The sequence below is a fragment of the Alnus glutinosa genome, chromosome 14, assembly GCF_958979055.1.
Source record: "Alnus glutinosa chromosome 14, dhAlnGlut1.1, whole genome shotgun sequence".
NCBI lineage: Eukaryota > Viridiplantae > Streptophyta > Magnoliopsida > Fagales > Betulaceae > Alnus > Alnus glutinosa.
In genome coordinates, this window is record NC_084899.1 from 23,428,588 (window position 1) to 23,490,398 (window position 61,811).

The 61,811-nt window shown below is 33.7% G+C and overlaps 4 protein-coding genes across 4 annotated transcripts; 2 read left to right on the top strand and 2 right to left on the bottom strand.

The window, feature by feature from the left end:
* Nucleotides 1-12,768: 12,768 nt before the first annotated feature.
* LOC133857903 (MDIS1-interacting receptor like kinase 2-like) lies at nt 12,769-13,582 on the bottom strand. The gene is made up of 2 exons (XM_062293280.1): nt 13,256-13,582; nt 12,769-12,958 (listed from the first exon to the last, which is right to left on the bottom strand). Exons 1-2 carry the CDS (start codon nt 13,380-13,382, stop codon nt 12,801-12,803), a joined length of 285 nt encoding a protein of 94 aa, XP_062149264.1. The 5' UTR covers nt 13,383-13,582; the 3' UTR covers nt 12,769-12,800.
* On the bottom strand, nt 13,404-14,144 carry LOC133856841 (MDIS1-interacting receptor like kinase 2-like). Its single transcript, XM_062291881.1, has 2 exons — nt 14,061-14,144; nt 13,404-13,859 (listed from the first exon to the last, which is right to left on the bottom strand). Exons 1-2 carry the CDS (start codon nt 14,142-14,144, stop codon nt 13,404-13,406), a joined length of 540 nt encoding a protein of 179 aa, XP_062147865.1.
* Nucleotides 14,145-51,025: 36,881 nt separating this feature from the next.
* On the top strand, nt 51,026-56,269 carry LOC133857902 (LRR receptor-like serine/threonine-protein kinase FLS2). Its single transcript, XM_062293279.1, has 2 exons — nt 51,026-55,123; nt 55,711-56,269. Exon 1 carries the CDS (start codon nt 51,109-51,111, stop codon nt 52,795-52,797), a length of 1,689 nt encoding a protein of 562 aa, XP_062149263.1. The 5' UTR covers nt 51,026-51,108; the 3' UTR covers nt 52,798-55,123; nt 55,711-56,269.
* LOC133856842 (MDIS1-interacting receptor like kinase 2-like) lies at nt 53,278-55,862 on the top strand. The gene is made up of 2 exons (XM_062291882.1): nt 53,278-55,123; nt 55,711-55,862. The coding sequence occupies exons 1-2, from the start codon at nt 53,278-53,280 to the stop codon at nt 55,860-55,862; spliced, it is 1,998 nt and encodes a 665-aa protein (XP_062147866.1).
* Nucleotides 56,270-61,811: the final 5,542 nt, after the last annotated feature.

The following is a 61,811-nucleotide window of genomic DNA, read 5'->3' on the forward strand; positions in this document are numbered from 1 at the left end:
TATTAGCGCCCAAATTTAGCGTTTAATTAGAGCCAAGACAGAAAGGTCAAAGACATTACAATTTCTCCAAACAAAATAGTAATTGTTGATAGCGTAATTCAAATTAAATGACTAATTAAGTTGATCAGTTTGAGGAAAATTTGAAGTTTATTAAAAAATGTTTTGAGCCATGATAAACAACGTACTAACAGTTTATCATATATATGCTTTCAAATTTTTTGGTATATATCGTTTAGATATGAGGAGAACTATATATAACAGGCTGCAAGAGCACTTCTTGGAGCAAAGTACTGAATTTGCCAATTGGTTTGTTCAATAAATATCTCCCACCGGCCAAACAATAAATTACTTCTACTCTTCTGGTGTGAAGGTTCCAGAAAGACTGCTAAATGAAAGCATATTGAAACTGTGTGAACTCGATTTATTATTCTCAATTTCTTGCATATCACATTCATTAATTTAAATGATATTATAATATTTCTATTGGTAGTTGTTAAAAGTTTGAATTGGTGAATCTACAGTCTCACAAAAGAGGGAGAGGGAGAGGGAGAGGGAGAGGGAGAGGGAGGGGAGGAAATTGGTGGAATTATTCTATATATGTATCATTCTTAAGACATTATTTTGTAGATTCTTTTGGATTTAGATACTTAATGCTTTATTACATTTTTTTTTTGGTAAGTTACATTGTTATTTAAGCTACATTGGGAGATTAGTATTTTGCTTTGGATACCTTTGGTATTAATTATGGTTTTATGAGAATTTGGCCATCTTGTAACCAACTGAAGTTGCGGTACATATATATATAGGAGGAGCCCAAATAGAAGCAGGAATTCAGCATATATAAGGGCCTTTCATTCTTTGACCTTCAATCTTTTTGGGAGGGTGGTGGATAGAGATAAACATGTTTGAGTAGATGCCACGTACTGCTGATTTTGATGTCCCAAAGTGAACCACATGGACTGTATTTATATTGGTATATTTATATATAATTAGCATTTAACGTTGTATTTGTATTGGTTTAGATAATGTAAACAATGTTTTGAAAAGTTACCTGCAATGCACGTGACTGACATTTTGTCCAAAAAGACTGAGGGCTCGTTTGGGTGTACGATTTTTTTTGTATTTTATTTTACCATTCTTTACAATATTCAAAATTGTGAATACTAATAAAATTTATTTTTTAAAATTATGTTTGGATGATTTAGAGAATCTATGACAAAATTAGAAAAAAATTAGATAAAACTTGAGTAGAATTTAGATTTCAAAAATCAACCCAAACATATTTTTTTCAAAAATAAGAAAATATAATTAAAAAACATGAGTTACCCAAACAAGTCCAGAATCTTAATGAATGGGTTAACTTGCAACAGTTTAGTAATTTGTGGGGCTGATTGTCAATCTTTCCTGTGGTTTCCGAGAAACTCCCACAAATTTAGTGCTTGCGAGTGAAATATGGGTTGGAAAAAAGCTTCAAATTAAGACGAAGAGTCAACTTGTCAATAATCAAACTTCTTGTCCTTGGGAGGGAACATCATCATCTTTTGTCAAACAAACTTTAGAAGTTTGTTTGACAAGCTAGCGTTGATGAACTTCACATGGGAATTCCCAGGAAACTCTAGATAGAAAAAAGGGCCATTCTTGGTCACAGACGCGTTGATAGTGAAGTCTTGCCCTGAAATTTCTTGCACTCTCAACATGCCTGGGAGTGAAATAAGGACCGGACAAAAACTTCAAAGAAGACTCCACAGTCTGAAAAGAATTGAATATGTGGGAACTTTTCTTAATATTGATTGAGTAAATTACACAGCATATATACTGTTTTTACATGATAAAACATAAGGAAACATCTTTACACTTAAGACAGAATTGCTAGGTAATAATGTGTGTTAGGAAAGTCTCTTCCAAACTTTCCTTAAGCATGCATGCTGCAATTTGAATGTGTGTGGGTCACGTCTATAGTCCAGAAGCCTTGGAGAAAGTGAATTTGCCAATTGGTTTCTTGAATAAATATCTCCCACCGGCAAAACAATAAATTTCTTCTAGTGTGAAGGTTCCAGAAAGGCTATTAAAGGAAAGCTTATTGAAGTGTGAACTCGATCTATTATTCACAATTTCTTGTATATATATCACAATCATTAATTTAAATGATATTATCATTTTTCTATTGGTAATTGTTAAAAGTTTGAATTGGTGAATCTACACTCTCACAAAAGAGGGAGAGGGAGAGGGAGGGGAGGAAATTGATGGTAAGATATTATTTTGTAGATACTTAATGGTTTATTACTTTGTTATTTAAGCTATGTTGGGAGATTAGTATTTTGCTCTCGATAATTTTGGTATTATGGTTTTATGAGAATTTGGCTATCTTGTAACACTATGAAGTGTTTACTTCGGCTGATTTCTATTTGGAGGATCAAGAGATCTTTTTGGACTTATCTAGTTGGTAAATAGGTACCGAGATGCGCACTGAATTAATTATTAATTAAATAATTTCAGGAGAGTTACACAATTTTTCGATACGGTCCTTGTTGGTAGCCAGTAGCCATGCTTTGATACCACGTTAATTAATAGGAACCCACAACTAACAACTAATAACACAAATATTAAAGATAATGAACACCAATTAGTGCTGGAGACAAAACCGCAAGACAAACTTAATCAATTCCCAAATACCCCTTTCTCATACATTTTCCCCTCTAAATACTCTAACATCCATGACAAAGCAACTTATGAAATAAGATAATAGATAAAGAAAGAAACATGACAAGGAAAGAAATAGAAAAACATAAAAGAGTTATTGCTGCCGTGCGTGAGATGGTCTCCCAGTGATTGGACCATATCATTGAGCTCCTGCATTCCTCTGCCTCTTCCTTGGTTGATTCTTGCTTATCGTCTCCTTCAGTGACCATGCATCTTGGATTAGGCTGATGTGGCCTCTTGGTCCTACGTGGCAATGCCAAGTTGCTGTCATATGATTATAATTTCTAAACTAATAATTGAGAGGCTGATATGATAGTGATCATAAATTATTGCATCAACTTTTATTAAAAAATGAAAAAATCTAAGGAAAAGAAAAGAAAATATAAAATATTTTTACCACATATTCATAAAGTATACTTTTCTTGTATATGAAAAATGTATTTCTTTGAAAGGAAAAAGTTAATAGCTACAAAGACAAAAATTTGTACTATTTTCTTGAAGGGCAATGAATGGTCAAGCATATATAATTATTTGAAGATAGGGGAACTACTGAAAATAATATGGCTACCTCTGCGTTGCAGTGAGTCTTGAAGTTTCTCAACACTTTGGCCATGTTGATGGCTATTGTAACGTAGAGCCTGTCTCCCATTCTCTCCAAAAACTGGAAATAGGCATGTCTCCAAGAACTCTTCAGCACTAACGATCCACAAACTCCCCAAAATCCAACAATGAAGCCGATTGCAATGCTTGCATAAAACCATAGACGTTCGTGGGAGTTTGCAAGTTCTTGAATATTGCCTTCTCTATGCGTGTTATCAATTTGAGGACCTTGAGGTGCTTTATCTCCTAGACACCTTTTCAAAAGAGGCAACCCACAAAGATATTGGTTCCTTGCATATGAAGAAGCACTGAAGCTTTGAAGCTGGGTACCTGTTGGGATTTTACCTGACAAGTTGTTGTCTGACAAATTCAAATAGCTTAAAAAGCTCAAAGTAGCGAGGCTTGGAGGAATTATGCTTGAAAGGTGATTGCTTGACAAGTCCAAAGACTCTAATCTTTCCAGGTCACCAATTGTTTGAGGGATGATGCCAGTCAACAAGTTTCTAGATAGGTTCAACCCAATTAATCCCAAGAGACTTGTTATTTCTCTTGGAATTTTCCCTTTCAATTTATTACTTGAAAGATCGATGACTTTTACTTGCCCAAGACTTTTATCATAATCGAGATGCAATCCTTTTGTATTCACGAATGCATGCTCAATGTAGGGATACCACAAAAATGTTGTAAACTCGTGTGCAGAAATATAATCTCCCAGATTTCCCAAAGGATAAATTTGAAGACCAAAATTTTTAAAATCTTTTTGAGCCATGGTAGTGAAGTTTTTAAGGCACCAAGGTATAGTCCCTGAAATACTGTTGTTAGAGAGGTCCAAGATTTGAAGAGATGTTAGTTGACATAACTCTAATGGTATGCTACCAACAAACATGTTTGATGGGAGGCGAAGAACCACCAAATCTTTTAGGCTTGTGCCTATCCACGCTGGTATCCTCCCAACGAGTTTGTTTTCTCCAAAATCTAATACTTTTAGTGAAGAGCAATTCATCAATGACATAGGCAATTCTCCAATGAAACTATTGTTCTGGAAATGCAATGAATAGACATAATTCGTAACTTTCGAACAAAGTCTACCAAAAGATTTAGGAATTCTTCCAGATAGATTATTGTTTGCTAAATTAAGGGATATCAGTCCCCTCCAACACTCAGGGAGCTTTCCAAATAACAAGTTATTTGAAAGATCAAGGTAGTTCAAGGTTGCTCTATATGCCTCACATATGAATGTAATAGTTCCTTGGAACAAATTGTTGGAGAGATTCAACAACAATGTATTGGAATTAAGATGTGGCAGTGGACCACTGAAGCGGTTATAACTCATATCTATTACGGAAGAATCAATATCTCTTGTCAAAAACCAATGAAGAGGTATGGTACCAGTGATCTGATTGTGGGAGATATTTAATAACTTCATAGAAGGAAGGTCCCAAAACCAGTTGGGAATGGTGTCTAAGATTCTTGCATCAGATATATCAAGCCATGAAAGTTTTTTTTGTGTTTGAAGCCACTGAGGAAAAGCCGGCCCCAATTTGCAAGAGCCCAATCGTATGATATCCAGATTAAATGGTGGAACCCAGTATGGACTAAACTTCAAAGATAGATCATAATTAAAAGACAAGTCCAACATTCGTAGGCTGGAAAAATTCGACAAATGTGTTTCAGTGGTGACACCTTTGAGAGAATTGAAAGACACATCCAACGTCTGAAGCTTGGAATGTTTTCCTAGAACATTGTCTAAACTCTCATTTAATTGATTGTTGGACAGACGCAACTCTCTCAACAAGGATAATTTTGTAAGATCCGGTATTGCCCCTTGAAGGTTGTTGTGAGAGAGGTCAAGATGAACAAGAGCTACCATATTCCCAAACGCTTCTGGAATAGAACCTTCTAACATGTTAGAACTGAGGTCAAGATGAACAAGAGCTATCATATTCCCAAACGCTTCTGGAATAGAACCTTCTAACACGTTAGACCTGATGTCAAGATGAACAAGGGTATTGGTATATTTGAACTGCCAAAGGAATATTGAGGAGTTGAGATAATTGATAGAGAGATCGAGGAATGAAAGTGGTGGAGAAGAATTAGCATTGGAAAGCACAGGAGGAACTGGCATGGAGAGCCCACAATCACTTAGACGTAAGTCTGACAAAGAAGGGAGCATATTAACTTTATCCGGCCAATTGACTACCTTGCTAAGGTTCACATTGCTCATATCTAAGTACCTTAAAGAGGAGAGGTGAATGAGCCAGTCAAGATTGTGGTCCTCAATCGGCCCCAAATAGTTACGGCTGAGATCAAGATAAATCAAGCCTGAGAGATTTCCAAGCTGCGGTGGTAAGGTTCCAGAAAAAAAGTTCCGGTGGAGATCAAGAGAAATCAAGCTTGAAAGGTTTCCAAGCTGCGGTGGTATGGCTCCAAAAAAAGAGTTCCATCTGAGATCAAGAGAAATCAAGCTTGAGAGATTTCCAAGCTGTGGTGGAATGGTTCCAGAAAAAGTGTTCCAGGAAAGATTGAGATATTGCAATTTAGTGAGTGAACCAATGAAGTTTGGGAGGATGGAGAAACAATTGCTACTTAAGTCGAGGTAAGTCAAATGTTGCAATCCAAGTAATGAAGAGCTTATCTCACCTGATAGAAATTCAAGGGTTCCCATGAAAGTATAATTTGGTGTGAGATGAACCTTGATAACATGACCTGTTGGGTTGCTGCATTCAATTCCTTTCCATTTGCAGCAATCTTCGTGGCTGCCCCAAGAAGACAGCAGATCGTAATTATCTTCAAGGCCTTGTTTGAATATGAGGAGTGCTTGTCTTTCTTCCTCTATGCATCTGACCTCAGCATTATGCAAATTCAATGAGAAACAAATTGTAGTTGCGGTTGATAGGAGGAGCCCAAATAGAAGCAAGAATACAGCATAAGGGCCTCTCATTATTTGACCTTGTCGATCTTTGGGAGGGTGGTGGGTACGTATGAGATAAACAAGTTTTAGTACCGGTGGTTTTGATTTGTCAAAGGGAACCACAAGGATTCTATTTATATTAGCTTTGGCTACTTTACCTTGTCTACTTTTATATTGTAAAACTAGTTTGAACACTTTGAAACAAACTCAGGCCACAATAATTGACGGGGAAAAGAAAAATGTGCCAATAACAGTTAGCTTTCCAGTGATTTCTGAGAAGCTCCCATGCTTGTCATGTTCGTCAATCACGTAATCTTTTTTCTAACAATACTGCTCGAGGGTGAACGCCATCTTTTGTAAAACAAACTTTAATAATTGACACGTAATCTTTTTTCTAGCAATACTGCTCGAGAGTGAACGCCATCTCTTGTAAAACAAACTTTAATAATTGAAAGTGTCGGAGAGAAAAAACTGAAAGGAGGGGGGAGGGGGTTTAATAGGTGTACGGTAATGATTCAATGCCACCCAAAAATACAACTTTTCACCATCTTGCCTATGTGGTGAGGTGATCCCCCACTATTTTTTGAGTTTTTTTATTTTTTAAAAATAAATTAAGGTGGGGGACCACATTGTCACATAGGCAAGGTGGTGAAAAGTTGTATATTTAGGTGGTAGTGAATCATTACTCAATAGGTGTATGACAATCTAATGCGGAATAAAAATTTTAATCAAACACAAATAAATAATTATCAAAATATGAAAAGTAATAAAGCAATTGACACAGATATATGATGACGAAGTGGAAATTCTTTGAACTCAATGAGAAAAATCACTCCGAGATAGCTAACCCAAGAAATCAATCCAATAACAAAGAATTCGCGAATTACAAGATCTTAATACTCACAAAACCTTTGCATTCGTCACACTCTTGAATTACAACAAGTGACTCACTTGTCTGCTTCTCTCCTAGAGCCTCTGGAGAGTTCTTCTTAATCTCTTTAACCGGAACTCCAATTGGCTTCAATTGTTCAAGGTTGATAGTTAAATAATAACCAAAATTCTAATAGAGATTTAACATTAATAGTCCAGGTCTAAAACCGTCTCTTAGCACACTGAATTCTATAGTAGAATTCTTAATAAATTCGTGCCTCGAAGTCCCTTTAAATAGACTTATGAAGAAAACCCAGTTCAAGTTGGAATAAGATTTCAAAAAAAATTGCCCAAATTTTCAGTCCTCTATTGCGGAGGGATTTTGACATAGTAAACGTTTGAATTCAATATAAGGGCCTCTCATTATTTGGCCTTCTCAATCTTTGGGAGGGTGGTGGGGTACGTAAGAGGTGAATTAGCTAAAGTACTGCTGGTTTTGATGTCCCAAAGTGAACCACATGGATAATGGATTGTATTTATATTTGTATTGGCTTTCATAATGTATACTGATATATATATATATACTGATATATATATATATATAGACACACACATAATTAGCAATTAACGTTGTATTTATATTGGTTTAGATAATGAAAACAATGTTTTGAAAAGTCTAAAATAAACTGACGTCAGTAAGTGCAAGAGTTTCTAACATAATCAATTCTTATTACCATAAGCAAAACAAAAATGGAAAAAAACATTTTCAAGCAATAATGCATGAGAGTGAACAAAGGGTTTGAAGAAGACTTGACAAACTTTTGTAAAACATGCTATTCAACATTGCCATTGTGTCTATTCTCTCAAACAATCGGGGAAGCTTATTGTTCTTTTAAGCCTTATAGCTTGTTTTATTTTTTAATTGAAAAAGCAGATGTTTTTAATTGTTGTTACTAAATCTGCTACTAAGTCTTCCGCTTTGAAACCAATTGACGTAACGAAAGTTAAAAGACTTAGTAACAACAACTAAAAGCGTTTGCATCTTCTAATCAAACTTGATTGTAATATTTGTGGTTGAGCTTAAATGGTAATATTTATAATTGAACTATAATCGGTAGTATAAATGTATTATTGAATGTTATTTATGATCACCCTCACAACTTGAAAATATATGATCATTGTTAAGTAATATGTGTACATTTTAATTAAACGTAACTCTTTTTTAACAATTTATCCATGGGTATTTTCAGGAGTTTAGGGGGTTAATATCACCAGCATGTGCGTGAAACAAGGGTTGGAAAAAAGCTTCAAAGACGAACACTAGTCAACTTGTCAATACTTCTAGTCCTTGAGAGGGAATTAACATCATCATCTTTTGTTAAACAAACTTTAGTTGTTGAGATTGCAAGAAACTTCAGGGAAGACTTCACTATCAACACGTCTGTGACCAAGAAATTAAGAATGGCCCTTTTTCTACAGTTTCTGGGAATTCATTTAAGACTGAGCATTTACCTGAGAGATGAATAAAAGATGAAAGAATAACAGATGTCTTTGTGTTATTGCTCCAGAAAAAGAAAAAAAAGATAAAAAGAAAGAAAAAAAAAGTGAAATAATAGTTGGCTCTGCTTGCTGCACCGCTCATTAATTATAAAAACTATTTTTTCAATTGTCAGAAATTATATTTTTTAATTGTTTTTTCAACAGTTAAAAACTATCTTTTCAACAGTTAAAAACTGCAATAAACTGCTTGTGCAATTTATAAAATATATTTTCCCGCATATTTTATTATATCTTTTTTTTTTTCTTTTCTTCTTCTTCTTTGCTGTTACATAATTTCTTATTCAGAGTAGTGTTTATAATTTGTAATCTGCACATTAAATTAGAGCAGTATTGTATCTCAAGAACAGAATTGTTGTATTACCTTTTGCAAAACTTATTGTATAAGAATAAGTGGGAGTCAAGAATTTTATCAAAAACTGATCAAAACGCAGAGTACTCACAAAACTCTTAAAACTATTTTCATATTTATGTTACGTCAAAACATTTTCAAACGAAAAAACAAAAACCACCATGTAAAAAGCATTAACAAATGAATCCACTGTATATTTTTCTTAGAATAGAATATCTATCTAAGGTTATCTATCCGATCTTATATTGCCTAGATTTGAAGCTTGTAGATCTTATGTTGTTATTATCAATGCACTTACTTGGATTTGAAAGCTCCTTTTAAAAACACAACGATCAGAAAAATTTGGATGATCTATACAAATTTTTGTAAGTAAAACTTCTTACGTGTGACAAATTATTTCATTTTTCTATACAAATTCTTTTTACTTTATATCACATTTATCACTTTTTACTAACTACAAAATTAACAACTCACAATTAATCCTGTTTTGCACAGTACTTTGCCAAACAAGGCCTTAGTCTTAAATACCAGGTTTGTCTTTTGTCACCGACAACTGGTTTGGTCTTAAATATCCTTTTGAATTTGAGTTGCAAAATGGAGTGTCAAGGTTCATAATGCATGCACCTAGACTTTTTGGTTAGTATTTGAAAAGCAATTATATTAGCTTCATGGAAATAAACTGAGTGTGGGAATTGGAAATTTGCTTTCGACAAGTGGTTTGCTCTTAAATATCCTTTGAATTTGAGTTATAATGGTTGGTGCCAAAGTGGAAGAACGTGCCTGTTACTATCCATGGAGACGTCTATCTCTACAAAAGGTTAATCTCTATGCGATCTCGAGTAATTTAGTTCTAGTAAAAGTGGTTATTTGTTTGTTGAATAAAAATCATTATTTCAAGATGTTTCAGTCGTGGTTAGGAGTGTTGAGTAGTTTGTAAGCTGTTAAATATTAGGAGTCTTATTGTTAATGGGTCGTGTAAGTCTATTTAATCAATAATTGTTTCAAATATTGGCCATATTTGATAAGACCATTGAAGAAAAATTGCAAGCTTTTCTTACTGTAACTCTTAATTGTATGCTAATATGGAAATTGGATGTCCTTTCATCCATCTAAATTGTGTTTATGCAGTTTTGATTTTTCTATGTGGTGGGAAAATCCCCTCAGCATGATTGGTGGTCACTTGTTAATTGATTGTCACTAGCAGCAATGTCGGCTTGTGCATGCTTTCCAGGAACCATCCTAGGAAGGTGGCAAGTTATCCACTTAGTCAAAGCCAACTTTTCCATCATTTCCACTTTAGTCAAAAGTCAGCTTTTGAGCAGCCATAGCCCATAGAAAATATCAGTAGTATTGGGCTCTTTATCTCAAATGCTTAATAAAAGGTTTATAAACAAATAATGTAACGTGATTGACTAGAGGGAAAATGGTTAGGAAGTCATGGGGGTATATTGAAGAGATTTTTTTTTTTTTTTTGATAAAATCTTAATGAGATTATAATATAACATGTTGGGACACCTCTCATGGTCCAGATTTTGATTTTATTTTGTTGTATCTAACTGTGTAAAAATTGTAGATACGTGGCAATATTAGTACTGTGCAGATCTGCCGCCTGCCGTCCACCAACCACCTATCGGCTGTCACCGCGCTGACGTTGAGCCGCCACTGACATCAGACGGCCAATAGGCGGTACAGATTTCGCCTACTGATGTCGGTTCGGTCGGTAGGCGAAACAATTTTCTGAGAGTCAGATTTCGCACCAAACCGAATTGATATTTTTGAAGTTGAGTTGACCAGAGTGTTCTTGGAAGCTCAGAAGAGATCTAGGTGGTTTATGGACATTTTTGAGAGACAGAGGGTTGCAGTTGAGTTCAATAAAGAGAGAAGAAAAAAAGAAAAAGAAAAAGAGGAAGACGGAGAAAGTAATGAATTGGAGAAGATGTTATGACTCAGTGACTGTTTGGGGCGCGTGACTGTTCAATGGGCGGTTGCGTAAAATGTAAATGAGTGGAAGTGAAGGGTTGAATCAAAGGGATGACTAGGTGATAAGGGATTTTAATTTTTTTCTCCTCTACACGTATGTTGTTGAAATTAGCTCTACTTGCGATTCTGGCCGTTTATGATAATCACTAATTTGATGAATCCATATAAGTCGTTGGATACTATTTAAAAGAATGTGCTCAAGAAAAGGTGAAACATCATATAATATCCAGTGGTATCAGTGCCTTATAGCTGTAACCCACACTTCAAAAACACACGGCTGGGATTGAAGGAAAAAATTGATTGGACGGTATTGATTAAAGCTCAGTAACTGGTAAGGCGTGGTATCAGTGCTCAGGAAAAAAAAAAAATCATGGCTGTCAGGCGTGGATCATTAAAGACGAGCGCTTGTTTCTTGTTTCAGACTTCGAGGTAGTACCTCAGTCAGACTTAAATTCTATCCTCTCTCTGGCTTTCTTTACTCTTATTATTATTATTATTATTATTATTATTATTATTATTATTATTATTATTATTATTATTATTATTTTTTAACTCTTTCTTCTTCTTCATTTCTTTCCCGTTGTTGTTCTTTTTTTTTTCTTTTTTTTTTTTACTTTTTGTTTTTTTATTGAACTCTACTGCAAGCTAGTCACCCAGAAAGGTACGACTTTTTTCTTTTTTTACTCTTTCTTCTTCTTCTTTTTTTTTACTCTTCTTCTTTTTTCTTTTTCTTTTTTCTTTTTATTGAACTTCACTGCAAGTCACCTAGTATACAACAACGAAAATGGGTAAGTATCTAGAGAACATATCAACTTGCATCTTTGGTGAAATCAGAGTAGCCAAACTCTCTCTGTTTGAAGCTTACCTACCATCTTCAAAACTCTCTCTCTCCGAGTCTGAAGCTTGTCCTTCTTTTTTGGTGGCCAGTATAGCTTGTATGATCGGCGAAAACAAAATATGTTTCTCTCCGAGTCTGAATCTTTTAGATTTCTCTTTCTAACCAATTACTGATTGTTACCGTCACTAGTGCGCCGGTAATGGTATCGGACGAAAGATATGTTCTCGGAAAGAAGTCATTGAAATTACCGACTTCACCGAAAACATTGGGACGATAGGCGAAAACTCTTCTACCGGTACCAATTCCCCCGATACCCACCCCTAGGCAAAATATATACCATTAGATCTGTAAAATCTATTGTGTATCATTAAACAATTTCTCTCAATTTCAAGTGAAATGGAAAGGACGGGTTTGAATCTAATGTCAGAATAGCCACTCATATTTATGATATCTTTTTGAATCTAGGGTACTCGCTCAAAAAACGATCTCAAAATTTGGTTGATAATGGCAGGTGAAATTAGTCAAAATTAGATTATGTACATGAAACACCATGGAAGAAATATACAATTCATAATTAGAGAGAAGTTATATGGCAAAAGAGTACCACTATTAGCTAGGGTTCAAGATTGCTGTCATTGATTCACTAGTGCTCAACCAGACATTAGTCGTAGAGATTTTTCAGAAATACAAAAGATTATATTAGTATAAATGGGGCCTCAAGGTCCAACATTTTCATTTACTACATGCTACAAGAATGCCAATTAATTTGTTCTATTTCTGAAGGCTTGTGAGCTTGCTAATGGTCATCGTGTCCATTGGGTAGGAATTTCAAGCTTGGGTTCGAGCTGACAATTCTTTTGCCACAAAACGTATGGTGGGTCGTGACTCTGGCTTGTCATCCACGCATTGTAAGGCTACAGTCACCACAAATGCCACCTCCTACGCCATTTGGCCTGTGGGAGTCCTTGGTCTAGCACATCCTTTAGAAGAAATTATGCAGTGTCTGAAACTGGCATTGCTGTTGTTGATTTGGATGATGACAGGGAAGATAGGAGCTCCCTTGGGTGCCTTCCCATCATAACTTCTAATGCCACCACTCCAAAGCTATAAACGTCGCATTTATCTGTTACTCGCATCGTGAATGCAAGCTCTACGCATCCATAAAACAAGATTGACATCCGTTTAATGATAGAATATGAGCATGAAAACACATAAATTGACTACACACTTCCTAATATGAGAAGCCATTTCTTCTTTGATGAGTTTCTCATACTCCACCGAATGAGGATCCCTTGCAATTTTCCATCTGAATTATAAGGAATTTTAGAGAACCCGATCCTATTCCATTTATAGTTATAGTTATAGTTATTATACGAAAATAGTCTATCCCAAGACAAATACTTGAAATGAGCAGTACAAAAATGCATAAACTAGATTGTTAGCTTACCTGGAGCCATGTAGCCATAAGACCCAGCAATTGTTGTCCAGTTAGTTGTATCTGAACTCAACAATCTTGCAGTGCCAAAATTTGAGAGTCGGGTTTCAAACTCTGACTCCAGCAATATGTTGTTCATAGTTATGTCTTGGTGCACAATTTAAGGAAAGCAGTCATGGTACAAGTAAGCAATTGCATGAGCCACACCTTGCACAATTTTCACCCTTCTACCCCAGTCTAGTTCTGCTTTCCCTTTCAACCCATACAATACATTTCCCAAACTGCCTTTCTCCACATTTTCATAAACCAAGTACATAAACCCCTTAATGGAACAGAACCCATAAAGCCTAATGATATTGCGGTGCTTGACTTTTGTCAACACATGAATCACATTCTTAGAACTCTTGCGATTGCTTGCTGGGATGTCACTAGAGTTTGACATGTTAAGTCTTTTAACTGCAACAATCTGACCTGTTGTCAAAGCTGCTTTGTAAACGCTTTGCACCAGTATCGATTGATGATACTGGTGCTTGATTTCTTCAGTTCGATCTTTAGCTTTCCTTGATGCAATTTTAGGCATAACTTCAATGATTTTGCTTATGTTTTCCATTAGGACCTAAAAATAAACTAAAACATAACAAAACATTATATTACAACACAAACTAAGGTTTAACATATATATGTGAATTAAAGGACTTTGAATGTAAACATTCAACGCTTATCAGTAGTATTGAGTCTTGAAGTTCGTCAGCACTTTGGCCATATTGTAACGTAAAGCATGTCTCCCATTCTGTCCAAAAACTGGAAATAGGCATACCTCCAAGAACTCTTTAGCACTAACGATCCACAAACTCCCCAAAAGCCAACAATGAACCCGATTGCAACGCTTGTACAAAACCATAGATGTTCGTGGGAGTTTGCATGTTCTTGAATATTGCCTTCTCTATGCGTGTTACCGATTTGAGGACCTTGAGGTTCTTCATCTCCTAGACACCTTTTCAAAAGAGGCAACCCACAAAAATATCGGTTACTTGCATATGAAGAAGCACCGAAACTTTGGAGCAGGGTACCTGTTGAGATTTTACCAAACAAGTTGTTGTTTGACAAATTCAAGTTGTTGTAAACATTCAATGCTTATCAGTAGCATTGAGTCTTGAAGTTTGTCAGCACTTTGGCCGTATTGTAACGTAACGCATGTCTCCCATTTTGTCTAAAAACTGGAAATAGGCATGCCTCCAAGAACTCTTAAGCACTAACGATCCAAAAACTCTCCAAAATCCAACAATGAACCCGAGTGCAATGCCTGTATAAAACCATAGATGTTCGTGGGTGTAACGACCCAAGGAAAAGTGCTAGCTATATCTGCGCTATCACGCCAAAAGGACTAGTCAATTTGGAGCTTTCAGAAAATCCCTTATAAAGCCCAGTTTCACCTAGTAACTGGGCAATGTGTGACTTAGAACCAATGAGTATCGTTCTAAACTACTTACTCTATGTGAGCTATTCACCTCTTCCCAATATGGGATCTGGGTGTTACAAACTCCCCCCTTAAATCCCTGACGTCCTCATTAGGGCCACGTCATGCAGTGCTTCAGTACCACATGACCTGAGGTTACTAGGTGGCTCTGATACCATTTGTAAAGACTTAAGGAAAAGCGCTAGCCACATCTGGACTATTACCCCAAAAGGACTAGTCAATTTGAAACTTTCCTAGAATTCCTTATAAAGCTCAGTTTCACCTAGTAACTAGGCAATGTGTGACTTGGCACCCATGAGTATCTTTATAAACCACTCACTCTATGTGAGCTATTCATCTTTTCTCAATATGGAACCGAGGTATTACAAACTCCCCCCCTTAAATCCTTGACGTCCTCATTAGGGCCACGTCATGCAGTGCTTCAGTACCACATGACCTAGCGTTACTAGGTGGTTCTAATATCATTTGTAACGACCAAAGAAAAAGCTCTAGCCACATATGCGCTATCACCCCAAAAATGATTAGTCAATTTGGAGCTTTCCTAGAATCCCTTATAAAGCCCAGTTTCACCTAGTAACTAGATAGTGTGTGACTTAGCACCCATGTGTATCTTTATAAACTACTTACTCTATGTGAGCTATTCATCTCTTCCCAATATGGGATTGGGGTGTTACAGTGGCTATGCGTGTTACCAATTTGAGGACCTTGAGGTGTTCATCTCCTAGACACCTTTTCAAAAGAGGCAACCCATAAAAATATCGGCTACTTGCATATGAAGAAGCACCGAAACTTTGGAGCTGGGTACCTATTGGGATTTTACCTGACAAGTTTGTTGTCTGACAAATTCAAATAGCTTAAAAAGCTCAAAGTAGCAAGGCTTGGGGGAATTACGCTTGAAAGGTGATTTCTTGACAACCCCAGATCGAGACTCTAATCTTTCCAAGTCACCAATAGTCTGAGGGATGATGCCAATCAACAAGTTTTTAGATAGGTTTAGCCCAATCAATCCCAAGAGACTTGTTATTTCTCTTGGAATTTCCCCTTTCAATTTATTACTTGAAAGATCGATGGCTTTTACTAGTCCAAGAATTGATCATATTCGAGATGCAATCCTTTTGTATTCATGAATGCATGCTCAATATAAGGATACTGAGAAAATGTTGTATACTCGTGTGCATAAATATAAATGACCAGAAATTCCATAGGATAACTTTGAAGATCAAAATTTTCTAAATCTTTTTGAGCCATGGCAGTGAAGTTTTTAAGGCACCGAGGTATAGTCCTTGAAATACTGTTGTTAGAGAGGTCCAAGATTTGAAGAGATGTTACTTGACATAACTCTAATGGTATGCTACCAACAAACATGTTTGATGGGAGGCGAAGAATCACCAAATCTTTTAGGCTTGTGCCTATCCATGTTGGTATCCTCCCAAAGAGTTTGTTTTCTCCAAAATCTAATACTTTCATTGAAGAGCATTTCATCAATGACATAGGCAATTCTCCAATAAAACTGTTGTTCTGGAAATGCAACAACTTGGCTTCATTATCTTTCAAACAAATTCTTATACCAACAATGTTATAATACCAATGATATTATAAGACAACAATTATCATATTATATACTAGATGTATAATGTATATTCAATAATATTACAAACCAATACTATTATTCACAATATTTATTATTCCCACTAATTTACTGAACATTCAAGTTTGTCTTTTATTAATTAGGCCACTTAGTAATATTATTGGAGTCCCATAATAATTTTCCTAGTTGCTGGGTGTGAGTCATTCCATGATTCATAGCATGCAATGATTAATTTCACAAATAATAGGGATAGGTGTTCGGCGATATCTGTACTTTGCAGTTCTGCGTCGATCGAACGCTAGTCATTGGCGATCGAGCGTCAAGTAGATCGATCACCAGTCTATGGGGATCGATCGTCATGAAGGTAGATAGTCATATTGTAGGGATCGATCGCCGATCTCCAGATTAGTTATTTGTAATATTGTATCTTAAAGTTAAGGCTCATTAAACTTATCTAATCAATTTGGAATTGTAAATATGCCTTAAATATTGATGAATAATTAATCTAATAAATATTAATATATTCTTTTATATTATGTTTAGATCTTAAAATCTAATTTAAGACGTTATATTTTGTCTTAAAATCTGGGGCGTTACATCTCTTCCCCTTTAATGGAATTTTGTCCTCGAAATTCGTAACTATAATACGCATAAAGTTTACACTAAAAGAAGATTTAGACTTCTAAATCTAAATCAAGCAACTCAGATTTTAAAATGTAGCACTTAGTCGCTAAACATGGGTTACTCTAACCGTTATCACTTAGAAATGTTCTAAGGTAAAAAAAATGATGTATGAAAATAATGTATATTTCTTTTCTGTACATCATCTTGACATACAATCTTAATCTATATGATCAACATTCAACTTTCACCATACACATCATTTCTATTTCTCTGCTTCAGTGTAGAGGTCTACTCTTGACATGGATCCTTATAACTTGTACGTCTGTGATACCACTTGTTCAATTCATCATACAATCAAATATCTCAAGTAATATTCCAGAATTTCATCTTATCTTCTATTATTGAAATTTCATCTTATATTATTGAAATTCCACCTCCCAATCTTAGGAGAGAATCTTATTCATGACCTAATGTCTCGATTAAAAGATCATCTCTAATCATCCTTAGGCCTCTGCATGGGTTGGAGTTTCCTTCCTACTGGAAATCCTTTAACATTAATCTGGGTCCAACCATTTCTATTCCTCAAGTAAATAATCATATATATATATATATAAAAGCCGAGTTCTTCCTTAGAATGACATAGAATAGTGACATGTGGCATGAACCCATACTTTTTAGTGACTAAACCGGTTCTTTAAGTATTGAATCGGTCTTTTAAATAAAATTGAACCGGTCTATTTAATCTCTTTCTCTCTCTCTCTCTCTCTCTCTTTCTCTCTCTTTCTCTCTCTATTAATGATACAAGTAGCATCTCTCTCTCTCTCTCTCAATTAATGATATAAGTATGACTCTTTGGCATTTTTATATTTTTTGTTGAAATCTAAATATGTTTCCATTTTGTTTGTGAAATTTGTGGTTGAACAATTCTTCATTTAAATGTTTATGAGAATTTTTTTTTTTGTTCATTTGCTTTTTCGAATGTTCAGAATTATATAGGATTGAAATATAATAGGTATCAAATCGATATTAAAAAAAATTCTTGCTAATTTTCTATTTTATATTTTGATAATCAAAATCGTGGTTTTCTTTTTGCTATTTTTCATCTTCATACTTATTTTCATTCTAAACTACACCTATGAGAACAAAAATTTTAACATGTTTTAATTTATATGAATTAAACCAAAAATAAGGGTCTTATGTATTAATTCATTTAAATGTTTTATGTGATATTTGTTTTTCTTTTATGTGATTTTTACGATTTTCACTTATTTTTTGTAAGTGTTATCTCTGTTTTTGAAAGTCAAAAAATGCAAAATTTTATTTGATTATTGTGCATAAAAGGAATATAAATGCTTTTAAGAACTGTTTGGCAACCGAGTGGAATAATTATTCCACTCGGGTTTTTTCTAAAACCCATCCACCCGCATAAAATCCGGATTTTGACCCGAATTTAGACCCGAGTTTTGAGAAAATTCAATGTTGTTTTTCAGATTAATGGTGGGACCCACATGCAGGAAAAGTTGACTAAAAAAACACGTGGGTCCCACATTTAAATAATAAAATATTAATAATTTAAATTAAAAAAAAAAAGAAATTAAAAAAAAAAAAGAAATTAAAAAAAAAAAAGAAATTAAAAAAAAAACAGAGGGGTGGCTGCCGGCTGGCAGCCACCCCCCTTGCGGGAGGCCGCGCGGCCTCCCCCGAGTACTGGGGGTGGCCGTGCGGCCACCCCCGACCCTTGGGGGAGGCCGCGCGGCCTCCCCCGAGTACTAGGGGTGGCCGCACGGCCACCCCCGACCCTTGGGGGTGGCCGCGCGGCCACCCTGACCTCCTCTGGGGGTGGCCGGGCCACCCTCAAAAGGGTGGCTGCCGGTTCCTTCATTTTTATTTTTATTTTTTTTATTTTTAATTTTGATTTCAATTATTTTCTTAAAAAAATATTATTTATTTATTTTAATTAAATAATCAATATATAATAAATTATTATTATTTAAATTATTATTTCACACAACTTTTCAAAATACCAATCATTATACACAACTTTTTAAACTTCCAATCATTTCTTACTATTAAAATATAATATTTTTCAATCTCAAAATTCAACACCCAAACACAATTTTTTACCTCGATAATTGTAAATAGAATTAAAATTTAATTCTAATTCTAAAAATTCAATACCCAAAAGTGTTTGGATTTGGAAACAAATATTTATTCTTTTCGGGTTTTTTCTAAAACCCGCCCACCCGCCCAAAACCCGAATTTTGACCCGAATTTTACACCAATTCAAAGCTGACAACTTGTTTAATGGCTGGGACCCACGCGCAGGACAACTTGTCTCAAAAAAACGCGTGGGTCCCACATTTAAATAATAAAATAATACAAATTTCAATAAAAAAATAAAATTTTAAAAAAAAATTAAAAAAAAGTAAATGGTGGCTGCCGGGCAGCCACCCCTTGGGGGTGGCCGCGCGGCCTCCCCCGACCACCTCCGAGGGTGGCGCGCGGCCACCCCCAGGCAATGGGGGTGGCCGCGCGCCACCCCTGCATATATATATATATATATATATATATATATATTTTAATTTTAATTTTAATTTTTTTTAAAAAAATTATTTATTTATTTTTTAATTAAATAATCAATATATAATAAATTATTATTATTTAAATTATTATTTTACACAACTTTTCAAAATACCAATCATTATACACAACTTTTTAAACTTCCAATCATTTCTTACCATTAAAATATAATATTTTTCAATCTCAAAATTCAACATCCAAACACAATTTTTTACCTCGATATTTGTAAATAAAATTAGAATTCAATTCTAATTCTCAAAATTCAATACCCAAACGCACCATTAGGGCTTTTTTAAAAGAGTTAATTAAACATTAAATTTGAAATGCTTTTTTTTTTTTTTTTTAATGTTCAAAATTATATGGATTTTATTTTTATTGAAACATATCATATATATATATATATATATATATATATATATGGACACGTGACATAAATCCATACTTTTTAAATATTGAACCGGTCATTTGAGTAAAAAACTGGTAATTTAAGTAAAACTAAACCGGTCTGTGTATTTCAAGTAAAATAAACGGTACATTTAATATGACTAATTAACTCTCTTATATTGAATAAAAAATGAATAGGAACGTTAAGTTCTTTTTGTCATTAAATTCTCACTAATTGCTACCTCTTTCTCTTCCTTTAAGTAAAACTGAAAAAAGAAAGAAAGAAAGAAAGAAAGAAAGTAAAATTGAACTGCTCCTTGTATTTCAAGTGAAATAAACGGTGCGTTTAATATTCCTAATCAAATCTCTTCCATTGAATAGAAAATGAATAGAAACATTTAATTTTGTTGTCATTAAATTTTCACTATTTTCTACCCCTCTCTCTTCCTTTAAGTAAAATCTTTTACTTCAACACCGCTTCCCCTCCCACTAAATGTCCGTTACAAACTAAACCTCAAAGAGTCAAACGTCAGTTTTTTTTCTTTGGGAAATGCCAACAGTCACTTCAATATCTCTTGCTTTCTCAAATAAATATATGAAGAAGTAATGATTTATGGTTATGCAAAACTGCAATGTTGTTTACATTACCCGAGAGTGGTGCTCAAAGCAAAGAAAGCAAAATTTTTGCTATTGTTGGAACTTTTTTGTTTGCAATACTGCTATAGCCTCTATTTTTTTTTTTTTTAGTTTGCCTTTCAAGTTTGTCGGGGCTGTGTTCAATAGAATTGTAAATAATATGTTTGTATTTATTTTATGTGCTTCTGTTTTTCTGATTTGATTTCTATCCTTATTTTTGCATTGTGAATTTATATTTTTTTTTTGTTGAAAAAGTAGTTTCTTTTACGCTATATATAAGAATGATGGTCGAATTAAAAAATATTTATATGACTGTAGTTTCTTCCTATACTTATAAATTTCTTTGAAACTGGAAAAAATATATAAAAAATTAGTTCTTTTCTATTATATTAGTGGTTATCATTTTAGATTTTTTTTTTTTACTTCATTTGCTATGATTTTGTTCTTTCTTTACATTTTTTTTGTCCCTATTTCCTAATTTATATTATTTTTTTTTTTTCCTTTTCTAAATTTTACATTGAAATATTCAAGGAAACCATGGAGAGAGAGAGTTTACATTAATTGTTGTTTTGAGTACGAGGTATAACAATTTTTTAATTTACATTGTTCATTGAATTTTTTTTTTCCTGTATAATGCACATTGTTAACGTGCTTAATTGATAGACAATATTGATTTTCAAGGTTTCATATGAACCGAAAAAGTTTATGGAAAAGAAAACTTTATTTTATTCTATTAGTATTTTTTATTTTTCATTTTTTGTCTATATTTTCTATGGTTCTCTTATTACGTTTCCTTTTTTTTTTTTTTTAAATGTAATTAATATATTATTTTTCATTCAAATTGCTTATTTTATCTTTTGTAAATTTTACACTAAATTCAAGAAAATGATGGTGAAAGAGAGTTTTCTATGGTTTTTTCTGTACGGGGTATGATAATTTTTTAGCGTATTATGTTTATTGATGAGTGCCAAATATTGTGTATTTGGACCCCTTGATTTGCACTAGTTAGACCTTTAGCCTTGTTATTTTCTAATGTTTTGGTTAGTTTTTGTGTTTTCTGTTTCTGAAGGACAATAAGAGAGGAATGACAAATTTCATAAGGAAATAGCTGGAAATTCGGAGACCCTGACAAGTCGATCGATCGAACTTAAAATTCAATCGATCGAATATTTGCCCGAAGTCGATCGATCGAAATAAAAGTCGATCGATCGAATTTTCCCAGAAACTGCTTTTGCAGAGCGCGCCAGAACGCCCAATCAGAAGCCAAAAAGCAGTCCTCCCTCTGATTTCCGCTGCAGAACACGCTGGTTTCGTGTTTGTGGTTGTCTCTAGCTACAGAGGAACCCTAGAGGAGGGTAGATGAGTCATTTCTTGCCATGGCTTGCTTCTATAAAAGCCATAGCCCTCCCCTTGTTGGAAGAGGAGAACGAAGAGTAGGATAGAGCAGAAATTCTGTAGATAGGTTTAATTTCGTGCTTCTTGTAGTGTAATTCAGTAGTTTATTTTCAGATACTTTCTCTTTGTAGAGCTTTTCTTTCATTTCCATGGTTGTTCATCATTTTATTGTGGTGTTCTTAGTCATGGAAGGCTAGTAACCTCAACTAGGGTTGAGGATGAAACATTTCCATTGATGACACTTACAACCTTGCTGTACCACTTGCACATTTAATGATATATCATTTTAGTTGTTCAAGTTCCATTCATTTAATGCTTTATCTTTTGCAATGAATGTGGTTAGTGGTGGATAGAGGACATTTTATGTGTTTCAACCGACCAATACATTGTTTTATCGGTTTGAATGATGATATCCATTGTGATTGAATGATACATTGGATGTTTTGATTTCAATCGGTACTCTTTGTGATTTGTCAATGTGTTGGATTCATTTAATGGTCCTTGGGTTTATGGTTAAGAAACTTGAATAACACCCTAAGCTTAATGTTCTTTGGGTGTTCAAGTGGAAACCAAGAGTGTGAGTTGTAGGATTTGGTTTGGTGGATTCCTTAACCTTAGTTCCTTTTAATTTGCATATTTCATTACAATCTCTTTTATTTAGTCTTTTATTCTTCAATCATTTCTCAAACCTTTGGAACTAGGTTAAAATAGGGTTAATCAAGCAAGATACTAATATTTGACCATTTCCCTGTGGGATCGACCTCGCACTTGCATAACATTATATTGCAAAACGATTCGTGCACTTGCGAGTACTATTTAAAACACACATCATTTATTGAGTAGTTTTTTATTACTTTGTGTAATACAAAAAAAAATAACACTATTATATTGGCATAAATTTCCTACAAACCAGTTTATCAGAAATTTTTGTCCCTATTATATTATATTAGTATTTTTCAGTTTTCATTTTTTATCTATATTTTCTATGCTTCTCTCAATTAATGACACAAGTAGAACTATTTTGTGGAGATATGTGTTTCTTTAGTATTTTATATTTTTAGTTAAAATCTAAATATGTTTTCATTTATTTTGTAAAATTTTTGGTTGAATAATTCTTCATTTGAATGTTTATGAGATTATTATTATTATTATTATTATTTTCATTCATTTGCTTTGTTGAATGTTCAGAATTATATAGGATTGAAAAATAATAGGTATCACATCGACAATAAAAAAAATTCCTACTAATTTTCTATTTTATGCTTTGATAATCAAAATCATGGTTTTCTTCTTGCTATTTTTCTTCTTCATACTTATTTTCATTCTAAACTATACCTATGGGAGCAAAGATTTTAACGTGTTTTAATTTATATGAATAAAAATAAAAATAAGGTCTTATGTTTTAATTCATTTGAATGTTTTATGAGATATTTTTTTTTTTTTTGTTTTTTTTTATGTGATTTATACGATTTTAACTTATTTTTTTTAAAGTGTTATTCTCCTTTTGAAAGCCAAAAAATGCAAAATTTTATTTGATTATTATGCACAAAAGGAATAGAAATGCTTTTAAAATACTAAGGAATTAATTAAGCATTAAATTTGAAATGCCCTTTTTTTTTTTTCTTTTTTTTTAATGTTTAAAGTTATATGGATTTTATTTTTAGTGAAACATAATATACAGGTTCGTATCACGCTAATAATATCTTTGATTTTTACTATTTATCCTACTATTAAAGCTTTGATAATTAAAATCCAAGTTTTTTCTCTTTCTATTTTTTTTTCTTTACACTTCTTTTCATTATAAACTACACATATGAGAACATTTTAAATGTTTTAATTTATATGAATTAAAACTAAAATTATGGTTCTTTTGATAGGAAAATTTTATGTGATTTATATATTCATACAATGTTTTTTGTGCAATGAAACATTATGACACGTGGCGTAAACCCATAATTTTTAAAATATTGAACTGGTTTTTTAAGTTAAAAAAACCGGTAAATTTTAAAGGTTGAACTGTTTTTGCCATGATTTTAATAAATTTATTTTGCTTTAATGAAAAAGATCATGGATGTTAATCTTCATGAGACCAAAATAAGGATTTTTTTTCGCATTATATCATTAAGTGTCATTATAGCCGCATTAAGTTGTAAGATTTTTTTAATAAATTAAAATTAAAATTTTAAAAACATGCATTGATTCTAAGTGGTCAGATTTTTTTTTTTTTTTCCTAAAATTTTTTTTTCAAAAATTTTCCTTATATGAGATTTTATTAAGTTCAAAATTTTAATATATAATATTATGGTTTCAAAATTTACGACTCTCCAAAATTATAGAGAGACAAAATTTAAAACTAAAAATGTACTGAATTAACTACCCATAATTGACCATATATGTATTGCATGCATTAATTTAAAAAAAGCCATACAAGTAAGCTAAAAAGTCACATTACTCTATTAAATTGGTTATTTATATATCTCTCTCTTTTGGGTTTGAAACATCTTGAATTGTGAAATCAAGAGCATCTAGCTGCGATATTCAAGAAAAAACAAAGTGTTAAAGTATATATATATATATATATATATATATATATATATATATATATATATATATATATATATATATATATATATATATATATATATATATATATATATTTTAAAGACTATGTATTTTATGCATTTTTATAATAATCACCTTTTTTTATTATTTTTTTTATTTTAAAATTACACGAAGCTAGAATCTTCATCAGACTGTTAATTAGCCATAAATTTTGCTTCATGTCTGGGAGTAATTATTAAAACGCGCATTTGATACTGAGTAATAGATAAACACTCAATTTTTAGTGGAGGGCAATTGCTTTAACAACTTTGATCATGATGTTTATTTTTCAGGAAAGAGAGAGCAAATAATAATAATAATAATAATAATAATAATAATAATAATAATAATAAACAAAAACAAAAGCAATGGGCATAATGTGGCATGGTTTTATTTGGCCAGGTGTCAAATTCTTTGTGTTTTGTATTCCACCATGTCTCATCAAATTCTTGCCACCACCATTTTCACCAATATTCTTAAGAAATGAAAGGATAAAAAGTTATCTTCCAAGTTGGGTTTGATTAAATTATTCATATTTAATATATTAAATCGATATTTATTCTTAGTGCATGTGGTTCTCACATGCATTTTAAAAATGTATGTGATTTGTAAATCTTTTAAGCATACGTGTGAGATTTAAGTGTTTTAACGACATATCAATTTAATAGACTAAATTGAAAGAATTTTTCAAACTTAAGTTTGAAAGAAAACTTAAGCCGGTGAGCAAAAATGAAATTATGCTTTCAAATTGTGTGCTTGATTAATGTATAGCACATTTGGTAGATCGAGTGTTCTTTTCGGACCTGGGAAGTCTCCTTAAACTGCTCCACTTATCAAATATTGCCTTCTATGTGATGTCTTGAGTCCACTACATTATTTTCCTATCTTCCAAACTTAATATAATATGTGTTCTTTCTCTTCTCTTTGGTTGTTGTTATACATCATTGAAATTCAGATTGTTTTATTAATCAAATTGCTCGGTGTAGTAAATCAACTGTTGATTACATTAGAACAACTGAAAAAAGTAGTTAGAAATTTTTTCATAATTATATTGACAAAGAGGAAACAAGAAAAATCAACCTTGAACTCAAGTAAGAGCAAGGCTTGCATCCGGTCTTTTGTGTGCACAAGATGCAAAATAAGGCTGGCATATCAATAATTGAGGACGCGTGGCACCCATCTTATGTTTTAATTTGTGCGCACTAGCATAGAACATGGACCAAAGTCGTTGAGTAACTTGAAAGAGTTATTCTAAGATCTCAAATTATTTTTTTAGAATCTGATCAACTGACTCTTTGAACTATATAGAGAGTTGAAATATTTGCTTAAAGTAAAGAGAATCGGAATAATATTCTTCTTAGAGGGTATAGAGATCATGGCTTTAGAATCATGTGGGAGGCCATATATATATACCCACAGTACAGGAATAGATGCATATGTTGGAGACATCAGACAAGAACAACTTCTGATATCCGAACTGTACAAGCAGACTTTCTATATCATAAAACCAGACACCTTCACCTAGATAGACAATAAGTTAGAATAAATGTCTTCCCAAATTCTTTGGATGGTATCTCCAACTTTCAATTTGATAAGATTAGACAGCTCCCATTGCTACTGGAGTGGACAACCTGTTAGGTCTAATCCAAAAAGAACTTTTTTTGCTTTCCATTTTTTTTAAGATGAAAATATATTGCATAGTAAAGTCTCTAAAAGACCATCTTCGTGACATATATAATTGACAAAGTTTTTCTCCAATCCTTCAACCCAATTTGTTAAATAAATATTTGTTCTCAGAGAGCATGTGATTCTCACATATTAAAATCACATACTTTAAGGAAAGATGTCAATTTACTATAATGAATTGGAGAAGTTTTCTCTAATGCAACTTAGAAGGAAATTTTTTGTCAAAGAATAGTCCATCAACCTCCTAACTTGAACTAACCTGGAAATAATTGGTAGCTGATTGCAACGAATAATATACCTTTCAATGACCTAGGAGCTCCTCATTCACAACCCTTACACTTTCTCTCTCTCTACACTCAAAAATACTAGAACTTACAAAACCTCTCAATGTCGTTTAAACGAAAGAGAGAAACCAAATGAGATTTCTCTCAACATCTGCCTCCTTAAATATGCAAAATTTTTGTTACCGTACACGGTTGGTCGAATAGAATATACCGTTGTTCGAAAGACGTTGAGTTAGCCTCAAAATATCTTCATCACACCAGCGCCACATTTCACTACACACTAATTGACACTTGGATATTCGCTATGGTCAACAGCACGTTACACCGTTCAAATGCAATCTAACATTTAACATCAAAAGTGTGTCAAATTAGTTTTTTTGGCATGTGATAAAATATGGGCCGTTGATCTTTTGTCATCACACGATCTCGTGTTACCACAAGAGATGCCCTCTGTTCGAACAACACATACGCTGGTCGAACGAGGTTGTTTGGTTTTGTTTGATTTGATATGAACCGTTGATTTTTCCAGTGTTTTTGCCTCTTGTTGCTACATATTACTAGTTGTCGGTCCAACAGGAGACACGACGATCCAACAGAGTGGTCTGTTTCCTAAAATTTTCCAAGTCTTTTAAGCCTAATTTCTAATCTTAGGCGTGAAACCTTAAACCTAACCCCGGTTAATCTTATAATTATGGTCGGGATTTGTGTTTATCAATATTTTATTATTTCTCAATTATTTTTTATTATTTGTACATTTTAAACATTCCCAAGTATTACAAGAGGAACTACCCAACGTGTTGTGGACCTATCGAACGGTAGAATGAACATCAACGAGAGATACCCTGTTTTGCATTGAAGTAGAGAGAGCGGAAGGCGGCTCAGTAACTAAATAACAAAGTAAAACCAAGGAAATTCTGTGTGGGGGACTTGGTTCTATGAGAAGTGACCATTGCCACTCCAAATGCAGCTGAGGAAAAGCTCGCACCTAACAGGGAAGGACCCTGCCGAGTGACAGATTGCCGACGATTTGGGTCTTATCATCTGAAGAAGCTGGAAGGAAAGAAGCTGCCACATTCGTGGAATGCAAAGGAACTTTGAAAATTTTATCAGGGAATGGTCTTGTATTTTCATTAACAGATGTTCTATGACATATGATTTCCTTCGTTTTAAGAATACAAATTTAATGCTTTGCTCCACATCGCCAACCAAAGACCTTGGCCGAGGAACTCCTTTGGTAAGGCAATCTATGAAGTTGTTCGGGCCTTGTGCCATAGAAAGGCCAGGGAAGACAAAGTCCGGTGTAGAACATCTCTTTGTATAAACACACCTTGTAACGACCTAAGAAAAAGCGCTAGCCACATCTGCGCTATCACCCCAAAAGGACTAGTCAATTTGAAGCTTTCTCTAGAATCACTTATAAAGCCTAGTTTTACCTAATAACTAGGCAATGTGGAACTTAGCACCCATGAGTATCTTTATAAACTACTAACTTTATGTGAACTATTCATCACTTCCCAATATGGGACCGGGGTGTTACACACCTCGTCCCAACTAAAGAACTGTATCCAGCTTTTGGGATGTGAAAGGTTAAGGATTTAGACCACATGTGCTTCTCTTAGAGCAGAGCAACGTTGCGCTAGCTCCCCTATCACAAACCGCCGTGAGTCTTATTGAAACACGGTCGGACGCACTTGATTTGTCGTGGTGCGTCCTTTGAGGCTCCGAGCTGCAGTTTCACGATGAGAACTGGCATGCACGAGCCATGACTATGAGGAAAGATATTGCGGAACGACAGGCTTGATAAAGGGTAAAACAAAGGGAAAAACCGCTGATATAGAAGATTGGGCTCTCAGTTGCTGGTCCATATCTGGAAGACAATCGACAGCAGCACGAAATCGGCAGTTTCAGACGAAGTAGAACAAAAAAAAGCTTAACTAGGAAGAAAATCGACATAAATGAGCAAATGGCAACGGACCTTGATTCAACGCATCCACACTTGAGGCTTTTTCCATATTGAGAATGTCCAACGGTCAAAAAGTCCAAAGGCCCATAACAAATAATTCCCATTGTCCAATTTCACACGTTAAACAAGGGAATTATGGGGCAACTATTGGGCCTGTGTAGTGGATACCAGGTCCATTAATCAATCGACCCAAGAACAACATCATGGTACTCCATTGTGTCTTTTTCTTTGGCACATAAGTAATTGTCTATGTGATCCCAGCACGAGGCGGGCGATTACATATAGTAGTAGTAGGATCTAGGGAACATGGCAGTATGAGAGTCTCCAATGAGGGCGTGACAAGTGGCTGACGGTTACAATAAATCTACAATAAAAGGCAGCAGACACTAAGTAAAATGGGACTTTCGTCTCATTCTCTTTCACGCTACCTTTACTTTTCTAAGATTATTCTATTTGCATCATACTGACTTAATATCATAGCTATCCCCTGCCGCCCCACCTCGATACACGTTCAAGTGTTCTAACAAATGTTAGCTGCTATTGAAAGAAAGAAACTACACTGCTAATAATCACAAATGAAATTACACTCAAATGTCAAATCCGATATTAATGGTACAAATATTGTTGAGGACAAGAACACTTGAGCATTAACAAAAATTTAAATTGCAATTTGCACATGATCTCGATCTCTTCAAATTTCTTGTTATACAAAGCATTGCCAATATATAATGAGGATAGTAGACACTCGTCATATATATTTCCATGTACGTGCCAAGTGCTAATCCATATCAATCTGATCATGTATAGCAAATTGGTGAACAAGGTAATCTCACGGAACATTGCAGGCCGGCCTTCTCCGATCCAATTCATAGCACTTGCACTTTTCTAAAGAATCAACTGTCTTCGATCCCAAGTCTGTAAATTCAGATCGAGAACTGCAATTTTTCATCTAATCTAAGTGAAGCTATTAGCGCCCAAATTTAGCGTTTAATTAGAGCCGAGACAGAAAGCTCAAAGACATTACAATTTCTCCAAACAAAATAGTAATTGTTGATAGCGTAATTCAAATTAAATGACTAATTAAGTTGATCAGTTTGAGGAAAATTTGAAGTTTATTAAAAAATGTTTTGAGCCATGATAAACAACGTACTAACAGTTTATCATATATATGCTTTCAAATTTTTTGGTATATATCGTTTAGATATGAGGAGAACTATATATAACAGGCTGCAAGAGCACTTCTTGGAACAAAGTACTGAATTTGCCAATTGGTTTCTTGAATAAATATCTCCCACCGTACCAGCCAAACAATAAATTACTTCTACTCTTCTAGTGTGAAGGTTAGAGAAAGACTGCTAAAGGAAAGCTTATTGAAACTGTGTGAACTCAATTTATTATTCACAATTTCTTGCATATCACATTCATTAATTTAAATGATATTATCATTTTTCTATTGGTAGTTGTTAAAAGTTTGAATTGGTGGATCTACACTCTCACAAAAGAGGGAGAGGGAGGTGAGGTGATTGGTGGAATTATTCTATATATGTATCATTCTTAAGATATTATCTTGTAGATACTTAATGCTTTATTACATTGATTTTTTTTGGTTAGTTACATTGTTATTTAAGCTACGTACATTGGGAGAATAGTATTTTGCTTTGGATACTTTTGGTATTATGGTTTTATGAGAATTTGGCCATCTTGTAACCAACTGAAGTTGGGGTACATATATAGGAGGAGCCCAAATAGAAGCAGGAATTCAGCATATATAAGGGCCTTTCATTCTTTGACCTTCAATCTCTTTGGGAGGGTGGTGGATAGAGATAAACATGTTTGAGTAGATGCCACGTACTGCTGGTTTTGATGTCCCAAAGTGAACCACATGGACTGTATTTATATTGGTATTGGCTTTGATAATGTATATTTATATATAATTAGCAATTAACGTTGTATTTATATTGGTTTAGATAATGTAAACAATGTTTTGAAAAGTATAAAATAAACTGACGTCAGTAAGAGCAAGAGATTTTTAACACAATCAATTCTTATTACCATAAGCAAAACAAAAATGTATTATTAAATGTTATTTATGATCACCCTCACAACTTGAAAATTTATGATCATTGTTAGACAATATGTGTAATAAAACATAATTCTTTTTTAACAATTTATCTGTGTATTTTCAGGAGTTTAGATGGTTAAAAGTCACCTGCAATGCACGTGACTGGCATTTTGTCCAAAAAGACTGAGGGCTCGTTTGAGTGTATGATTTTTTTTGAATTTTATTTTACCATTCTTTACTATATTCAAAATTGTGAATACCAATAAAATTTATTTTTTAAAATTATGTTTGAATGATTTAGAGAATCTATGACAAAATTAGAAAAAAAAATTAGATAAAACTTGATTAGAATTTAGATTTCAAAAATCAACCCAAACATATTTTTCTCAAAAAGAAGAAAATATAATTAAAAAACATGAGTTACCCAAACAAGTCAAGAATCTTAATGAATGAGTTAACTTGCAACAGTTTAGTAATTTGTGGGGCCGATTGTCAATCTAGTGCTTGCGAGTGAAATATGGGTTGGAAAAAAGCTTCAAATTAAGACGAACAGTCAACTTGCATGTCAATAAACAAACTTCTTGTCCTTGAGAGGGAACATCATCATCTTTTGTCAAACAAACTTTAGAAGTTTGTTTGACAAGCTAGCGTTGATGAACTTCACATGGGAATTTCCAGGAAACTCTAGATAGAAAAAGAGCCATTCTTGGTCACAGACCCGTTGATAGTGAAGTCTTGCCCTGAAGTTTCTTGCACTCTCAACATGCCTGGGAGTGAAATAAGGACCGGACAAAAACTTCAAAGAAGACTCCACAGTCTGAAAAGAATTGAATATGTGGGAACTTTTCTTAATATTGATTGAGTAAATTACACAGCATATATACTGTTTTTACATGATAAAACATAAAGGAAACATCTTTACACTTAAGACAGAATTGCTAGGTAATAATGTGTACGTGTTAGGAAAGTCTCTTCCAAACTTTCCTTAAGCATGCATGCTGCAATTTGAATGTGTGTGGGTCACGTCTATAGTCCAGAAGCCTTGGAGAAAGTGAATTTGCCAATTGGTTTCTTGAATAAATATCTCCCACCGGCAAAACAATAAATTTCTTCTAGTGTGAAGGTTCCAGAAAGGCTATTAAAGGAAAGCTTATTGAAGTGTGAACTCGATCTATTATTCACAATTTCTTGTATATATATCACAATCATTAATTTAAATGATATTATCATTTTTCTATTGGTAGTTGTTAAAAGTTTGAATTGGTGAATCTACACTCTCACAAAAGAGGGAGAGGGAGAGGGAGGGGAGGAAATCGATGGTAAGAAATTATTTTGTAGATACTTAATGGTTTATTACTTTGTTATTTAAGCTATGTTGGGAGATTAGTATTTTGCTCTTGATAATTTTGGTATTATGGTTTTATGAGAATTTGGCTATCTTGTAACACTATGACAAAATTAGAAAAAATTAGATAAAACTTGAGTAGAATTTAGATTTCAAAAATCAACCCAAACATATTTTTCAAAAATAAGAAAACATAATTAAAAAACATGAGTTACCCAAACATGTCCAGAATCTTAATGAATGGGTTAACTTGTGACAATTTAGTAATTTGTGGGGGTTGATTGTCAATCTTTCCCGTGGTTTCCAAGAAACTCCTACAAATTTAGTGCTTGCGTGTAAAACAAGGGTTCGAAAAAAGCTTCAATTAATTAAGACAAACAGTCAACTTGTCAATAATCAAACTTCTTGTCCTTGAGAGGGAACATCATCATCTTTTGTCAAACAAACTTTAGAAGTTTGTTTGACAAACTAGCGTCGATGAACTTCACATGGGAATTCCCAGGAAACTCTAGATAGAAAAAGGGCCATTCTTGGTCACAGGCGTTGATAGTGAAGTCTTGCCCTGAAATTTCTTGCACTCTCAACTGTTGTAATATGTGTTACAAACATTATTTCATTTTTAGTCATCTTTAAATGTTTTACCATTTGGTATTAAAATATATTCATGAGTTTTTATGGCAAAGAAAAAAAATTGATTTATTAAAATATATATTTATGAGTTTTTATTTTGTAACCGTTGGTTATTAAAAATTGTTTTTATGGCTTTTTAATCTTCAAACATTTTGTCATTATTAAAGTTTATTACTTTTGATTTGTAAAGGTTAATAGTTATGAGTCTTATGACCGTTTGTCATTCATGAGCCTTAAAAGAAAATCTATAGTGCTAACATTTTTTGACCGTTTATATAAATTGAGTTCCCAATACATTTGAGAACGATCTTCTTCTTTGGCTAAAACCTCTAACATATTTTTCTAGTGTGCATTCATATATTTCAACGTAAATTTGGTTTTAAGCCATAAAGCTATTGTTATATTATTAGCTTTTCTACAAGAAAATTTATTCTTAAGTCCCCCATCTACTTTGATCAAAGGGTTGTTCTATTTGATCTTTGTTATTGGAAGTGTGTCCTTAACGAAGATAGACGCTATAGTCTAATCCTGAGAGGTTGCGTGTCAAGAGATCCGATCACACCGAGTTATACACTCCGGGAGGCACGAATCAACCTTTAAGGACAACGTTCTTCTTGCGTGATTCTATAGCATTGTGAGATCTTTCCTTAATTTAATTTTAATCTATTGTACAGTATTTATTTTATTATTATTATTATTATTTCGGATCAATATGGTCTAGTATCAACAATAATTTTTCAACCAATTATTTGTTTAACAATTATTTATTTAATTGTTAATTTTCATATTGATATTATTTTATTTCAATAAGAACTTTGTGCACCATCCAAAATATATTTATTTCCAACAATCTTAAAGGTTGAGTTACATTGATGGTTGCACAAATATTTTGATTAAGGTGATAACAATGGTATTTGAACTTATGAGAAGTTAAATACAATTGGAGTTTGCGGTATGCAATTCGCATACAAGAAAGTTGAAATCAATTAGTGGTTGAAAAGATGAAGACTCTGTTGTGAAAAAAAATTTATCTGATTTGTTTGTCAAAAGAAAAGCTTGATTTCATTTGTCGATATTGGAAGTGAAAATATTTTTGACAAAAAGAATTTTTCAATTATTTGAACTCAAATTTGTATTATTTAATTTGCTTGTCAAATAATCTTTTCGTGTTAGGTCACAAATCTTGCAATAAAGGTTGAGACTTTTATAGATTTTTAGAACTTAGCAATTTCTAATTTGTTGTGCTGAGTTTGTTGGAGAACATTCACATCGATTAATAATAACAAATGTGAATGATTACTTATGTTGTAAAGAGAAAATAAACATTGCTAATTGTGTGCAAAGAATACCATTTTGCTAAATATTCTTGTAGGTAAGCACATGTAAGAGGAAGAGATGTGGTGTGTATGTTCAATTGATCGGTTTTCATGACATCCAATTGGTATGTAGTGACTTAGCCTATTTTGGAGGATCTTGGAGTACAACCGTTGGCTCCACTGTGAGTTCTTAAATTATGTTTTATATGCCTTGATTTTTTTTTTAAACATGATATACAATTTCATTTATTAAAATGGAAAAAAAAAATCAAGTAATGAAGGTGCTCATTGATTGAATTAAAGCTGATGAAAAAAATTATAATTATGTGAATATTGTATCTAATAAGCGGCATATGTTGATTGATCTATTTGAAAAAAAAAAAAGAAAAAAAAAATAGCACATAGCACTTATGTTAGCTATGGAATGCTAGATTAGCATGAATACTTTAAAAGTATTTGCTAATTAATTTTTTATCTATATCATTTAACTTTCAATTTTCCTAACATGCTGATTAGGAATAAATATATGTGATGATTGATGTTCCTATTAGAGCTCATTTAACATCTGCGAATTTATCATATCGTAAGATTGATAACAATGGCGTATTTATAACAATGAGCCAATAATAGTTGATTATTACATGGTTGAGCCTAATACTTTGCATATTTATTGTAGCTTAAATTGGAAAGATTTTTTTCATCTTGGTAGAACTTAAAAAAATTGTTACAAGCAGTAATAATTATTTAGTGAAGTTCCTTAGAAAATCACAAGTGGTGATTCATATAAAAGAGAAAAAAAAATAAAAAAAAAATCAATGCTTCAGAAAATTCTCAATTGAGAGAAAACAAATAAGAAAAAAAGATAACAGATCATACTTAGAGAAAGATGGGCTCATGTAAGACACATTTCTTAAAGCACTTGTGTGCTGTTAATGAATATTTGATTTCTTGTTCTTACTTGGGTTATTCATTAATATTTGATATGATAGATTTATGCATGTAAATCTTGGCTACATCAAACGAATGAAAATAAATTATGAATGCTACAATTGTTAGTTTTGGACTATCCACCAATGTGTGGGGGAAGCCAATTTTTGGCTTGTTACATTTATAATAAAGTGCTTCATAAGAAAATTAGTAAAACTTCTTATGAACTTTTTAGAAATATATTATTAAGTCTATCTCGGAATACCTCAAAGTGTGGGGGTATTTGGCAAAGATTATGTTGCCTGAGCCTAAAATAAGGAAACTTGGTTCTAGAATTTGTGATTGTGATTTTATTGGTTATGCTTGCAGTAGTTCATGCTATAGATTACTTCTTATAAAAAGTGATGCTTTAGATTACAATACTATTATTTAATCTAAAAAATGTTGTTTTTCTTGAGCATGTATTTCCTTTGAAAAATAAGGAAATGTTATTGCATGAATCTTCTGTTGCTTCTAATAAATTTGTTGATGATTTGCAAGAATTGAGAAGAAGCAAGCGAGCTAGAAAATAAATGAATTTCGGTAATAATTTTATTGCTTATATTGTTGATGATAATCCAACATGTTATTGTGAAGCAATTAAATCTATTTGATGCATTATTTTTGGTTAGAGGCTATAAATAATGAATTGGAATAAATTATGTCTAACCATATTTGAAACTCATTGAGTTATCTCCTTCAACCAAATCACTTGGTTGTAACTAGATGTTTAAGACGAAGCTTAAACTGGATGATATGATAGATAAGTATTCCAATTCAAGGCAATTAAATCTGTTTAAGTACAAGGCAAGCTTGATAGCTAAAAGTTATAAGCAAATGCCAAATGATGATTATTTAGTACTTATTATCTGTTTACTATAATTGCATATATAAAATGTTATTTGTCATTGCTTCTATTTATAAATTTGTTGTACATCAAATGGATGTCAAAGTTGTTTTTCTAAATGGTGAAGAGATTTATATGGAGCAGCCCAAGGGGCTTATAATCCTTGTTCAAGAACACACAAGTGTTCAAATTGGTGAAATCCTTGTAGGATTAAAGCAAGCTCATAAACAATGGCATAAAAGTTTGACAAGGTGATGTTGTCTAATGCATATTTGATTAATAGTGCAAGTAAATGCATAACATGTTTTTACAATAATGAATGTGTCATTATTTGTTTATATATATTGGTGACTAGCTTGTTTATTTTATAAACTAGCATTGATATTGTGCATGAAACTAAAAGATCTCTTGCGTATAATTTTGATATAAAATAAATGGGTAGAACTAATGTCATATTGGACATTAAAGTTCTTAGAGATAATGATTGCATTATTTTATCTCAGACATATCATGTTGAAAAGATGCTTAAAAGATTTGAGCACTTTGATTATTTGTCCATGTTTACACCATATGATTCAAAATACATTTGGTAAAGAACTACGGTGATGATGTTATGCAAGAAAAATATGCACAATTCATTGATAGCTTGATATTTTGACAAGTTGTACACGTCCTGATATTGCATATGTTGTTGACATGTTGAGTAGGTATACTTATAATCCTACTATTGGGCATTGAGATGCTATCTCTAAATTGTTGAGATATTTAAAGGGCACAATTAATTTTGGTTTGTCATATTGTGATTATTCTCCTTTATTGAAAGGATATTGTAATGCTAACTGAATTTTTGATTCAGATGAGCTAAAGCCTATATGTGGTTTTATGTGTTTACTCTGACTGGATGGACTATCTCTTGGAGGTCCTTAAAACAGAATTGCATAGCAAAGTTTACTATGGAGTCAGAGTTAGTTGCCTTGGAGAAGGCAGGAACTGAAGATGAATGGCTAAGGAGCTTATTAATCAATTGATTTGCCTTTATATACTAATCCAGTTCCATTTGTGTTTTGATTGTGATTGACAGGCTGCCATAGCTCGAGCAATTCTGTTTGTCATATTGTGATTATTCTCCTTTATTGAAAGGATATTGTAATGCTAACTGAATTTTTGATTCAGATGAGCTAAAGCCTATATGTGGTTTTATGTGTTTACTCTGACTGGATGGACTATCTCTTGGAGGTCCTTAAAATAGAATTGCATAGCAAGGTTTACTATGGAGTCAGAGTTAGTTGCCTTGGAGAAGGCAGGAACTGAAGATGAATGGCTAAGGAGCTTATTAATTAATTGATTTGCCTTTATATACTAATCCAGTTCCATTTGTGTTTTGATTGTGATTGATAGGCTGCCATAGCTCGAGCACTGAGCAAGATCTATAATGAGAAAAGTGCACAATATTGTGAGGCAGCTTATTGAGACCGGTATAAATTCCATGGAATGTGTGAGGTCAAAAAGGAATTTTATAAATTCTTTGACCAAGCCACTAGCGAGAAGGCTGGTGAGTAAAACATCGAGGGGGATAGGACTGATACCCAAATTATGACACTGTGATTGATACCCAACCTCTGTGATTGGAGATCCCATGAATGAGGTTTAATGTGAAACGAAGTCACAAGTGATCATGTTGAGGTACTGTCATTCTATGTTTATTCATTATCTTGTTGAGAAGATAGTGATGAGTCCATCCCTATGGTGTAAGACAGTACAAGATGCAGAGTGATTAAGGATGAGTTTAAATACTCTTAATGGATCCATAGTCCCTACGTGTTGGGATGGGGTGTTCCCTGCACACACTCTTGATGGATGCCACCTATGTGAGTGTGGAGGTGGTGCCGCCTCCTATGAGATTAGGGTAGGTCTCTAGAGCGCTCATGAAACCCAGGGGCGCATGGCCTGTATAAGGCGCCAACCCGCTATAGAACAACCCAATTTTGTTTTGAAGAAAGTTATGTGGGTGATAAGTTTGGTCAACTTGTGAATTTGGTTAAAAGAGTTTAACTCTACCACGATTCATTAAGTTCCTACTTATTTATCCTAGGTGTGGTTAAAACCTTCGGGTACCACATTGATGCATGCTTTCAATCTCCTTATATTCTAGTGTTTGTAACATGTGGGGGATTGTTGTAATATGTGTGTTACAAACATTATTTCATTTTTAGCCATCTTTAAATGTTTTACCATTTGGTATTAAAATATATTCATGAGTTTTTATGGCAAAGAAAAAAATTGATTTATTAAAATATATATTTATGAGTTTTTATTTTATAACCGTTGGTTATTAAAAATTGTTTTTATGGCTTTTTAATCTTCAAACATTTTGTCATTATTAAAGTTTATTACTTTTGATTTGTAACGGTTAATAGTTATGAGTCTTATGACCGTTTGTCATTCATGAGCCTTAAAAGAAAATCTATAGTGCTAACATTTTTTGACCGTTTATATAAATTGAGTTCCCAATGCATTTGAGAACGATCTTCTTCTTTGGCTAAAACCTCTAACATATTTTTCTAGTGTGCATTCATATATTTCAACGTGAATTTGGTTTTAAGCCATAAAGCTATTGTTATATTATTAGCTTTTCTACAAGAAAATTTATTCTTAAGTCCCCCATCTACTTTGATCAAAGGGTTGTTCTATTTGATCTTTGTTATTGGAAGTGTGTCCTTAACGAAGATAGACGCTATAGTCTAATCCTGGGAGGTTGCGTGTCAAGAGATCCGATCACACCGAGTTATACACTCCGGGAGGCACGAATCAACCTTTAAGGACAACGCTCTTCTTGCGTGATTCTATAGCATTGTGAGATCTTTCCTTAATTTAATTTTAATCTCTTGTACAATATTTATTTTATTATTATTATTATTATTTCGGATCAATATGGTCTAGTATCAACAATAATTTTTCAACCAATTATTTGTTTAACAATTATTTATTTAATTGTTAATTTTCATATTGATATTATTTTATTTCAATAAGAACTTTGTGCACCATCCAAAATTATTTCCAACATCAACATGCCTGGGAGTGAAATAAGGACCGGACAAAAACTTCAAAGAAGACTCCACAGTCTGAAAAGAATTGAATATGTGGGAACTTTTCTTAATATTGATTGAGTAAATTACACAGTATATATACTGTTTTTACACGATAAAACATAAGGAAACATCTTTACACTTAAGACAGAATTGCTAGGTAATAATGTGTTAGGAAATTCTCTTCCAAACTTTCCTTAAGCACGCTGTAATTTGAATGTGTGCGGGTCGTCTATAGTCCAGAAGCTTTGGAGAGTTGGGCCCGTGTAGACTTGCTGATTTGAGTCTTGGGGGGTTGCCTTTGATGGCATGCATGACTTTGGGTGAGTTGCCTTCGCTACCGCGCATGATTGAGTGATATGCGTGAGAGGATGCTGCATGAGAATTTTCAAGATGCTGACTTGATCGATATATTTCCTTTGATAGCATTGGTGATTGAGTGATTAGCATGATATGTGGCTCTTGTAGATGCTTAGCATGATTCACGGCTGTTAGGGTCTTAGCTTGATTTGCGGCTGCAAGATGCTGTGTGCCAGCATTAGAACCCGCATGCAACAGATACAGCTGCTGCGGCAGGTGTATCAGTAGGTTTAACACAGTACAATTTATCGAACAAATTAACTTCAATAATGAACACTTTAATTATTATTATTACATTAATTTATAGTCCCATATATATATATATTAGAGTAATGTTAAATGTCACGTACACCATGTCTTTTTTGTATTTCTAAAATTGATGTGACTTTTAAAATCACTACAGAATTTATGATAAATCGTTCATCGCTATATATTAAACTTTAATTAAATGGTGTCTCTTGTTTTAGAGACCGAGAGATATAAGGTAATATTTAGAATTATTCATTTTCTTTTTGTTTTTTATAACTTTTATCATGTTCATATCATAACTTGTAAAAACTTTTGATTGTAGTCAAAGTTTGTCATTAAAAAAAAAAATCAATTCGTTCTCCGGGATAAGAGATATGCTAGAAATCTAAATTAAATAGAATGTTTTTAGTATCTTAATATTAATGTCCAAATCAAATAACAATACAAATCAAAACCTCCCATTTTCGAATTTCTTTCATGTTTCTGTCCCATTTTTCACACCGTTTCAATCTGACACTTACGGAATTCACCGTGTATAACCTATCATTGCTTGTGACATGTATTTTATTTGTTTTCTTAAGTTTTTAGGACTCTAAAAAAAACCTGATATTCTTCCAACTCTTTCTATTAATCTTTCTTTAGATCCGGTGGATTTGAAAATAGTTATATATATATATATTATTCCCAGTGTCACAACACTATATGCTCAATAATCATGGTCATCTACTTCAAAAATAATAATAATAATAATAATAATAATAATAATAATAATCATGGTGATCATCAGACTAAAATCTCCAAAGACCTACTAATTATGGGAAAACAGAGGATGAAAGAGGAATATTTCTCATAAAACTTCAGACAAAAGAATTATACACAACACAGGCCAACTTATTCGGCAACTGTCGCAACTGCTAATTCTACCACAAAATCAATGACTGCACTAGAATCTATTTTAAAGTGAGAGGATAACTTGTTCGGTAGGAAGAAGTTAAAAGTGAGAGGATGATCCGATGATAGGCCTAAGAGCATTCACATCCTGTTCAATAAAAATTTTGCTAAAATTGAATTAAACAACATTTTTTTTTTTAATTTCTTTTTTAACTGCCAATATTTCCAAATACTTACATCTGGTTAAGTATTTTTACCTATTCATTTTCATTATTCTATTTGAAATATTCTTTAATTATCTCTTTTCACTATTCTCAAAGAAGAAAGAGAGCAAGATTGTTTTATTTATTTATTATTATTAATATAGGCTATAGTTAAAGGATTTGTTAAGTTACAACTTACAACTGGGCTTTGTAGCTCAACAAACCCTTAGTTATATTGGCTAGCTAGTCCGATGTCGAGCTATATATCTGGAGAATTTTTTGCTGTGGGACTAGGAAAAAATAGTTATTTTGGTTAGGCACATATATGTGAATGCTCAGTCCAATTGGCCTTGCGATTTCGCACGTTAAAAGTGTGTTTTGGAATTTTTTTTTTTATTTATTTATTTTTTTTTTATTTTTTAAAAAAAATGCATACCTAGTCCGTAATCTTAATCCATTAGAGTATTTGTAGTAGTTTCACCAAATTTTACTAGCTAAAATAGGAAAAAATTACTTTTTTTAAAGCATCCAGAGTAGCCTTACCATTTTAACTATCCACAATCAATATTCCATTTAAATAATCATTTTTCCAAATAGAGGTTGTGTGTGATGCATATGAGATAAATAAAAATAAAATGAAAAAGGAAGAAAAAAAAATTAATTTAATTTTTTTATTTATTGTTTTGATGAGTGGACAGTGCTCACTATTGTTTGTGAGTACCATTCACTCATCAATTTATTTATTTATTTATTTTTAGGGTTAAATACATATTTGCCCCCTGTGCTTTACGACCTTTATTTTTTGCCCCATCAGTTTCACTTTTTATCAAATTTGATACCGGTGGTATATGAAAAGACGGAAATGGTACCTCCGTCTAATTTCCCGTCCAAAACTAACATCCAGCCACGTCATCCTACAGGTGTCGGCGTGCATGCGCGACACACGTCCCCACGATACACTTCAGCGCTGACGTGGTTATCATTTTTCTTTATTATTATTTTAATTATTTCTTTTATATATAAAAATATATATATATAAAAAAAATAAAGAAATAAATAAATTCTGAGGGGTGGTCAGCCACCCCTTTGGGCCACATGCGGGTGGCCGAAACCACCCCCATTTGGCTTAGGGGTGGGTCGGCCACCCCCATTAGGCCTGGGGGTGGGTCGGCCACCCCCAAGGGCCAAAATGGGGGTGGCCGAAACCACCCCCATTTGGCTTAGGGGTCGGCCACCCCTAGACCGGCCGGTCTGGAGGTGGCCGACCTACCCCCGTGCCCATGGGGGTGGCCGGCCGCCCCATGTGGCTTAAAGGGGTGCCCAAATTATTTTTTATTTTTTTAAAAAAATCTTTAAAATAATATATATATGATACAAAATATATTGATTTTATTTTATTTTATTTTTTGACATATCCGCACAAGAAGAGGAGGGGGGATTCAAATTAGTAACCTCCATTTCATGTGGCGTGGTCTCCAGCCAATTGAGCTATTCCTTGGAAATAAAAATATATTAATTGTGTATAAAGTACCATGTGTGATATATTTATTAAACCAATGTACCATTTCTGGTAATTATTTAAACTACAGGGGGTACATCATGAAATATATAAAACCACAGGGGTATACATTGGGAAAAAAAATTGTGTTTAAGTAACAAACATTTGGTCATTTTTTGGGTTTTATCAATTAGCTATGCAGATTATTTTGTGTTTCCAATTGTTACACAGGACTGATATCATTTTTTATTTTTTTATTTTATGAAGGGTTCAATTCTTGTCAACATATTATTTTGATACACGACAGACATATATGTTACTTTTGGTTCAAAACAGGAATACCAAATATTATTTGTGTACAAAGTACCATTTGTGATATAATTACAAAAACAAAGTATTATTTTCGGTACTTATTAAAACCACATAGGGCACATCGTAAAATTTATAAAACTACAGGGGTATCTATTGTTAAAAAAAAATTATGGTTCTTAATTTTAAGGAAAAAAAATTACGAGGGTGGCCGGCCACGGGGGTGGTTTGGCCACCCCCAGACCGGCCGATCGGCCACCCCCAGGCCTAATGGGGGTGGCTGACCCACCTCCAAGCCAAATGGAGGTGGCTGAGCCACCCCTATATATTTTCCCATAATTTTTTTTTTTTTTTTTAAAAAAAAGCCTTAAAATAAAGAACTACATTTTTTTTTCCAATAGATACCCCTATAGTTTTATGAATTTCACGATGTGCCCCATGTGATTTTAATAAGTACCGAAAATAATACTTTGTTTTTGTAATTATACCGCAAATGGTACTTTGTACACAAACAATATTTGGTATGCATGTTTGAACCAAAAGTAACCTATATGCTTGTCGTGTATCAAAATAATATGTTGACAAGAATTGAACTCTTCATAAAATAAAAAAAATGCTATCAGTCTTGTGCAACAATTGGAAACACAAAATAATCTATGTGGCCAATTGATATAACCCAAAAAATGACCAAATGTTTGTTACTTAAACACAATTTTATTTTCCCAATGTATACCTTTGTGGTTTTATATATTTCATGATGTGCCCCTTGTAGTTTAAATAATTACCAGAAATGGTACCTTGGTTTTATAAATATATCACACATGGTACTTTGTACACAATTAATATATTTTTGTTTCCAAGGAATAGCTCAATCAGCTGGAGACCACGCCACATGAAATGGAGGTTACTAGTTTGAATCCCCCCTCCTTTTCTTGTGCGGATATGTCAAAAAATAAAATAAAATCAATATATTTTGTACCATATATATATATATATATATATATATATATATATATATATATATATATATATATATATATATATATATATATATATATATATATATATATATATATATATATTATTTTAAAGATTTTTTTTTAAAAAAAAAAAAAAAAAAAAAAAAAAATTGTTGGGGTGGTCGAGCCACCCCTTTAGGCCACATGGGGCGGCCGGCCACCCCCAAGGGCCACGGGGGTGGTTCGGCCACCCCCAGACCGGCCGCAAAGGGGTGGCTAAGCCACCCCCTAGAATTTATTTTATTTTATTTTATTTTATATATATATATAAAAGAAATCATTAAAATAATAATAAAGAAAAATTATAGCCACGTCAACGCTAAAGTGTATCATGGGGACAGGTGTCGCGCATGCACGCCGACACCTGTAGGATGACGTGGCTGGACATTAGTTTTGGACGGGAAATTAGACGGAGGTACCATTTCCGTCTTTTCATATACCACCAGTATCAAATTTGATAAAAAATGAAACTGAGGGGGCAACAAATAAAGGTCGTAAAGCACAGGGGTGTACATGCTATTTAACCCTTATTTTTACCAAATTGGTGAGACTGCTGATAACTAATTTAAGACTATTTCAGCAAATTGGCTCACCAAAATAACCAAAAACTATTTTGGTGAGTCTAGTAAGAATACTTTTAGAGCACTAGCATTATCTTTCTTAAATCTCATTATTTTCCCTAAATGTAGGAAAAACTTCTAAAAATACCCTTGAATCATATTTCCTTGTTGTTCTCTAAACTAAGGAAACACCAAGGAAACCAAAATCTGTACCATAGATCTAGAGAAGCAAAAGTGGTTTATTTAACATTATTTTAATGTATTATAGAGTGCATTTAAATAGAGAATGAAAAAGTGGTTTAATTTCCTAAATTGAAAAAAAGTTTAGAAGAAGCTGCTGATGATCTTTATGTGCTGCTATAGTGCCACTTTGGCTGAAAACATCCACCAATAATATTATAAAGGCTTGCCAATAGTGACTGCACAAAACATGGAATATGATCCTCCATTTCAATTAATTTCAAATGAAATGGATGCTATCCATTTCAAATGAAATTTCGGAATTTAAAGTTGATAGATTTAATGGTGTATATGAAGTTAATGTTGACACGTCTTTTACAAATTTAAATAATGTGAAATCATGTACACCATTAGATGCACTAACTTCAAATTTTAACCATAAAATGGATGGTATCCATTTCATTTGAAATATAGAGGATCCTATTCCACAGAACACGTTCAAGAGGCTAAAATTGCTATAGAATGTAGAAAAAATTGCATCATTGGTCCCTGTGGTTGGTGTAAATTACAAATCGCTCCATGTGATATCAAAATTAATTCAGAAATCCTTATGGTTGACATAATTTACAAATCGTTCCCTTGACTCAAATTCCGTTAAAATTTTTGACAAAATCCGTTAGGCTCTACGTCAGCGCCAATCAGATGGTGAAACGTGTCAATTTTAATAAAAAAAATTAAATATATAAATATATAAACCTTAAAAAATTATTATTTTTAAAAAAAAAAATTTGAAAAGAGAAAAGGGGTTTGGCAGCCACCCCTGGCCACCCCCAGCCTATTCAACACTTCAATCGTCGATGGGTGTGTGGAAAAATTGACTGAAATGTTGGAACAGCGTGATGTTTGGTAACATGTGCAAAGCAATTATTGGAACAAAGTGAATTTGCCAATTGGTTTCTTGAATAAATATCTCTCACCAGCAGAACAATAAATTTCTTCTGGTGTGAAGGTTCCAGAAAGACTATTAAAGGAAAGCTTATTTTAAGTGTAAACTCGATTTATTATTCACAATTTCTTGCATATCACATTCATTAATTTAAATGATATTATCATTTTTCTATTGGTAGTTGTTAAAAGTTTGAACTGGTGAATCTACACTCTCACAAAAGAGGAAGAGGGAGAGGGAGAGGGAGAGGGAGAGGAGGAAATTGATGGAATTATTCTATGTATCATTCTTAAGATATTATTTTGTAGATTCTTTTGGATTTAGATACTTAATTCTTTATTACATTTTTTTTTTCTGGTAAGTTACATTGTTATTTAAGCTACATTGGGAGATTAGTATTTTGCTTTTGATACTTTTTGTATTATGGTTTTATGAGAATTTGGTTATCTTGTAAGCAACTGTAATTGCGGTACATAGGAAGTGCCCAAATAAAAGTCGGAATTCAGATTAATTAAGGGCCTCTCATTCTTTGACCTTCAATCTCTTTGGGAGGGTGGTGCATGGATAAGAGATAAACAAGTTTGAATAGATGCCACTGCTGGTTTTGATGTCCCCAAAGCGAACCACATGGATTGTATTAATTTATATTGGTATTGGCTTTGATAATGTGTGTGTATATATATATATATATATATATATATATATATATATATATATAGCAATTAACGTTGTATTTATATTGGTTTAGATAATGTAAACAATGTTTTGAAAAGTCCAAAAAAAACTGACGTCAGTAAGAGCAAGAGATTTTTAACACAATCAATTCTTATTACCATAAGCAAAACAAAAATGGAAAAAGGCTTTTTCAAGCAATAATGCATGAGAGTGAACAAAGGGTTGGAAGAAAACTTCAAAGAAGACTTAGACAAACTTTTGTAAAACAGACTTTAATAATTGAGAGGGAAAAGGCCGTAGAGAAACTTCACCGAGGACTTGACAATCAACTAATTGGCTCTGTCCAAGAATGGTTCTTCTTTTCATTAATTGCTGCTGGGACAGGCTATTCAACATTGCCATTGCGTGTATTCTCTCAAATACTCGGCGTAATTTATTGTTCTTTAAGTCTTTTTTTTTTTTTTTTTAAAAACAAATTATTCTTTTAAGTCTTATGACTTGTTTTGTCTTTTAATTAGAAGATGCAGACGCTTTTAGTTATTGTTACCAAGTCTTCTGCTAAGTCTTTTGTTTTGATATCAACTGAAGTAGCAAAAGACTTGATAACTTGTTTTATCTTTTAAAATTAAAATACGCAGGCGCTTCTAGTTATTGTTACTAAGTCTTCTGCTAAGTCTTTTGTTTTGATATCAACTAAAGTAGCGAAAGACTTGATAACAACAACTAGAAGCGTTTGCATCTTCTAATCAAACTTGATTGTAATAACATACATGATTGAAGTTGGAGATAGTGTTTTGGCCAAAACTCGATTGTAATATTTGTAGTTGAACTTAAATTATAATATTTATAATTGAACTTTTATCTGTAGTTTAAATGTATTATTAAATGTTATTTATGATCACTCTCACAACTTGAAAATTTATGATCATTGTTAGACAATATGTGTATATTTCAATTAAACATAATTATTTTTTAACAATTTACCCGTGTGTATTTTCAAGAGATTAGATTGTTAAAAGTCACTTGCAATGCATGTGACTGACATTTCATCCAAAAAGACTGAAGGCTCGTTTGGGTGTACGATTTTTTTTTTTCTATTGTATTTTACTATTCTTTACTATATTCGAAATTGTGAACACCAAAAAAATTTGTTTTTAAAAATTATGTTTTGATGGTTTAAAGAATCTATAACAAAATTAGAAAAAATTAGATAAAACTTGAGGAGAATTTAGATTTCAAAAATCAACTCAAACATATTTTTCAAAAATAAGAAAATATAATTAAAAAACATGAGTTACCCAAACATGTCTAAAATCTTAATGAATGGGTTAACTTGTGACAGTTTAGTAATTTGTAAGGTTCGATTGTCAATCTTTCTTGTGGTTTCCGAGAAGAGTAATGATAGACAGAGGACTATTAGCCGTCCCTTGTTCGGCACTTTCCACAAAGAAAATGTATTTTATTAAAAAAAAAAATGAAGGAAAGTGTATTTTATAAGAAAAATAAAAATAAAAGAAAACACTTTCCTTCTAGAAAGTGCCGGACAGAGATGGCTAATTTTTCCATGTCTACCATTACTCTTCCGAGAAACTCCCACAATTTAGTGCTCGCAAGTCAAACAAGGGTTGAAAAAAAGCTTCAAAGGCGAACAATCAACTTGTCAATAATCAAACTTCTTGTCCTTGAGAGGGAACATCATCATCTTTTGTCAAACAAACTTTAGAAGCTAGCGTTGATGAACTTCACATGAGAAGTAACGGAGCCTTGCGGCGAGCAGAGCCACTATTATTTCGCTTTTTTTTTTTTTTTTTTTTTTTTTTTTCCTGGAGCAATAACACAGAGAGACCTGTTATTCTTTCATCTTTTATCCATCTCTAAGGTAAATGCTCAGTCTTAAAATGAATTCCTTGAAAACTCTAGAAAAAGGGTCATTCTTTCTCTATTTTGGTGAGCTATTTTTTTAAAATTCTCCCAACAGCCTCACCGTTTTAACTATTTACTATCACTATTCCATTTAAATAATGTGTTTTTTAGATTTCTTTATTTTTTTCTCTTATTAATCTTTTTATACAACAAGTTACCATACACCTTCATCTTGAGATTAGATCATTGTTAAGAAATTCATAGAAGTTTTCATTTGCTTCTCAACCAAATTCAAGAAATAAATAAAGAAAAAATAAATGAAAGAACCACAAAGTTTATGTCAGGGACAAAGAAACCTTCATGTCCATGAAATAAAGACATCATTGTGTGAGGGAGATGAGAGATGAGAGATGGGAGAAGAAAATGGGAGAAAAAAGGAAAAATATGTGCTAGTCATGTAAGAGAGAAATGAGAAACAAAATTGGTGAGAGAGTTGATGAGTGAATATTTTCACTCACCAAAACTTTTTGGTTAAAGTGGTGAGGCTGCTGAGAGTAGTTTTTTAGTATTTTCATCAAATTGGCTCACCAAAATAATTATTTTGGTGAGGCTACTATGAATGCTCTTAGAGCACTAGCAGTATCTTCCCTTATTGCAAGAAAAACTCTTAAAAAAAACCCTTGAATCATATTCCCTTGTTCCTTAAACTAAAGAAACACCAAGGGAATAACAAATTATACCATAGATCTTGATAAGCAAAAGTGGTTCCTTTAATATTATTTTAATGTATTATAAAGTGTATTTAAATAGAAAATGAAAAAGTGGTTTAATTTTCTAAATTGAAAAAAAGTTTGGGAGAGGCTGCTGATGATCTTTATGCGTTGCTATAGTGCCACTTTGGCTGAAAACATCCACCAATAATAAAGGCTTACCAATAGTGACTGCACATAACACGGAATATGATCCTCACCATTTCAATTAATGAAAAATGAAATGGATACTATCCATTTCAAATAAAATCTCGAGATTTAAAGTTGATGCATTGAGTGGTGCATATGAAGTCAATATTGACACATTTTTTAAAAATTTAAATAAAGTGAAATCATGTACACCATTAGATGCATCAATTTTAAATCTTGACAGAAATGGGCGCGGAAGCGGTTGTTCTCAAACTCTTCTCTCTAGGGCCTTATTCCTGTGAGTTTCTTCGTTTTTTCCAATAACACCTTGTTGACTCTTTGCTGAATCAAAAGATCTTTCATTAAAGAGAAATTATTCATGCTATTTAACTTTTCAACTTTATACTTGTGCAGTTATGCTCGCTATATTTATTGTAATCTTTAATCTGAATACTGAACCTTAATTAGCTTTCATATCACTTATTGTGCAAAAGGCTACAATTACAATAAATAAAACAAAACAATCATACATATTATTATATAGACGGGAAAATGCATGCGATATATATATATATATATATATAGATTATTTATGGTTCATATTTTACAGAATTTACTTTTAATTATGAGTGACCATGCATATGCATGTTGTTCTCTATATGTACGTACATATTAATAATTCACAAACTAGTTTTTGGTGTGAACATCGTCAAATTAAGGTCCTCAACATAAGAACACGTTGATTGTATAGATTATATGTTAATTTAATTAACTGTTAGTTTGTTACATTAGTTAGACAGTTATACAATAGTTAGACAGTTAGACAACAGTTAGAAAGGAGCGCATGCTCTGTTTTTTCATGTGCGTGACAAGAGAGATTAAGGAAGAAGAGAAGGAAGAAATGATGGTTCGGGTGCTGCAAGCTTGGACATGACCGAAGGAAGAAGAGAGAAGAGAGGGAGAGATGGTTCGGGTTTATAGGGAAGAAGAAAGAACAGAAAGAGGAAGTAAGGAAGTGTGCGTGAGTGAGGAGGAGAGGGATCCGGATAAGAGAGAAGGAAGAAGAGAAAATAAGTGAGATACTTGTCCCATTGTGAGTGGTTGGGAGAAGATGGGATAATCTTCTGATGTGAAAACAAAAGTTAATGTCATAAACATTGACAAGAATATCAAGAAGAATAAATTGCAGGCCAATAACGACAAAAAGTTCAAGAAAAATGGCTCAAATCCCAAATATCAAAACAACAAAAAGAAAGAACATTGGTGTTGTTTGGCAAGAACCTGGACAGAACAGAGTAATGCTGGACAGAACAGAGTAATGCGCTCTACTGTTTTTTTTATATATATATATATATATATATATATATATATATATATATATATATATATATATATATATATATATATATATATTTTCTAATAACAATCAACATCAAAACATTCATACTTTTTTACTTTTTATATCATATTATCAATAATTTTTTATTATTACTCAAATAAAAAAAATTGATACAATACAAAATTTTTTCACTTTTTTATACAAATTCTTTTTACTTTATATCATATAATCACTTTTTACTAATTTTAAAATTAACAACTCACTATTTTATTCTGTACCTATTTTTGTCAAACAAAATCATTGTTCGGAGTGTGGCAAGTAAGGGCATTACTCATATCAATGTCAATTTAACTTTTTCTCTCCGATGTCAATTTAAATTAAATGCTCAAGAAAAAATAAGAAATCTTTAAAGTTTATAAATTTCCATCCTCTAGACTCTAGAATGATGATAAGATTGTGCAACGTAAGTGTATACGAACACAATACTTAAGTCACATAGGAAAGTTCTCTTCTTTTTCTTTTTTTTTTTTAATTTATTTTGAAAAAGTCACGGGACTGAGAAAAAATAAAATAAAAATAAAGAAATTAGTGATGCTGACCCTTATCTCTCTCTCTTGGCCCTATTCGCAAGTTGCATGGTTGGAAAGGTCAAAGAATTTATTATGAAAGTTGATTGATATATGCCTTGAGACTTTTGTGGCAGATTCATTATTTGATTTGGGTTCTTGTACCAATTTGTACATTGGATTTGATGTGAATCCACAAAATTTCTTCTACAATTGACACAAATTTCATGCATGCATTTAATGAATAGATTTGTCAAGCCTACAGCTTACCAATATATTTGTTAATATCGGTGAGTAAAAAAAAAAAAAAAAAAAAAAACCACAAATTGTTTATTTGAATTTATATGTGGATTGAGTTTCGCTTGCCTCGGTGAAAAGACTACTGAAAATCTCCTATAAAAAATGAACGGTTAAGAGTGCGCGTAAGATTAAAGGAGAACTTTTCTTTATTATAATTGGAGGCAATATTAACCGTTTATTCTTTCACTCTCATCAAGTCAAGTTGGGTCCCGTTATTTTTTTAATTTTCTATTCATATTTGTAGACGACTCTTGTATTTGGAGTTGGAGAACAGAAAGGAGTTTTTTGTCCTGTGAAGAGTAACTGCACGGCAGGAGAGAAAAATAAGAAACGTAACTCCACGTCAGAATGCAAAGCAAAGACAAATAACAGAGAATAATAACCGCACGTCAGCATGCAAGACGAAGAGCGCATGCTCTGTTTTCATTGCGTATATATATAAAGCAACACTTTGTTTACTTTGAGTGCGTGTGAAGAGAGACTAATCTGATTTTGCCTTGTTAACATCTTGTTGTTTGATAAAAGTCGAAAGGCAGCCATGGCAGCAAATCCCAAGCCTCCTCATCTTCTTTTCCTTCACCTTCTCTTGCTCTCCACACTTTCTTTACAGATCACAGCATCACCGGCAACACAAGCAGAAGCTCTTGTAAAATGGAAAAACAGCCTCTCCCCTCTTCCCGGCCCTCTTCTAACTTCATGGTCCCTCGCCAACCTCAACAACCTTTGCAACTGGACAAGCATTGCCTGCAACGACTCAACCGGAACAGTCTCCGAGATAAACCTCTCAGGTGCCAAGCTCAACGGAACACTGGCCCACTTCAACTTCACTCCGTTCCTTAATCTCACCCGCTTCGACCTCAGCCACAACAATCTCAGCGGACCAATGCCTTCGGAGATAGGCCGGCTAACGGAGCTTCAGTATGTAAGTCTTCTCGACAACCATCTCGATGGGACAATCCCATATCAGATTAGCAATCTTCAAAAGGCATGGTACATAGACCTTGGATCAAACTTCTTGGTAAATCCTGATTGGTCTAAGTTTTCTGCCATGCCATTGTTGACCCATCTTGGGTTCAATTCCAATAAACTCGCTTCAGGGTTCCCAGGATTTATACTTGATTGTAAGAACTTGACTTACTTGGATTTATCCCAGAATCACTTGACTGGACCAATACCAGAATCTGTATTTACCAATCTGGGCAAGCTTGAATACCTTGATCTTTCTGCTAATTTATTCCAAGGGCCATTGTCACCAAACATTTTCCACCTTTCCAAGCTCCAAACTCTTTATCTGGATACAAATCAGTTCTCTGGCTCAATTCCATCCGAGATTAGGAACTTGAAAGATTTGCTGAATTTATCACTTTCAGAAAACCACCTCTCTGGCCCAATTCCACCGGAAATAGGCCTATTGACAAAGCTCCAAATTCTTTATCTGTATAAAAATCAGTTCTCTGGCTCAATTCCATCGGAGATTGGGAACTTGAAAGATTTGCTGAATTTCACACTTTCAGAAAACCACCTCTCTGGCCCAATTCCACCGGAAATAGGCCTATTGACAAAGCTCCAAACTCTTTATCTGCATAAAAATCAGTTCTCTGGCTCAATTCCATCCGAGATTGGGAACTTGAAAGATTTGCTGGATTTAGCACTTTCAGAAAACCACCTCTCTGGCCCAATTCCACCGGAAATAGGCTTATTGACAAAGCTCCAAACTCTTTATCTGCATACAAATCAGTTCTCTGGCTCAATTCCATCCGAGATTGGGAACTTGAAAGATTTGCTGAATTTATCACTTTCAAGAAACCACCTCTCTGGCCCAATTCCACCGGAAATAGGCCTATTGACAAAGCTCCAAACTCTTCATCTGTATAAAAATCAGTTCTCTGGCTCAATTCCATCGGAGATTGGGAACTTGAAAGATTTGCTGGATTTAGATCTTTCAGAAAACCACCTCTCTGGCCCAATTCCACCGGAAATAGGCCTATTGACAAAGCTCCAAACTCTTTATCTGTATACAAATCAGTTCTCTGGCTCAATTCCATTCGAGATTGGGAACTTGAAAGATTTGCTGGATTTAGATCTTTCAGAAAACCACCTCTCTGGCCCAATTCCACCGGAAATAGGCCTATTGACAAAGCTCCAAACTCTTCATCTGTATACAAATCAGTTCTCTGGCTCAATTCCATCCGAGATTGGGAACTTGAAAGATTTGCTGGATTTATAACTTTCAGAAAACCACCTCTCTGGCCCAATTCCACCGGAAATAGGCCTATTGACAAAGCTCCAAACTTTTCAACTGTATACAAATCAGTTCTCTGGCTCAATTCCATCCGAGATTGGTAACTTGAAAGATTTGCTGGATTTATCACTTTCAATAAACCGCCTCTCTGGCCCAATTCCACCGGAAATAGGCCTATTGACAAAGCTCCAAACTCTTTATCTGTATACAAATCAGTTCTCTGGCTCAATTCCATCCGAGATTGGGAACTTGAAAGATTTGCTGGTTTTAGTACTTTCAGAAAACCACCTCTCTGGCCCAATTCCACCGGAAATAGGCCAATTGACAAAGCTCCAAACTCTATATCTGCATACAAATCAGTTCTCTGGCTCAATTCCATCCGAGATTGGGAACTTGAAAGATTTGCTGAATTTATCACTTTCAATAAACCGCCTCTCTGGTCCAATCCCACCGGAGATTGGAAATATGACATCGCTGCAGATTCTTAATCTCAGCATTAACCAACTCTATGGGGAGTTGCCGGACACCATTTCTCGCCTCACTAATTTAACATCAATCTCTCTTTTGATCAATAACTTCTCAGGCACTATTCCGAGTGACTTTGGGAAGTATAGTAATCTGAGCCATGTTAGCTTTTCCTACAACAGCTTCTCTGGAGAATTGCCACCTGAATTGTGCAGCAGCTTTGGTCTTCATAATTTCACAGTGAATAACAACAACTTCACAGGGCCATTGCCAGAGTGCTTGAGAAATTGCAAGCAACTAAAGAGAGTGCGGGTTGATGGGAACCGATTCAATGGAAACATTACAAATGCATTTGGATTTCATCGAAATCTTAGTGTGATTTATCTTAGTGACAATCAATTTGTTGGTGAAATCTCAGCGGCATGGGGAGAATGTGAATCTCTCACTAATTTGCAGATGGACAGAAACAGAATTTCTGGGAAAATCCCATTAGAGCTTGGAAAGTTGACTCGACTGGAGGTTTTGAATCTGGACTCCAACGAATTGTCCGGGGAAATTCCAACTGTACTTGGAAATCTAAGCCTGCTGTACAAGCTCAATCTGGGCAGGAACCATTTGACAGGAGAGATTCCTCAGAGTCTAGGCAGTTTGACTGAACTTAGCAATCTTGATTTGTCTAGAAACAGTTTGACTGGGAACATACCAAAAGAACTTGGGAACTGTGGTAAATTATTGATGTTGGACTTGAGCAACAACAACCTGTCAGGGGTAATACCATCCGAGCTTGGTAACTTACTCAGGTTGCAGTTATTGTTGGACCTCAGCAGCAATCGACTCTCAGGAAATATTCCTCAAAACCTTGCGAAGCTTTCATCATTGGAGAGTCTTAATGTGTCACATAACCAACTTTCAGGGGAAATCCCATTATCGTTTACTGGCATGGTTAGTCTACGCAACACCTCCATCGATTTTTCATACAACAATTTAACAGGTTCGATCCCAACTAGTACAGTTTTCAAAGATGCACCTGCGAAAGCTTATGTTGGAAACTCAGATTTGTGCGGAGATGCAGAAGGACTATCTACTTGTTACACAGATTCCAGAAAGAAAAAACATTCTAATACAACTCTATTAGTTGTCCTCGTTCCTATCTGTGGCCTATTGCTGCTTGCAATCATTGTTGCTGGACTCATAATATGTTATTGGAGGACAAAACCCCTTGATGGAGAAAGCATAGCAATTTTAGAGTTTGAGCAGAAGGCTGAGTCACTGATATGGGGAAGAAAATGTAAATTCACATTTCGGGATATCGTGAAGGCCACGGAAAACTTCCATGAGGAGTATTGCATTGGAAAAGGAGGATTTGGAAGCGTTTACAAAGCGGCATTGCCAACAGGTCAGATTGTTGCAGTTAAAAGATTTAACTTGTCAGACTCCGGTGACATCCAAGCGACCAGTCTTAAGAGTTTTGAGAATGAGATTCGCATGTTGATAGAAGTCAGGCACCGCAATATCATTAGGCTTTATGGGTTCCGTTCCATTAGGGGGTGCACGTACTTGGTTTATGAATACGTAGAGAAAGGCAGTTTGGGAAATGTATTGTATGGGGTGGAAGGGAAAGCAGAACTTGACTGGGGTAGACGACTGAAAATCGTGCAAGGTGTGGCTCATGCAATTGCTTACTTGCACCATGATTGCTCTCCTCCAATTGTGCACCGGGACATAACTGTGAACAACATATTGTTGGAGTTAGAGTTCGAACCGCAGCTCTCAGATTTTGGCATTGCAAGATTGTTAAGTTCAGATACCACAACAGTTGCTGGGACTTATGGCTACATGGCTCTGGGTAAACTAATTACAATCTAGTTTCTGCATGTTTGTACTGTTCATTTCAGGTATTTGTCTTAGGATAGACTACTTACATTCCTATAATAATTATGAAAAGAGTAAAAAAAAAAAATGCTACTCGATCTTCCAGGGTTCCCTGAAATTCCTTGGAATTCAAATAGGATAGAAAATTTCAGGTAGACTCTTCCCAGGTAATCCTCGTCCAATGGAGTATGGGATATGATAAGAAAAAAAAAAAAAAAGTACAATTTTAAGAGAAATGATAGACAGGGGACAAACCGTCCCCTGTAAGTCACTTTTTAATTAAAAAAAAAGGTGTATTTTAATAATAAAAAAAAGTATACTATTTTATCATTCGTTTTTTTTAATTAAAATATGTTTTTTTTAATAAAAATTGATGGATAGGGGACGGTTGATCATTTCTCCAATTTTTAAAGCTTAAAAAAAGTTCCCTTGATAGAAGAAAGGCCAGGGTTTCTCATATTAGGAAGTGTTCATTTTTATCCTGTAGCCAATGTATGAGTTTTCATGCACATATTATATCATTAAATGGATGTTGATTTTGTTTTATGGATGTGCATGCAGAAATCGCATTCACGACGACGATAACAGATAAATGCGATGTTTATAGCTTTGGAGTGGTGGCATTAGAAGTTATGATGGGAAGGCACCCAAAGGAGCTCTTATCTTCCCTGTTATCGTCCAAATCAACAACGGCAGTATTAGACAATACATAATTTCTTCTAAAAGATGTGCTAGATCAAGGACTCCCACAACCCACAGGCCAAATTGCGCAAGAGGTGGCAATTGTGGTGACTATAGCCTTACAATGCGTGGGTGACAAGCCAGAGTCACGACCCACCATGAGTTTTGTGGCACAAGAACTGTCAGCTCGAATCCAAGCTAGCTTGCAATTCCTACCCAATCGACAAGATGACCGTTAGAATTTAGCAAGCTTACAACTTAGAAGCCTTTACAAATAGAACAAATTGGCATTGTAGGGTACGTTGTGATTAGGATTTGGCAGAGCTATAGCGAGGCCTAGAATTTATTTTGCATTAATATTTCCCTCTCATTCTGGTAGCATTTAGTAAATTAAAATGTTGGACTTTAATGTATGTTTCGTTTGTTAATGTTTTTTAAATTGTGTTATATATATATATATATATATATATATATATATATATATATATATATATATATATATATATATATATATATATATATATATATATATATATATATTAATGTGTTGTAAATGCTAAAGTAACTTTGAGTATTTTGGGTTTTGAGTTGTTTGTTAGTGTTTTTGTTTTAAAAAGAAAAAACAAAAGGAAGAGATAAAAGTATTATCAAACAAACATTGTTTTTTTTTTTTTTTTTTGGAATAATCTATAGGTCTAACGTCCAGTTGAGCACTAGGGACAGCAATCTTGAACCCTAATAGTGGCACTCTTTTGCCTCATGACTTCCATGTTAATTATGAATTGTATATTTTTTCCATAGTAATTTTTACTATAATTAATTTTACCTACCATAATCAGCCAACTTTTGAGATTTTTCTAGTTTCAACACGTGCCTTGTTGGAATATTCCTGAGCAAAGAAAAAAAAAATTAAATGCTAATAATTTTCTGGAGTAAAATTGCTAAAATTGCTTTTACAATTTGATGCAATGGTTACAACACTGCCATTGTCTGATGGAGATGAAGAGGCACAACTTAAAAGGATTGCAAAACTGCAGGTATGGAGTCAACTGATTGACCATGCTCAAATTCAAGATTCTAACAATTTTTGTATGAATTGATTTTGATGGTGGTGTGGTTTTGCTTGGGTATTTCTGGGTAGAGAAATTGAGTTGCTACTATTTTTTATGTTAAAGTTGAAATTGTTGTTTTGTTTCCTGTTACGTATAGCTTGGTTATTAGTTGTGGTTCTGCTTTGGTGAGGTTGTAAGGTTGATTTGGCTAAATCTTAGAAGATTGGGATTTATTGAGGTTTTGGCTCTTATCACTTTGCATCATTTGTAATAAAATGCAAAAGTGAGATGTTATTGTCTGAGGTTTTTTCATTAGTAACTGAAGCGGCCATAAATTTCTACTTTAACGTATTCAAATGTTATTAATTTATACTGAGAGTGGTGCTTTATATTTTGCTCGCGTTGAGTTGTTAATTGTATGCTGGCAAATTGGATGCTGTATTTCCTTCATCTTTCTAAATTGTGTTTATGCAGTTTTGATTGTTCTATGTGGTGGGAAAATCCCCTCAGCATGATTGGTGGTCACTTGTTAATTGATTGCCATTAGCAGCAATGTCGGCTTGTGCTTGCTTTCCAGGAACCATCCTGTGAAGGTGGCAAGTTATCCAGAAGCCAAAAATTTCACTTATGCTCCGTTTGTTTCGGCGTAAAATGATTTCTGAAAAATGATTTCGGCATTTTTCGGTGTTTGGTTGGAGCGAAAATAATGGTCAATGAAAATCATTTTCGGTTTGACCGTAAAAGCTTCTTTAATTTTTGGAAAACGATTTACGATTTTTAAAACCGTTAATCGTTTTCCGAAATTAAGCTCTTCGTCCTTACACGCATGTTTGATATCCGATCGTCAAAATTTAGCAATTGTCGGTTGTCGGGATCCAGTTGGCGCCGGAGTCCGACAATATCTGGTTGCCGGGAACCTGCAGGCACTGGAATCAGGCCATCGGAATTCTGCCGGCGCCGAAATCCGGCCACCAGCAGACCAAATTCCGGCCGGAATAATGCCTGATTCCGGCCAAGTCGGCCGGATCTGGCCAAAACTGCCGGGATCCGGCTGGATCCGGAAGATTCCGGCCGGATCTGGCCAAAATGGATGGGATCCGGCCGGATATGACTTGATCCGGCCGGATCCGGAAGATTCCTAAGCAAACGAAAATTATTTTACGTCGAAACAAACGGAGCATTAGTCAAAAAGTCAGCTTTTCAGTAGCCATATAAAATATCAATAATATGGGACTCTTAAGCTCAAATGCTTTAAAAAAAGGTTCATAAACAAATAATGTAATGTGATTGACTAGAGGGAAAACGGTTAGGAAGTCATGGACTTTAATTCCGAGAATTAAAGGGAATAGATAGAATAAAAAGTCATAAATATATAAGGGCAGAATCATATTTAGCCTCAGTTTTCAACTGATTTGAATTTAGTCCTTGTAAAGATCAAGAAAAATAAATAGAATATTTAGCAATTAATAAATTATATTTATTAAACAGATGTGACAAATAATAAGTTCTAAGTAGATAAATTTAAATGATTGGAATAAAAATGAGTTTAAGATAAAATAACGAAAATTTGAATAATAAAATACTACTAATAGGCCTTTAGGAAATACTAAATAGCTAATTGTATGGTAAGTGTAATTAAATTAAATGTGGGATTGGATGTTAATTATTAAATAATAAAATAAAATAACATGGGGTACTGCAGTAATTTGTAGAAAGTGTAGGGTTTAAAATAAAAATGGAGATCCCTTGAGCCACATGTCAGCCTGTGATTGGCCTAAAGAGATATCCTTATCTCTACCCTCATCTTAGAAAAGAAAAAAGAAAAGAAAAGAAAAAGAACAAAAGGGCAAAGCCCTTTGACCGAATGCCCCCCCCCTTCCTCTTTTCTTTCTTCTTTTTCCCTCCCGGTTGCAGCTCCCTTTCCCCTTCTCTCTTTCTCTTTTCTTCTTCCTTTCTTCTCTCTATTCCACACACTAACTGTGACGACCCTTTTTTTTTTTTTTTTTAATTTTTTTTTATACAAAACGTAAACAAGTCATCGCAATGGCACGACTACTTGTCGCTCAGCCAACATAGGCACATGTCCATAACATGCACCTGATATACATAATTACATCTATAGCGGAAGAAATCATAATACTATCAACAAAGCGGAAAAACATAACTATAATCACACTCGCTATCTAAACAAATGCGAGCCATAACACAAGTCTATCTGTTTAAAGTTTAACTACATATAACTATTACAAAAGAATGGCTTATACAAAATAATGTGTGACACATACATCAAGCCATATACAAAAGTACCCAAAAATAAGGACACCATAGTCCTACCCCACTACAATCGTCGCTACGTGCATCAATCGTAGTAACCCAAGTAGTGTGCTACCGGATCATTGTCCGCCTCAAGAGTACTTGCAATCATAGGTATATCATCTACACGGTTGTGGTGGTATCCACATCCGCATAAGTGAAATGATGAGTTCACCGCCACCTCAGTGGTCTAAGACTAACTGAGTTTTCACAAAGAACCAACCTTTATTTTATTTTTAGTCGTTGGTAGCGCGCCAAGCGGCTACGTGGATTTTAAATTTATAAGTTTACCACTCGCAATAGTACGTATCGATTGTACTATAGTAAGGGTGATCAAACCACAGAGATTATTGGTTGTTTTGCGTAATAGGATATGAAAAGGAGCGTATTTAACTTAATCAACAAAAGTAAAAACAAAAGTTGTAGAATTGAAGCTACAACGATAAAGTGAAGGAAATGAAAACGGAAATGAAATTAACTTAAAAGAAAACTTAGGGTGTTGATCCTATCCAATCCTCAACCTATGCAATGCTTAAAGTCTATATGGATCTTCTTAACATGCTTGATATGAGCGCGTAATGGGCGTCAACCATTACAACGACCTCGACGTGAAAACACTCTAGTTAAGACGGAATCATAAAGCACCTAGGTTTACATTAATCAACTCCACGTAAAGACTAAACTATAATTGAAAAGACATTTACTCTACCTAAGGTGTGGAGTGACTAATGTTCCCTAGCTTACTACTCTATAACACATCCTAATGAGTATACACAATACATGAAAACCCTAACTAGGCCACAATGACAAAATATCTAGTTTCACACCAAATTATTCCACATAAAGTTAAACTACAATTGAAAGACAATTAGACTACCAAAGGGGTGAAATGATTGGTGTTCCCTAGCATACCCTATAAGGTGACTCTAATGAGAAATCATACATCATGTCAAATAGCACCATTGAAAAAGACATCATTCTTGTTTCCAAGAATGTTGGTTTTACTCAAGACTTCAAGAAAAACTCATAGACAAGTTAAACTCTTTTTCATGAATAAATTTGATTGGAATCTTGATACCAAAACCTTTTAGCATGGGTTTTGATATCCTCTAGCCCTTAGCAATCATCAAACATCTAAAGAGAACCCTAAAAACCTCAAGAACACTTCATGGTTTTTGGATTGGATTTGGATCAAACCCTAAGACTAAATTAGCTAGACATGAATTTAAACTAATCTAAGCATGGAAATGAATGAAAACAGTAAAGGAACAAAGGAAAAATGAATTGAAATCAACTATATTAAACTTAAAGAAATTCGGATTACAAAAGAGGAAGAAAATGAAGAACAAGCTAAGCTAGAACTTGAAATTAAGGAAAGGAAATTGTTCTATGGAATTAAGCCTAGAAAACGTGCATCAAAGTAAACTAAAACATGAAGAATTAAAGTGATACACCTGAGAGAATCCGAACAAACCCCAAAAGATGCATGTTCTAACCTAAAACCCTAATCTCATATATATAGAGAATTGGATTACAAAAGAACATCAAGAGCTAATCCTAGCCGCACAAACAGAGCTGGTCGGCGTCCATTTCTGTCCATTAAACTCAACTTTCAATTTGGATCGCACAAAGATTTGGAAATATCTTGACCTTCTGGAAGACGCGAAGTCGATCGATCTACTATATTTTCGATCGATCTACTTTCAATCGATCCACTTTTATTTCGATCGATCTACTTTCGATCGATCCACTTTTAAGTCGATCGATCCAATTGCCTTAACCAATTCTTCAGCTCCCAGGAACAATCTCGAACTCTGGAAATGACTAAAATACTCTTGATGTATTTTTCAGGTCTAATTCAAGTGTTTTGAATTAGATTTCAACTAAGACCTGAAAATAAGACATAAAACAAAACTACAACAAAATGTTATATATACAATACAAACTAGACATAACAAATGTAAATTAAGGGGTCTTGAATCAAACAATTCAAGACTTATCAGTCGTGCGAGCACTATATTAGCCACAATTTACCAATAGCTAATGCAGCAAACATCAACTATTCAGAAAACATTTAAAACATACTATATAGCTGTGAAAACATGTAGAAGTTCCAGACATCCCTTCTTGAAAGTTTCTACATATAGACCCGTCTATAATAATACTTTTCAACGGTCGCTCAGACGTACGTACACACGATCACTCCATCACAGATATCACGTATACACATAGGTCTTAAGCAAAGAACATGGCATCTTACTCTTCCGTACTAGGATAACATCCTTCAACAAAACACTCGCAACACCATCTCTAATCGTATTCCAGCTTCGTGCTTTGAACGTCAGTAGATCATGAGAGCACTAAAGTAAAACTCCATCATGCTAACACGTCTTTCCTGATGAACAAGAACAGTCAACCTTCCTACTCTTAGACATGCCATTACTCGCACCTAGGCAGTCATTTATCCATGTACTTTCAAGTTCAATGTATGATATTAACACATGTGACCATCCGATAGAAATATACATAAGCGCTTTTCATTTAAGAAACTTATGCATATCAACACGTCTAGTAAAAGCTATTCATAACATAAAAACTTCACTCATAAAACAATGC

Coding starts and splice junctions, on each gene's coding strand:
- LOC133857902 (XM_062293279.1), top strand. CDS start 51,109: ATGGCAGCAAATCCCAAGCCTCCTCATCTTCTTTTCCTTCACCTTCTC.
- LOC133856842 (XM_062291882.1), top strand. CDS start 53,278: ATGACATCGCTGCAGATTCTTAATCTCAGCATTAACCAACTCTATGGG. Junction 55,124..55,710: donor TTATGGCTACATGGCTCTGG/GTAAACTAATTA, acceptor ATGTGCATGCAG/AAATCGCATTCACGACGACG.
- LOC133857903 (XM_062293280.1), bottom strand. CDS start 13,382: ATGAACAACATATTGCTGGAGTCAGAGTTTGAAACCCGACTCTCAAAT. Junction 12,959..13,255: donor TTATGGCTACATGGCTCCAG/GTAAGCTAACAA, acceptor ATGGATGCGTAG/AGCTTGCATTCACGATGCGA.
- LOC133856841 (XM_062291881.1), bottom strand. CDS start 14,144: ATGGTTTTGTACAAGCGTTGCAATCGGGTTCATTGTTGGCTTTTGGGG. Junction 13,860..14,060: donor GTGCTAAAGAGTTCTTGGAG/GTATGCCTATTT, acceptor GTTTATTTTTAG/GTCCTAATGGAAAACATAAG.